The following is a 72,089-nucleotide window of genomic DNA, read 5'->3' on the forward strand; positions in this document are numbered from 1 at the left end:
CATAAGAAAAAGGTTTGCAATGGACAAGAAGTACATGCAAACACTCTAGTAGAAACGAGATGTACAAGGAACGATAAGGATCAATTACGACAACACTCCGATTGGAAATGGAAGGTAAAGAATATGAGCTTGGCAAAATGAAAGCACTTGGATGAGAGTACGGTTAGAAGAGGAATGATAGCCGCAACACTCCGGTTAAAACAAGATAGAGAAGGAATAAGAATGATATAATTTGGGCAGCACTCCGACTGTAAATGAAAAGAATTGAATATGAACTCGGGAAGATTGGATGCTACTTTATGAAATAAACAACACACTGCTTCCGGAACTATTGAAAGAATGTCACAAAGGGTAAGGACGATTTCAGACGGCACTCCGGTTGAGAAGGGAGCCAAAACTTGACAGAATGGGAAGAACTTGAAAAGAGGGCATGACACTCCGGTTAAATGGATAAGCACAAAAAGAACATGATCTTTGACAAAACGAGATGATGGGTGAATATAGCAACAATACAATGCCTCCAGAACGAAAGAATAGAAGTTGGATCGTTGGAAAGGAATGAATTGAGAAGAAAAAGACAACTTCTGCCACGAGCTTGGAAAACACCCTTCCAAGAAGGTTAAAACGGAATTGTTGGGAAACCAACAACGAAACGAATAAGCTTATAGTGGGCTTATGAAAAGCATCTCAAAATTGAGGCGAAATTCTGCCACTAACAAAAACAATAGATTGGATTGATATCAACAAGGAGATGAGAAACTTATTCACCGGAAGGATAAATGAAGAACTTGGGTCGTTTATAAGCACCATAATTAGCAACAATCCTTAGGGAAAGCTTTAAGTGAAATACAAACCAAGATAACTCCAAAGAAGAGATTGATGGATAGCAAAGGATCTCATGAACGAATTGAAAATGATGGGTTTAAAATATGTCATTCCGGACAACTTGTGAATCATGAAACATGAAGGAAAACTGTCAAAATGACATAACACCACCTGAAAAGATAAGGTAGAAGGAATTGCACTTCAGAATGCAATATGAAGAATACTTGAGCTCCTCAAAATAAGACATGTGTCGAACACCATGTTTATCTGAGAGTATAACTTGGCGGATCATAACTTCGAGAGAAATCTTGAAGAACAATTGAAGAATGAAAAGAATCCTTGACGAACCACCATGTAGAGCTTCCATGAAGAATTCCGGATAGGAAATGATAACATAAAAGAATTGAAGGTTTGAAGCGAACAAGATTGAAGCCTTGCAATGGTTAGATGGAGCTTCGTGATGATATAACCAAGAAAAACATGGAACTCCGGAAAGAAAGATGAACAATTGAAATCAAGAATTTTGATGAACCTCCGGAATAAGGAATTGAAGTTACTCGATACAACAAGAATAAGAATTACATTATACTTATCCTTCATCAATTTAGATTGATGACAAGCACGGATTTGGCATACTACTTATTCTCGTGGAAAGTATTAAGATAGATATAGCGTAAACTCAATGAACCATCGGTAGGATTGAAACAACGAATAAATTGAAATGATAACGAAGGAAGAGAAATCTTGAATTGAACCAGCGTAAGAATTGAAAATGAAAGTAGCAAAGGCACCATTCACCGGGAAGAATTGGAAAATGAATGAAGATACTTGAGAGAATTTAGATACATGAGAACAAAGAGATCACGAGCTGATAAGAGAAAAGTTGAATGATGCACTAGTAAGATTTGGAGAACGAGAGCTGAAAGATGGAATGAATAATGCAGAGTTGATGGCTTTTGGAGGATCAAACTTAAAAGAATCTTGAATTTGCTCCGGATAGGTGAAAAGAATTCTCACAATCAAAAACAATTATGAGAGGATGGCATCAAGCTTGAAATACGCATCTTCGAGAGAACGGACCAAGATTTGAGAGAAACTCTTCTTCGGTCTTCAAGTGTTGAGAATGACAATGACAAACACCACCATGAACTGTTGAGATACTTCGAGATGACGAATAGAAAGGTTGAGCCAACGATGAAAAGAATTTGACTGATCTTGGAGAAATACATATGACTGATGATAATTCATTCTTACCTCACACTTCATAAGATTTGAGAATAGCTTCGAGAAAATTAAAAGAGTTAGGTAAGATCCTGGGAAAAGACCTATGGGTTAGGGCCCACTCAAAAGATACACTGTTGAACGATTTAAAAGGAAGATTGCGTCGGTTGAATTAACTGGCTTGAATGATATAACAACCTCAAAATATCTTAAACGGGTCGAGAATGGAAACGTGAATCTTCTGAGATACCTTCAGCACTCCGGAACAAGTGAATAGCGAGAGGTGAATGATTAAGAGGTGCACTGGCATGAGAAAACATTTTAAACGAGGAAAGGATATGATCAACAAAGCTTGAATTGAACCCACCGGAGAAGAAAAGAGAATGAAGAATGATAAACTTGAAGCTCCGTTAGCATCTTCTTGAGAATCAGCGGATAAGAACATTGACGAAAAAGAATGGAGAGACTTCACATGAGTAAAATGGATACTTGATTAAGAAGTCTGAGTCCTTGAAGAAGAAAAGGGGTGGGAGGGCGGAAAAACAAAGGCAACTTGGAACGGATTAAACAAACACCGTTGAGAAGACTTAGAATTGATCTTGCAGATGGGAAAAATGATAGGATCATCTTGAAGAGAACCACACCGGTTGAAAAGGATTGACATGACAATCTCAATGATCAAGAAGGATTAGTATCCACATAGGAATATGAGAACACCACTTAGAAAAGGTATGGATTCAACACTTGACTTCGAAGCAACTCGAAAACCACAACTGAAAACAAAACAAAGGATTGGCTTGCAGCATAAGCCGGAAACAAACATATGATAGACCCCATATCATATCATGTGTCTGTTGGAAAGAATTCCAACGTGATACTTCAATTCCCACTTATAAACTCCCTAAACTTTTTGGTTATGCAATCAGGTGTTGGGGATACAGGGGAAGCATAATATCTCACCCAAAACTAACAAATCCTACATCCAGCTCTATCCATCCTTCAACACATAACCAAGAAACCTTCGGAAATCGTTTACCTCAACCTTCGAAAAGCATCCGTTATACGATTTATGGGAATACTCCCGAACTCCCACCCCAGTACTGGGTGGCGTCGAGGTTATCTCACCAACAACTACATAAAAGAGATTTTCGATGTCGGTGAACTCAGGTATTCCAGAACTGCAACGATAAAATTGTGACGACAACACCTCGGAGCTCAACTCCCCGGGACACTGCCACAACCCCTAAATGTCAGGAGGCACCAAGAACAATGTTCTCATCACAAAACCATCAGAACGATTCCAAGATACCCGTGTGGTCCTAATTTTTTTATTGAAATTTGAGGAGAGAAGAGTCAAAACTCTACGTCAGGAGGCCTCACCAGAGCGACGAAGGGACTGAGGAGTGAAAAGAATCCTACTCTCTGATATATATATATATATATATATAATCCTAAGACTCAAAACATTTTTCTAGACTCAACAACGCCAGTGATTCGATCAAGCAGGGGGCTCCTAAGTCGGGGAAGGCTCTGATTACCAACTTGTAACACCCACGATGCGGTTATATCTCCCACGTGTCAGAGCACGACTTAGAGGCATAACCGCATAGTAGGCATGTCGCAAGAGGGGTAATCTTTACACATCCCATGTACTGAATAAGAGAGGGATAAAGAGTTGGCTTACAATTGCCACTTCACACAATACATAAATATAGCATTACAGCATCCAGAATACAATCAAGGTCCGACTACGGAACCAAAATAAAAGAAGACAACCCCTAATGCTAGATCCCCGATCGCCCCAACTGGGCTCCACTACTGATCAACATGAAATGAAACAAAACAACATCAAGATCTTTATCGAGCTCCCACTTGAGCTGGGCTGCGTCACCTGCACTGGTATCATCGGCACCTGCAAACTGTTTGGAAGTAACTGTAAGCCACGAGGACTCAACAATCTCACACCTGCGAGATCAAGACTATTTAAGCTTATGGTAGGAAATGGTAGTGAGGTGGAGCTGCGGAAAGCACTAGCATATATGGTGGCTAACTTACACCAATGAGAGCAAGAAGAGAAGCAAAGCACGGTCGTGAACTAGAATGATCAAGAAGTGATCCTGAAACTACTTATGTTCAAACATAACTCCAAAACCGTGTTCACTTCTCGGACCCCGCCGACAAGAGACCATCACGACTACACACGTGGTTGATGCATTTTACTTAAGTTAAGTGTCAAGTTCTCTACAGCCGGATATTAACAAATTCCCATCTGCCCATAAACACGGGCACGACTTTCGAAAGTTCGAAACCCTGCAGGGGTGTCCCAACTTAGCCCATCACAAGATCTCATGGTCAACGAAGGATATTCCTTCTCCCAGGAAGACCCGATCAGACTCGGAATCCTGGTTACAAGACATTTCGACAATGGTAAAACAAGACCAGCAAGACCGCCCGATGCGCCGACATCCCGATAGGAGCTGCACATATCTCGTTCTCAGGGCAACACTGGATGAGCGCTCCGTACAACTAAAACCAACCCTCAAGTTTCCCCGAGGTGGTGCTGCAAAGGACTCTAGTTCGGACCAACACTTAGACAAGCACTGGCCCGGGGGGCTTAAAATAAAGATGACCCTCGAGAGAGCAACTCCCAAGGGAAAAGTAGGTGGTGGTGAGGCAAATGGTAAAACCAAGGTTGGGCCTTGCTGGAGGAGTTTTATTCAAGGCGAACTGTCAAGGGGTCCCCATAACACCCAACCGTGTAAGGAATGCAAAATCAAGGAACATAACACCTGTATGACAGAAACTAGGGCGGCAAGAGTGGAACAAAACACCAGGCGTAAGGCCGAGCCTTCCACCCTTTACGAAGTATATAGATGCATTAAATAATATAAGAGATATTGTGATATCCCAACAATAACCATGTTCCAACATGGAACAAACTTCAACTTCACCTGCAACTAGCAACGCTACAAGAAGGGCCGAGCAAAGCGGTAACATAGCCAAACAACGGTTTGCTAGGAAAGGTGGGTTAGAGGCTTGACATGGTAATATGAGAGGCACGATATAGCAAGTGGTAGGTATCGCGGCATAGAAATAGAGCGAGCAACTAGCAAGCAAAGATAGAAGTGATTTCGAGGGTATGGTCATCTTGCCTGAGATCCCGCAAGGAAGAAGAACGAGTCCATGAAGAAGACAAGCGGACGAAGTCGAACAAATCCTCACAAACGCGACGTTATCGGAACCAACACGAAGGAGCAACACCGGAAAGAAGCACACAACATAGTAAACAACCATCACATAAGCATGGCATGATGCACAACCAAGTATGATGCATGTCCGGTTTAAAGAGGCATGGCATGGCAAAGTGCACAAACAATACTACAAATTAAGTGGAGCTCAATATGCAATGAGTTGCATATTGCCGGACACCACATTTTATTATTTAGTTCGATCTCGTTTATGTACCCAACAATATTAAATGTTCTTAAACATGGCAAGGGTTGGAGCAAATGAAAACTACCTATCTAGGCAAGTTTAAATGAGGCCGGAACAACAAACAACAAGTACGGAAACTCCTCATGAGCATATTTTTGGATTGGTACTATTCTGCCCTAAACCATATTTTAGAGTTGTTAAACATGCAAAGTAAAGCCACCATGTTAAAATAGGCATTTTCTACCCCATTTACATATAAAGTTTGTTAAGTTTGGAGCTACGGTTATTTAGTTATGAAATAAAGCATTTTAGCATGGCAATAGGCAAAATATAAGCAAACATGATTTTAAACATGTTAAACATGGATGAAAGTTGCAAATTATTAAACTAGATGAAATTCTACGCATCTTCCATATATAATGTTTTTATATATGATGCACGGTTGTTGAGTTTCAATATGCATGGAGTTTAGGGACTTTTCTGCAAAATGGTAAACCTCTGGATAAATAGACAGATCATCTGTTAAAAAAACAGAAGTTGGGCCGAAAGTGGCTGGCCCAACTGTGCACAGTCAACAGGGCTGGGCGGAGCTCACATTGGGCCTGGCCCGGTCAGTGGGGAGGAGGCGTGCCAGTAAAAGGAGCGGCTGGGCCGGCGTGGGAGCTGGGCCTAGCGAGCCTGGCAGGCCATGCAACTGCCCAGCGTGGTGGAGGACATGGTCAACACGGCAGCTGGTCTCCTTGTTTGATGCAGGGGAAACAGGGCGATGGCGCTGCTGGTCAGCGGCGAGGCGGGGAACTCCGGTGGGACGAAGGGGATGGAGCGGATGGGCGGATCCGGCCTTGGCGAGCCCAATCTAGCCGGAGGAAGGGTCGAGCTCGGCCAACAGGAGTGAGACATGGCGCTGGGACTTGGCGGGACGACGGCTTCCTGGGACTTGGGCGGCTCGATGAAGAGGAGCAGCAGCGGACAGGCGTGGCTCCTGCCGAGGGACTTGGCGCGGCGGTTCCTCAACGCAGGAAGCAGCGAGCGAGCAGGGAAGGTCGACGCAGACCTGCGCAGATGGATGAACGGCAGCGGGGCACTGGGAAAAGCTCATGTGGCTGGGAAAGGAGCACGAGCGCATCCATGGCGTGGCTTGGCGGACTGGGACGGGAGCAGACCGGGGGGAGGTCCGACGGGCGGACAAACGTGTGGATCAGGTCAGCCATCGCTGGATCCGGGCAACGGCGGCCGCGGACTAAGCTCGACGGCAGCGCTGCTCCAAATCCACGGCAGCGGCGACGACCTCCTGCGAGAGGAACGGGAGGGGGAGAGAGGTTAGAGAAGAAAGGATCCTCGGGAAGGAGGAGGAAGGACAGGGAGGAGGCCGGTCCTGGTGGCTGGGTTCGCCTGCTGCGAGGGCGCCTTGGAGGGAGGAGAGGGGATCAGGTGCGACTGCGCTGAAAACCAGGAGGTGGTCGGAGGCTGCTGGGGTTGGGGGATGGATATCGAGAGATTTGAGTGGGTGGCGGCGCATGATGGGATGGATGGGACATCTTCTAAATATTAGGGTTTGGTCTGGTTATAAATAGGTAGGGGAACTAGATGCTGGCGATTTGGTCCCTCCGATCAAAATCAGACGTTCCGGAAAAATAGACTAAGGTTCGTTAAACATGTCAACTTTCATCGCAATGATGCTCTGCACCATTCCGATCCCTTTTGCATAACAACATCATCCCGTGTGGCTGTCTTAGTGTGCTTCCTGATGATAAAGTGTGCTTCCTGATGATAAAATCGGAATGATGCTCCAGTTTTTCACTAAGTCTGTCTTAGTGAAGTTAACACAAGAACATTCTCCGGCCACCTATAAAATAATATTTCGGACGTGCCGCGGGCGCGTGCAAGTGTGTCTGGGCTCAGAATGGACAACGGAAGGAATGGGGAGACCCGGACGGATGCAAGTTTCGAAAACATGATGATGCACTGTGGATGATGACATGGCAAGATGCAACACGCAAGCGAAAGACATGGCTACCAAAACGAATAACTGGAAGACACCTGGCGCATCGGACTCGGGGCGTCACACAAGATTTATACTGGTTCCGGTCACCATTGTGGTGTAATACCCTACTCCAGTGTGGTGGTGGTGGATTGCCTCTTGGGCTAAGGATGAACAGTACAGGGGGAATAACATCCTCCTGAGGAGAGGTGTTCTTTTGCTTGGCGAAATTGTGCGTGTTCTGGTCTCTCTTAATCTCTCTCCTAGCTATGGTGGTGGCTAGTCCTATTTATAGTGGCCCTGGTCCTCTCCCCAAATATTGAGCGGGAAGGGAGCCAACAACGACCAACTTGAAAGGGGACATCTAGTACAACTTATCCTGACAAAAGTGGTCTTCGCCTGCAAAAGGGTCTGGTGGTGACGCCGCCTTGGGCTCCATGGTGACCTCCATCTTGCCGTCCTGCTGGTCTTGGTCTCGTTGCACCGATATGGAAACCTTTGCTTGATGCCTCGGTACTCCGCACCTGCGCTTGGCCCCTTAGCACCAAAGAGGAAACAAGGACGCTGCGCACGGGCGCCCGTCTGGCCTTGGTCATCATGGCTCACGTCACAAGAACCTCGCGAGGTTTGCCTGGCCTTGAACTCTCCGCCCCTCGCGAGCCAGCCTGGTGAGTCCGCTCCTGAGGAGGTCTTGTGTCGTCCGCCTTGCGAGGCTTGGCCCCTCGCGAGGGTCTTGAATGTCTTATTAATGAAGATGGGCCGTACATGCCTGCTAGCAAAGCCACGCCGTGGGCCGCAGGCAGGCAAGTCTGGGGACCCCCTTTCCCAGAACGCCGACAAAATTTACCACAACATGTTGGTGCCATGTCATGACACCAAGCCAAGTTTCATGATTTTCATGCGTGTTTCGGATTTACAAGAATTAAAAAAAATCAAGTTTCTCAATGTTTCCAGCCGGGCCATGACGCCCAGATGTTTGAATTTCATTCCCATTTCTGGCATGGGACCTAGAAATTTACCCGAGGTCAGACATGTGATTTTTCAACCAGCTTTGGTGCACTGGAGCATGTGCTTGTATTTAAAATTTGAATTATGCCCACAAAGGTGACACGTTCCCTCTTAGAACCACGAGCCTTCTTGAGAGAAGCTCCGGTTTGGAAGAAACTTATACCAAAACTTGTTCCTATTCTGCAAATTTTTTTTACGACAGCATGGTAGTACCATGACATGACACCATGCCAAGTTTCATGATTTTCAGGCATGTTTTGGATTTACAAGAATTTTAAAACCAAGCGTCTCAATGTTCTCGGCGGAACCACGATGCCCAGATGTTTGAATTTCATTCCCATTTCTTGCATGGGACCTAGAAATTCACCCGAGGACATACATGTGATTTTTCAATCAACTTTGGTGCACGGGAGCATGTGCTTGCAGTTCAAATTTGAATTATGCACATTAAATGACCAGAAACTCAATTAATGTATAAAAAAGGCCAAACGAACCCAGAATAATTCCAAAATTTAACAGGGCACTCATATAGTTCTGTGTTGCCTCTGTAAAGAAAATCTGGGGGAGGCAGCGTATATTGTTTCGCACACAAAGGTATAAAGAAATAAATAAATAAAGAAATTAGCATACCTATTTAATTCTTGGGTTCTTATTATTTATGCCACTAGTTGTGTATCACTACTCAGTTTTGCCATTAGAAGTTACAACTACTCAAAAAATGCCATCGATCCGTGAGATGCCTGCTCAAAAATGCAATTAGATATCTAAAAGATGCCATCGTTAAGTTAGATGTTTGCTCAGAAATGCCATTAGACATTGTTATTTTCACGTCAAACCCGTTGACCATGTTACATGACAAAAATAAGCCGATTCTCACAATGATAAGTTAATGCTGTCCAGCACAACACACCCCTCAAATAAAACTAAGCACCCTGGAATTCTTTGACAAAACTAAGTACACTGAAATTCTTTGACAAATAAACTGCTGGCTATATGATGTTGGCCATATATATTGTAGGTATATAATGTCAAGAAACGAGTGGTAGTACTATACCAACTAAAAGATGAAATGTACGAAATATAACGAGAAGAAACATAACATAGTTCTGCTGGGGGCTCAGCACAACACACCCCTCAAATAAAACTAAGCACACCAGAAATTAAACTAAGCAACTAATCCGGTAGACACTGCATTAGAACCACCATGAGCAACGACACTGCCACCTTACTCGGAGTCCTCGTCCACGTCCTCGACTTCGTCCTTGTCCCTCTTCCTCTTGGGCGATACTTCTTTGCTTGAACCACACACTTGGCTCTTGCTCTTCATCCAACCCTTGTAGATATTGAAACAAAGGTAGCCATCCATTGCAGCGTAGTAGATGTGGTCTATATCTAGTACAGTCCACTGCCATGCACGATGAAACGTGTGAGGAGGTTTCTTTAGTTCACCGTATGAAGGATGAACCATGGCTCCTGCCAGGGTCAGCATTGAAGGCTGATCAAGGGAGGGCACCAGCCCTTCCTTCTGGAGGTCGAAGGGGTCGCCTACAACGAGGCCTATCCGACCCAGGATTTCCTTGTCATTCCTAAAGTCTACAATAACAAATTTGACTTGGCCGCCCTTGAGGAACTTCTTAAATTCCTCGCACTTAACGTCGGCATGGCATATGTGGTAGACCAAGCATAAGTCATGCACACAAACCTAGATCACGGCGGGCTTCTTCTTCTCTGCCTCCTTTAGTTTCTTCTCGCTTCCCAGGACCGTGGTGTACTCAACATCTAGCGTAGAGACCCACTCATCATTTGAGTGTTCGAACATGCGTTTGAAGTGAGCAAGTCATTCTTTCACCGTTGCGGAAGAACGGGTGTAGATGACGTCGAACTCATCACCGGTGATGGTTCTAAGCTTGTACTCACCGCCGATCATGGTGATTTGGGCGCCATGGATTTTGGAGGAGGGTTAGGCTTAGTGGAACTGCTGTAATGTGAAAGGACAGGACGACTAGGAGCGGTTTATCGATTGTAAAATGTCGAGTGGGGGGCGCGTGCGAATGCCAGGGTAGTGGCTTGCCTGGTGGATAAATGGATTCATGCACAGTACTATGGGGGCCAATTAGATGTCATGTCTACTCGACGCCCAATTAAATGGCTTTTGATGTCATGTCAAGCGTCGGGAAAATTACAGGGGATACGAAGCTTTCCATTCTCCCATGATACGGGCTTCCGAGAGCCCTTGGATCTGAGATCAAACGGTTGCATGGCGTGATTCTAGACCTGTGGGTGAATATCCTGTCCTGGAGGGTTATTCTGCAAATTTTCAGCAACTTAGCAAGCGACCGTTCGATCTCAGGTCCAAGGGCCGCCAGCAGCCCATATCATGGTCACGCCTACCACGACCGTTGCCTTGCTCGCGCGGTCGCGTCCTTGGAGATTTAACACGGTGCGTTAGGCTAGCTGATGTTGGCATGTCATACATAGTCATCACTTAGTCAATCATACAACAAGGTTAGCTATAAGGTTGGTTATAAGAGTATTTTTTGTTTACTTCTCTGTATCTCTTTCTTCGTAGTATGTATTGCATTTGCCAAGGAGTGACCTTTTCCAATGAAATGGTGCTTAGATGAGGCGCTACAGGCATTAAATGGCTTAGCAACTCAAGTCCCCAATGCATAGGTGCTTAGTTTTTTGTTGCTAAGTTTGCTTCATCTAGGTACACGCGCTTATCACCGTTTCTTCCCGGGGTCACCAAACTAGTCCCTCTCTTCTTAATTAACTTGCCACATCAGACTTTATGCCTATGTGGCAGGCTTAGCACCTGTAGGATCAAGTACAATAGTGGGCTATAAGCCCGCTTTACATGGCATTTTTGCATATGTGGGGGAAAGAGGCAAGGAAAAAGTGGAGGAGTGGGCTCTCAAGCAAGAGCCAGCCTGTACATGGTCGAGCATCGAGAGAGGCACTTGTATGGAGGTGGTCAGGAATCGGGAGACTCAAGCCAGTTGCAGCGCCGCAGTTAAAATGATAATGGCAAGTCAAATCACCGGGCCCCACCTGTCCAACAGTAACTCACTGTCAAATCACACAGCCCTATGTTTGCAGCAGCCTACTCCCTCATCTTCTCGCGTCTCTGTCGCATCGACTAGGCGGAACTGCCCCGCCTACCACGCGAGAAAAGCCCTGGCCTCGATTTTTAAATAGTATAGTATACTAATTTTGTATCCATGGATTGCGCCATGGAGCAAAGCCTCAAGAAAACGGTGGTACACATGTACGGAGTATACATCACACCCGTCGCGTTCGCGTCGCACCCCAGACGGTCGGTCGGTCTGGCACGCCGCTCTCCGAATGGAACACACGTCATATTGCTTTTGCACACACATGTGGGACCGCAATTGAGAACCGACCATAGGCACACTCCTCGGCCCCGCAAGTCGGGTGAGTTAATAGAAGTACATACGTTGACACCTGGACGATCCCTGTTGATACCTCGACGATCCCTGGAAGACACAGAAGATCAGTTTGTCCATGCATGTGACCAGACTCCCGCAGACACGCCTGGATTGGCTATCGTCTACATATCGTGCAGGCTGTGTTGTACAGGGCTGTAGTTCTGGTGAGAAATCTAAAAAAAGGTTTCTTGTCATCTCGTAAAATTAGGCGTCATGTGCTTCGGATCACTGCGAGGGTTAAACAACGACAACTGAGTTGGACTAGTCATTGGGGGCACATGCACGAAGACTACTCAGCTGCCATCTAGGTGAAGCCGGCTATGTTAATTAGGACATCTATCGACAGACCCCTTTTCTACAAGTTTATCTTTAATTTGAGCTTTGATCCTCGTCTAGTTTGTCCGTCGGGATTCATCTTGTCTCCTTTGGACAGTGAGGTTAAGATTTCTTGTCATGTGGCATTTTTTCGTGTTATATGTTATAATCCGGTGCTTCAGATCAAAATGATGACAACTGCGCCTCCGGGGCACGTGCATGAGGACTTCTCGACAGTCATTGCCGAGGTCAAGCCAGCTCCGGCTGGTAGACAAAAGAAAACTAGTACTCCGCTATATAGGCAGGAGCCTCCGCGCTTGCTTGCTAGTGTTGCTTTCCTCACACTATCTCGTCCTCTCCAGATCTAAACACGACAGCGGTGGCCACACTCTCTCTCTACTCACTGCTGGTCACAAATCCAGCCGGATCCTCTTCGCCGGGGAAGGTGAGAAGGTGCAACGTTCACGCGGTCGTCCTCGGCGATGGCTCTTACCCACTGCCGGCGCATCCCAATCAGCGTGCCTTGCTGTTCTCTCCCAAGCATCGCTGGCGAGGGAGGGCCTCCCACCCCTTTTTCCTCACTGCCGTAGTGTGGGCAGATCCGGCCTCCCGTCGCCCACCTAGCGACATCCCGGCGACCCTCAGGTATAACTTCCTTAGAAACCAGCCTTGCTCTACTTCCCGAGCTCCTGGCGTCGCTGCATTTGTATCTTTTACTATTTCTCAGCCCCCCTCATGTAGATAGGATCGATCGGCTGTTCGAAAACCACCTAATTTTTTACTGTTAAGAGGTAAAACTAGTTCATGCACTCGAATCTAGTATTACTTGGTTCAAACAAGGAAGAAAGGGGGTGGGGGGTGGGGGAAGATTTGTTACCTGAATCTAGGACTTGGTCGAAAGAGGAAATAATGGGGGCGAAAAGTAGTAGAGACTGGCTATCCAACTAGTCTCTAGGTCTAATAGGGAAATAAAGGGAACGTATTACAAACTCAATATAAACCTGATCTATTTTTTGAAAAAGGGAAGAAAGTGGGGACTGGGGGACAAGTCAATAGAGTAATTCCAGCACTAGATTTGCTAGCCTCACACAGTATAAGGTGGCTATATACCGAACAAAAATGGGACCAACCCAGATATCCTCTTCTGATGTTTGTTGCCCTGAGACGCTCTTATGTAATGCCACTGGTAAAATGTAGCAGTCGCACTGTTAAAAGTAAGGACACGTTAAACCAATGTTGTTTTCAATGTAATGCCTCCAGTAATATGAATCAATGGCACTTTTTTTCATGTCATGCTAAATTTCCCATTAAGATAAGTTGCTTCTTTTCATTAGAGATGCAACTGTCCTAGTCCGCCTACTCTCTAGGAGCTTTATGACCAACCCTGATGTAGCTCAATTTTATTGCAACTAATGAAGAAGAAGCTCTGTGGGTTTCATTTTCTGATGGAAATGGAACCGGGGCTGGAGCCCTTTTCTTAAAACAAGAAGAAGAAGCTGCTAGCTCATGGGACATCGCTTCATTTTAGGTGAACTGCACCAAAAGGTCCCATGAATTGAATCATCCATGTTGGTGACTGGTGTCATCCCTTCTACGATGGCGTTGACTGCAGATATGGTTCCCATCACGAGGTATGTTCCTTTTTGGTCTGACCGTTTGCCAAAGATCCTGCATGTTGATCCTACTTTTGTGCTACTGTTTTGGCACTGCAATGATAAAGCGGTAATGTTATTATTTTGCACCTTAATCTAGTGGCACTATTAATTTGAGGCAATGTTTTGGCACCGCTAGTGCCACTGTTTTTTTATATATCGAAAGAGGGGGTTCCCTCCGATTTCATTAAAGAAACCCAACCGTAGAGAACCATTATCCGACAACATGTCAGTGTAAATGGGCAGTTATGCAACTACTACTAGAAAGGATTGAGTACTAGTAGGAGACAAGTTCGCCACATAAGCTAGGCAGGTAGGGGGACGCAACACCAGCTCGACCAAGTTTGGATTACAACCCAAATGCTACCACAGAAACATCAGGGGGGAGATAGGGACTGAAAGAGCCAGCTTCAGCATCCCAGTCTAAGCACCCCCGGCCTTCATCCTTATGATGCACGGTACACCTCGTTTGCCACCTGCTCGACCCTAGTGTCACTGATAAAATGAAGTAATAATACAGTTAAAATAGAGCGAATGTCCTCTCTATCATTTCATTTCCAATGTAGATAAAGAAAGTGCTTCTCTTTGTTAATGTATGTTTCATCAACTAGTCCTATTTTTAATGTTTAAGCGTTTCTGCAAATTGGGTGCTTAATTTTAATTGATCTGCACAAAAATAGAGATTTGAATGTCTCAAGGCCCCTCCTTGTACTACCGCTGTACACTGATGTTAATCACTGGCAGAAGGTGTATCGGGGAGACTTGGGTCGATTTCCAATATGATGTAATATTTTCTTCTGTTTATTAGTATATGTTTCATCAACTAGTGCCACTATAATGTAATCATGCCTTTTCATTATCTCTGTAAACAGGGTTATCCAGCTGCATTCTGGTGGAACTGCACAAATGTACGGATGGAACCGGCATATATGCAGAGTGTGAGGTGCCAAGTAAAAATTACCGACACCAACCCTGCTCCATCTAAGCATTGGCATCCACCACCATCAGTGGGATGTGTGGCGCTCACTGTGGACGGATCTTTCTCAGCAGCAAATCCTCTAACCAAATACTAGTAGCTTAGACTTAAAAAAATACTAGTAGCTTATATTGGCAGTTTTCTAGGGGTGTACTCTTTTCTAAAAGAAGCACAAGTCTATTTTTCTTTATTTGTACACAGTGTCACAACTTTGACCCAAAGGTCCAGAGCTATCTTAGGGTGATTGGCGTAGTACTCGGAGACTGATTGTAAGCATGATTTTTATTAGTTGTCACGCTGATTGTAAGCATGAGCAGATGGAAGATTAGGTTAGTGCGAAGCTTACCTTAAACCCTACCGATGCCGTTGAAACAAGGCGAGCGTCGAGGGAACCGTGGAGAACGGCGGGGAAGCGACGTCGCTCCATCTGGCCTCCTCTTGCGGTGGGAGAACGAATACTCCTATGGCTCCAGCTGGCTCTGCACCCTCACAAACGGCACACCGTACTCGATCGATTCGTTATCCTCTGGGTGCTCGACCTTCGACCTGTACGCCCACCACCTCCGCCTGACTTTCGCCCCGGGCGAATCTGTCTGCTCCATCACCCAGAGGAGATACTCGATGAACTCGAAGGACTGTGGTGTGACTGCTGCCGAGGAGTACATCACCGCCCTCATCGCCGGCGCCTCGCTCTTTCGCATACATTGCCACATGGCCCTCACCGTCCTCGAAATCTCCCACTCATTATCAAACCAAGTAAGGATCTCCTTCAACCTGGCTAACTTTGCCTGGTCGCCGCCGGCGATCTTCCTGATTCACTACTACATCCCCTCCATAGATGTCCTTCTGACTGGTCCGGTGCTAGCTTTGGAAGATGGGAGGAGAGACGGTGGTCCTGCAATAGAGAAGAGGGAGAGGCGAGACGATGGTTTTGGAATGGAGATGATGGAGAGGAGAGGGGGTGGTTTTGAAATGGAGAAGAGGGAGAGGCGAGACAGTGGTTTTGGAATGGAGATGATGGAGAGGAGAGGTTCCCCTGCCTTTTGGTCACTGACAGGTGAGCCCCGCACTTGGTGGGACCCATGTGTCAGTGTCTCAATGGCAGGATGGGCTACGTCAGGGGATCCTTGTCCGAGGAGAGAGGAGGTGGTTTTGCAATGGAGAAGAGGGAGAGGCGAGACGGTAGTTTTGGAATGGAGATGATGGAGAGGAGAGGAGGTGGTTTTGCAATGGAGAAGAGGGAGAGGAGCGTGCGGCAGCGATTTAGGATTGGACGAGAGGGCCGGCGCACTATGACTGGATCAAAATGAAAATCAAAATCAATTTAGCTTTCAATTAAGAAAGCGACCCCACATTAACTAGTCTCCCTTTTATTCTGGGTCATAATTGACCATGATTTTCGCAAATAAAATATATGTTATACGTTGCGAAAATAATATAATTTGAAAGTACATTCAGATACGAACCAAACAATACAATTTTTGGTGACATGCATTCACATTTTGCTTGTCAAATACAGTACGTGGTCAAACTTTGACCCAAAATACGTAAAACAAAAAAAATACTTCCAAGTCCAGCGCCGCTCTTTCGCTCTTCTCCTCTTAAACCACCGCCGCTCCTCTCTTGTTCCAATCTAAATCCAGCGTCGCTCCTCTCCTCTTCCATTTCAAAACCATCGCCCCTCCTCTCCTGTTCCAATCCAAAACCAGTGTCGCTCCTGTCTCGTTCTAAACCAAAACTAGCGCTGCTCCTCTCCTCTTCCATTCAAAAACCACTGCCGGCGAGTGAAGGTGCCGTGGAGAAGTAGATCGATGGAGGAGTACAACCGATACATGAGGATCACAGACGGCGACCCTATGAAGCTAGCTAGGATGTTGGAGATACAGTCTTGGTTTGGCAACAAGGACTAACTAGTGGCGACGGAGACATCCATGGCCAAATATCTGCAACAGAGTGAAAAGGCGGCGATACTCCCGGAGGGAGTAGCGCGGGAGTACATAGAGCTGCTCCTCTGGGCCATGGAGCAAACAGATTCACCGAATCCAATCATGAGGGAGCGGTGGTGGGAGTATCGATCCCAGATGGAGCATCCACCAGAGATTGAAGGATCAAGCATCTACAGGGTGCCGTTTGTGAGGGTGTCATGCCAGAGCGAGCCGGTGGAGTCTTTGTGGACCGAACCCAACTGCAAGAGGAGAAAAACAGTTGGACCGACGACGCTTCCCCACCATCCTCCCCCTCGTTGTTCACATCATCTCACGGGGCAGCTGTCTGCCGCCGAGGAATAGGAGGGATTGCCCCCCAGACCAATAGTCGCGTAGGTTGTGAATTGTCAGGAGGAGCTTAGGGTTGTTAGTATTTGCAGGTTGTGAATTTTGTTTTGTGTTGTGTATTTTGAGAGTACTTTCATATATGAATGTCTTTTTAATTTCAGATTTGCAGTATTGAGCATATGAAGTATTTTATGAATTCTAGAGATCTATTTTTAGCACTTAAAAATGTAGTTTCATAGGAGTATAAAAGTGCAGACACTGTGATTCTTAGAGAAGAAACTGCAAGTTTCAGTTTTAGATAAGAAAATCCAAGTTCAGTTTCAGATAAGAAACTGCAACTTTCAGAGGCAGAGCATTTGTATTAACACGACCTTTTCAAACAGTGTTAACATCATGATGGAAGTTTTATTCATGATCGAAACTGGAACTACCAGCCAGTTAAAATCATGTTGATCAACATTCATGCATAGTACATCTTCATATGACGTACAGTCAAAAAGATATGCCATTTTCAAGATGCCCACACAATGTCGAGTGTGCGAAAAACTGAGAAAACGAGGGACGAAGTTTTGGCAAGTGTTGGACATGGTGTGTGTCACATCCCTAGTCTGGTATGACCTAGACTAGCTAGTCATTTGTGCATCATGTTTATATTCCATTTAAATTTGAAATGAGGATTGGTGGAACCCTCAGAATCATTTTTGAAAATGACCCAAATAAAAATTTCTCCAAAAGGGTCCAAGAAAATGCTCATGTTGCTCTCTGAAAATATTGGACAGAGATAAAAATCAAACCAATATTTTTAAGAGCTCATAGGTATTTATTTTGGGCATTTGGAATTAATGCATAAATATTTGCATTGGATATATATTAGTTATATATATTAATATATGTCCAAAAATTATGCCACTTGTTTGGGAGCTCTGGAATAATGCCACTAGTTCCTACAAAAATGGGCATAAGGAAATAAAATGATTTAGTATTTTAATTAAATCAAAACATATGTCAGAAAAATAGAAAAGAAAACAGTAATAAAAAAGGGTATACTTACCTGGCGCTAAGCTCCTGTGCTGGCCCAGCACTGTGCGGCCTGGCCGGCCCAGCTGGCCAGCCCAGCCCACCTGGCCCCCTCCTCTGTCGTCTTCCTCCCCGACAGGAGGACGGGCGCGTGCCCGACGCGCGCGCGCTCCGCCGCGCCACGCCACCTCCCTCTCTGCCTGCCTGCCCTCTCCCCTCCTCGTCTGGATGCCCCGGAGATGCCACACAGCTACCCCGACCTCTCTCGCACTCTCCCTCGCCCTCGTCCTCTCCTCTGTCACCCTCTCTCGCACGCACCGAACGCTGTCATCGCCGCCGTTCGCCGTTGCCGCGGCCACCGCCTCCCCCTCGTCCCTCCGTCGTGTCCACGCGCTCCGCCACTGTGGGCTACGCCTCCTCGACGAGACGCACGGCGCCGGACGCCCTGGAACGCCGCCATTGCCATCATCTTCACCTCCGGCCGCCACAGATCGCCATCGCTGCCTCGTCATCTCCAGCGCGTCCCCAGCCACAACGAGCAGCCTGCAAGTCCTCTGTGAGCCCTGCTTCTTCTCCCCTCTCTTCCCTGGTCGCGCTCGCCCTCTGGCTGTCGTTCCCACCATGGCCGAACCTTCGCCGCCGCCGAGCTCGCCGTCGACGCAGCTCCGGTGACCATTTGGTCACCCCGGCGAGTCCAACAAGCTCGTAGGGCCACGTAGAGCATCCCTAGTGCTTTGCTTCTCCCATTTTCGCGCTCCAAACGCGCTCTCGTGCACGACCGAACTCTGGCAGCTGCAGCCGAGCTCGCCGCCGTCGACTCCAGCCACCCCAGGCCCAGCCACGGCCACCGCCCGACGCTCCATCGAGCTGGCTCTCCAATGCGCCTAGCCGCACGCCATTTGGAGCACCATAGAGGAAACCCGGGGCACAAGTACGCCGCGGATCTCGCCGGCGACTAACCGCCGGCGGGTTTGACTTGTTTGACCTGGGGTTTGACCCCCCAGGGTCGCTGACTAGTGGGGCTAGGCCCTGCTAATTTTAGTTAAATATTAACTAAACCTAATTAGCCACTAACACTGACCAGTGGGCCCCGCCCCCCCTTATCCTTTAATTAAGCAAATAACCCCCTGTTAACTAACTATGACACTGACGTGTGGACCCCACACGTCAGGTTTGACCCAGTCAGCCGCAGTTGAATTGCTGACGTCATGCTTACTCAATGCTGACGCAATTATTTATTTTCTGGAATTATTTTAATTCAGGAAATTCCAGAAAATAATTTAAACTTCAAAAATTCATAGAAATTCAACCGTAGCTCAGATTGAAATAATTTATATATGAAAAATTATCAGAAAAATGAAACCTTTCCATCTGTACTAGTTTCATGCATGACAAACCAACTTATACATGCTGAATATGAGTAAACACATTATGGCATATTAAGAGACTTAATTTAGAATTGCATTTGAGCTTATGGTTCAAATGGACTTCAAACCAAATGAGTACTAGTTGCATTAGCTCAAACAACATCACATCTTCATGCCATGTTCATGCATCATATTGTTGCATATGTTTGTGTATTGATTGCCGACACCGTTCCTTCTCGATAGGTCCTGCTCCGGAGTCCGTTCCAGAGTGCCTGTCTATGAAGCAGTGCCTCCCTTGTTGATCTACCAGGCAAGCAAACCCCCTTGTTCATTCCGATAAAATCCTACTCTCTCGCCCCTGCTCTCAGTTATTGCATTAGGACAACAACGATTCATCTGCTACTTTGTGCTGCGGTAGTTGAACCCATTCCTCTGCATGACCTGTCATTGCCACAGTAAATAGTTAAAACCCACTAGCATGTGTAGGAGTTGATTGAGCCATGTTGTGTTCCTACCATGCTATGCCTGCTATTGCTTAGAGTGTGTCAGGTCTGATTCATTGGGAATGAATTGGAGTGTTATGATATGTTCTGATGCTGAGAGTGAAGTGTGTGAACACGATTTAGTAAAGGTAGTGGTGAAAGGCCATGTAGGAGTACATGGTGGGTTGTCTCATTGGAACTGTCCTTAAGCACTGAGTTCTATGTATGTTGTCCAATGACTCGATACTACCACACATTGGGTTCCGGTAACTCGACCCCTCTCGGCTTATTAACCAACTTAATCTCTGTCCAGGAGTCGCAACTAGTTTCTGGTGTTTGTAGGTAGTGCTATTATTCTACCAAGTGGCACCCGGCAGGGTGGGCTTGGGACAGACTAGGCACAGGTGGCACGGTGTACCAAGTGGCACCCGGATGGTGGGCTTGGGAACCCTGCTCACATCGTTTGGGGCCGTGAGCGACACCCCGGCCGGATCTCCTTACGGATGGAACCCGAATAGGCGATAAACCTGGGCTAGAGTTTTGTGTGGTTAGTCAGGTCGTGGCCGACACCCTCGCCAGGATTCCGCTTGAAGGTTGCCGAGATACATGAGTGTGCATGGCGGTAAGTGGCGAGAGCGTGTGTGAAGAAGTACACCCCTGCAGGGTTAACATGATCTATTTGAATAGCCGGGTCCGCGGTTATGGACTTCTTGGATGCTTACATGGTACATAGACAACTTGAAGTGGATACTATAAAATGCTCAAGACAAGTGTGAGTGCTATGGATGGCCTTCTCGTAGGGAGACGGGGATGAATCCATAGTAGTGTATTGTGTGGTGATTAGTGGACTCGTGTGCGCCATATCACCTCAAAGAAGTTCTGGTAGTCGTAGAACAGGTTAGCCATAGAGTCAAAGCTGGCTTGCTGCAACTAAACTCCACATTACTCTCTTGATACAAATGCATGTATGATAGGATCCGATGTAAGTCTTGCTGAGTACCTTTGTACTCATGTTGCTTTATTTATGTTTTTGCAGCGGAGACTTCGGTCTTAATAGTGTTCTCGTGGACTTCAACGAGTAGTTTGTACCTCAGCTACGATCTTGATCGGATGTTGTAGATAGTCAGGCTCTTCAGCCTTTTTCATTTATAGATGTCTGTACTCAGACATGTAATGCTTCCGCTTGTTGCTTGATTGCTCTGAATGTTGGGTCATGTGACCCCTCTTTTAATAAATGCTATGATGGCTCTTCTGAGCCTTTATCTATATGAGTTGTTGAGTTATGCTGTGATGCCATGTTGTACAGCACATACTTGCATGTTATGCGTACGTGTAATGTGTATTGTTATGTGTGGGATCTGACTATCTAGTTATTTATCCTTAGTAGTCTCTCTTACCGGGAAATGTCTCCTAGTGCTTCCACTGAGCCCTGGTAGCTTGCTACTGCTCCGGAACACTTAGGCTGGCCGGCATGTGTCCTTCTTCGTTCCTGTGTCTGTCCCTTCGGGGAAATGTCACGCGATGAATACCGGAGTCCTGTTAGCCTGCTACAGCCCGGTTCACCGGAGTCCTGTTAGCCCAGTGCTACAGCCTGGATTCACTCGCTGATGACCGACACGTTCGATGCTGGGTCATGGATGCCTGTCCCTCTAAGTTAGTGCCACTTTGGGTTTACGACTAGCCATGTCAGCCCGGGATCCTTATCATATGGATGCTAGCGACACTGTCATATACATGTGCCAAAAGGCGCAAACGGTCCCGAGCAAAGGTAAGGCGACACCCGTGGGGATACCGTGCGTGAGGCCGCAAAGTGATATGAGGTGTTACATGCTAGATCGATGTGGCATTGAGTCGGGGTCCTGACAGCCTTGGTATCAGAGCCAGGCTGCCTGTAGGATTACCAAGCCAAACTGGTCGAAGTTGAGTCTAGAAATTCTTTAGTTATATAAGGGAATTTATTGTGGGAAGGAACGTAAGGCTCTTTTTACTCCTTATACCTCATGGCCTTCTGATCTGAGTCGTCCTATCTTTCCTACGGGGTTAAGGAACTAGGCTTTCTCTTCCGTCTATCAGGATCACGTGTTACTACTCCGTAGTCCCATAGGATTGGTTGATCAGAGTCATACCCCAGTTTTGAGTATTTCCGGTGTAGTCTGTTTAGTATGATCTCAGAACCTTGAGTAATGCTGATGAGTATGATACCACCCCATTTTTAGTAGGATGTCTCATTCTGAGCATTTTTACTGCCGTTATGCTGTCGGAATTTCCCTAGGAGTTCGAGAGATACTAATTCCTTGTCCTACATTCTATAGCCTATAGATGATGCTGATTTCGTCCTTGGTTTCGTTTCTCAGGATGCCATCAGCTAAGCGAAGTTCTGTTGCTCATAGCCAGAACCACGGAGATGGTAGGGATGAGGATCCTCCCAACCAGCCTTCGTTGACAGAGTTCATGTTAGAGATGGAGAGGAACAAGCGTGAGTCTAACCGCTTGTTGGCACGTATCGAGGAGAATACCGCACATCGGTTCAAAGGGTCTGCAACCATTCATGACTTCATTCGCTTGCACCCACCCACCTTTCATCATTCCATCGAGCCACTCGATGCAGATGACTGGCTCTGTAGCATCACTCATAAGCTGCGTTCCGCGAACGTAGCTGAAGATGACAAGGTCACCTATGCCACATACCACCTGGAAGGTCCTTCTAGTCTCTGGTGGCAGAACTATGAGGCTATGCTTCCAGCTGGCTAGATTCCTACTTGGAAGGTTTTCACGGAGGCTTTTCGCGAGCATCACATTCCCCATGCCCTCATTGATCGCAAGAGAGAAGAGTTCTGTAGTCTCACCCAGAGTAAGATGGCTGTTGATGCTTACAGCAGAGAGTTTGCGAACCTTGCCCGCTATGCCACAGAAGAGGTGTCCACGGACGCCAAGAAGCAGGCTAGGTTCCGGAAGGGTCTCAACCCCAAGTTGCGTCGTGATCTCCACCTGCATCATTGTGATACATTCCAAGCCCTTGTGAACAAAGCCATCAATGCAGAGACAGCTCAACTCACTTACGAGGAGTCTCGTAAGCACACCCGTGATTTGGGATCTTCCTCTGGCTCTAGTTCCCAGAAGCGCCGGATTTGGGTTCCAAACTCCGCTCTTCCTTCCGGTTATACACCGAGGCCACCCTATGTGGTGCCACCCCCATCTCAGTCATATGTTCCACCCAGGCCTACCGGTAGTCCGCTTGTCAGTGCGGGTCCACGTCCAACCTCAGGGACTTGCTTCACATGCGGGAAGCCAGGACACTATGCACGTGACTGCTCTCAGACTAGTTATGCTCCACCCCAGCCCGAGAAAACTGTTGGCTGTGTTAAGCCATCACGCAAGATGATCAGTGTCAAGTCAGCCCCCACTGAACCTGGACGTGTGCATCACGTCTTAGCTAAAGACGCTCATGATGATCCGGATGTCGTTCTTGGTACACTCCTTGTCAATTGTCACCCAGCATCAGTTCTATTTGATACTGGAGCATCTCATTCCTTCATTTCTGAAGGCTATGCTCGTTTGCACAACCTGTCATTTTGTGATATGCCAACTCCGCTTGAAATCCAAACCCCAGGGTCTAGATGGCAGACCACCAGAATTAGCCATGGTAACGAAATCCTTGTTGACAGACTTGTATTCCTTGCATCACTTGTAGCCCTCAAGTCCTCAGATATTAATATCATCTTGGGTATGGACTGGATGACAGCTCATCATGCCAAGATTGATTGTTACACCAGATCTGTTCAGCTTACACACCCATCTGGCAAGATAGTCACCGTCTCCACTAGAGTTGCAAAGCGTCAGCTCTATTCTTTTAATGCCAGCCCTCTTCCAGACCTTGAAGATATCCCGGTAGTTCGTGACTTTCTGGATGTTTTTCCAGAGGAACTGCCAGGTGTTCCACCTGACAGAGATGTAGAGTTCGTCATAGATATTATCCCAGGAACTGCTCCAATCTCCAGAAGACCTTACAAGATGGCACCCTTAGAACTAACCGAGCTTAAGAAACAACTTGATGAGTCCTTGCAAAAAGGTTTCACCCGTCCTAGTTCTTCTCCTTGGGCTTGCCCCGTCCTCTTCATCAAGAAGAAGGATGGTACGGACCGGATGGTTGTAGATTATCGTCCCGTTAATTTGGTCACGATAAAGAACAAATATCCGCTCCCCAGGATCAATGATCTGTATGATCAGCTCGCTGGATCCTCAGTCTTCTCCAAGATGGATTTAAGGTTAGGCTACCACCAAATCAAGATCAGAAACGGGGACATTCCCAAGACAGCCTTTGTCACTCGTTATGGCCAGTACGAGTACACCATCATGTCCTTTGGTCTAACCAACGCCCAAGCCACATTCTCCCGCTTGATGAACTCGATCTTCATGGAGTACTTAGATAAGTTCGTCGTGGTTTACCTCGATGATATTCTTATTTACTCGAAGAACGAAGAAGAGCATGCTGAACATCTTAGACTTGTGTTAGAAAAACTCAGAGAGCACCGCCTTTATGCCAAGTTCTCCAAGTGTGAATTTTGGTTGCCAGAAGTGACCTACCTAGGCCACGTAATTTCTGGTAAGGGCATTGCTGTCAATCCCGAGAGAGTCAAGGCCGTTCTCGATTGGACTCCACCTGAGACCGTTAAACAAGTTAAGAGTTTCCTTGGTCTAGCCAGCTACTGTCGCCGCTTTGTTGAAAATTTCTCCAAAGTAGCCAAACCCCTCACGGAACTTCTCAAGAAAGATAAAAAGTTTGAGTGGTCCCCATAGTGTGAGTACAGTTTTCAGGAACTGAAAAGACGCCTGACTTCTGCTCCCATACTTGTGCCACCGGATTTCATGAAGGACTTTGTTATCTACTGCGACGCCTCACGACAGGGACTAGGTTGCATTCTTATGCAGGATCGTCATGTGATTGCCTATGCATCTCGACAGTTGCATCCACATGAGGATAATTATCCTACACATGATCTAGAGCTTGCAGCCGTAGTCTATGCACTCAAGACCTAGCGACATTACCTCCTTGGTAAACGTTGCGAGATCTACACCGATCACCAGAGTCTCAAGTATATCTTCACCCAACCAGACCTGAACCTTAGGCAAAGACGTTGGTTGGAGTTAATCACAGATTATGATCTAGGGATTACCTACACCCCAGGCAAAGCCAATGTCATGGCTGATGCGCTAAGCCGTTCCTATTGCAACAATCTCATGTTGCAGCAAGGCCAACCACTTCTCCATGAGGAATTCTGTAAGCTTAATCTTCACATTTCTCCTCACGGATTCCTTTCTACCTTGGTGGCGAAACCTACCCTTGTGGATCTTATCATAGAAGCCCAGAAGCATGATACGGGGATTACCCGGATCAAGAGAAACATTGCCAAGGGTATTGCTGGTAGTTTCTCTATAGATGATCGAGGTGTTGTTTTCTTTGGGAACCGCCTGGTGGTCCCCAAGAAGCAACATCTGCGACAATTGATTCTTAAGGAGGCGCATGAATCTCCTCTCATGATTCATCCCGGTAGTACTAAGATGTATCAGGACCTACGCTAGAGGTTCTGGTGGACTAGGATGAAGAGAGAAATCGCTGAGTTCATTGCTAAATGTGATGTTTGTCGTCGTGTTAAGGCAGAGCATCAAAGGCCTGCTGGCACCCTTCAGCCTTTAGCTATTCCTGAATGGAAATGGGATAAAGTTGGTATGGACTTCATCACCGGCTTTCCCAGGACCAAGAGAGGGAATAACGCTATCTTCGTAGTCGTTGATCGTCTTTCCAAAGTGGCGCACTTCCTACCTGTTCGAGAGAGTATCACTGCTAGTCAGCTCGCTGACTTATATATTTCTCGAATAGTGTCACTTCATGGTGTTCCACTAGAGATCAATTCAGACCGTAGCAGTCTTTTCACTTCTCATTTCTGGGAGAGTTTCCAAACTTCCATGGGAACCCATCTTTCCTTCAGTACCGCTTTCCACCCTCAGTCGAGTGGTCAGGTGGAACGGGTCAACCAAATTCTCGAAGACATGCTTAGAGCTTGCGTTATCTCATTCGGTATGGATTGGGAGAAATGTCTTCCTTTTGCCGAGTTTGCTTATAACAATAGCTATCAATCCAGACTCAAGAAAGCTCCTTTTGAGGTTCTCTATGGACGAAGATGTCGAACACCTTTGAACTGGTCAGAAACCGGTGAAAGACAATTCTTTGGACCGGACATGATCCAGGAGGCAGAAGAGCAAGTTCGCGTCATTCGTGAGAACTTGAAAACAGCCCAGTCTCGTCAAAAGAGTCAGTATGATCGTCATCATAAGGATATGACTTATGAAGTTGGCGAAAAAGCTTACCTTCGGGTTACTCCCTTGAAGGGTACCCATCGTTTCGGTATCAAGGGCAAGTTGGCTCCTCGTTACATTGGTCCCTTTTGCATTCTCGCTAAACGAGGAGAGGTTGCCTACCAGTTGGAACTACCCCCACATCTTTCTCGAGTTCATGATGTCTTCCACGTCTCTCAACTCAGGCGTTGCTTCTCGGATCCCATCCGCGGAGTGGACCACGAAACGCTTGATCTCCAAGATAACCTCACATACCGAGAGTACCCGGTTCGCATTCTTGATCAAGCAGAGCGTGTCACTCGACGTTAGAACATCAAGTTTCTCAAAGTTCAGTGGTCTCACCATTCCGAGAGAGAAGCTACTTGGGAGCGAGAAGATCATCTTCGATTGGAGTACCCCACCTTCTTTCCGTCGACCCCTGAATCTCGGGACGAGATTCTTTCAAGTGGGGATGAGTTGTCACATCCCTAGTCTGGTATGACCTAGACTAGCTAGTCATTTGTGCATCATGTTTATATTCCATTTAAATTTGAAATGAGGATTGGTGGAACCCTCAGAATCATTTTTGAAAATGACCCAAATAAAAATTTCTCCAAAAGGGTCCAAGAAAATGCTGATGTTGCTCTCTGAAAATATTGGACAGAGATAAAAATCAAACCAATATTTTTAAGAGCTCATAGGTATTTATTTTGGGCATTTGGAATTAATGCATAAATATTTGCATTGGATATATATTAGTTATATATATTAATATATGTCCAAAAATTATGCCACTTGTTTGGGAGCTCTGGAATAATGCCACTAGTTCCTACAAAAATGGGCATAAGGAAATAAAATGATTTAGTATTTTAATTAAATCAAAACATATGTCAGAAAAATAGAAAAGAAAACAGTAATAAAAAAGGGGATACTTACCTGGCGCTAAGCTCCTGTGCTGGCCTGGCCGGCCCAGCTGGCCAGCCCAGCCCACCTGGCCCCCTCCTCTGTCGTCTTCCTCCCCGACAGGAGGACGGGCGCGTGCCCGCCGCGCGCGCGCTCCGCCGCGCCACGCCACCTCCCTCTCTGCCTGCCTGCCCTCTCCCCTCCTCGTCTGGATGCCCCGGAGATGCCACACAGCTACCCCGACCTCTCTCGCACTCTCCCTCGCCCTCGTCCTCTCCTCTGTCACCCTCTCTCGCACGCACCGAACGCTGTCATCGCCGCCGTTCGCCGTTGCCGCGGCCACCGCCTCCCCCTCGTCCCTCCGTCGTGTCCACGCGCTCCGCCACTGTGGGCTACGCCTCCTCGACGAGACGCACGGCACCGGAAGCCCTGGAACGCCGCCATCGCCATCGTCTTCACCTCCGGCCGCCGCAGATCGCCATCGCCACCTCGTCGTCTCCAGCGCGTCCCCGGCCACAACGAGCAGCCTGCAAGTCCTCTGTGAGCCCTGCTTCTTCTCCCCTCTCTTCCCTGGTCGCGCTCGCCCTCTGGCTGTCGTTCCCACCATGGCCGAACCTTCGCCGCCGCCGAGCTCGCCGTCGACGCAGCTCCGGTGACCATTTGGTCACCCCGGCGAGTCCAACAAGCTCTTAGGGCCACGTAGAGCATCCCTAGTGCTTTGCTTCTCCCGTTTTCGCGCTCCAAACGCGCTCTCGTGCACGACCGAACTCCGGCAGCCGCAGCCGAGCTCGCCGCCGTTGACTCCGGCCACCCCAGGCCCAGCCACGGCCACCGCCCGACGCACCATCGAGCTGGCTCTCCAACGCGCCTAGCCGCGGGCCATTTGGAGCACCACAGAGGAAACCCGGGGCACAAGTACGCCGCGGATCTCGCCGGCGACTAACCGCCGGCGGGTTTGACTTGTTTGACCTGGGGTTTGACCCCCCAGGGTCGCTGACTAGTGGGGCTAGGCCCTGCTAATTTTAGTTAAATATTAACTAAATCTAATTAGCCACTAACACTGACCAGTGGGCCCCGACCCCCCCTAATCCTTTAATTAAGCAAATAACCCCCTGTTAACTAACTATGACACTGACATGTGGACCCCACACGTCAGGTTTGACCCAGTCAGCCGCAGTTGACTTGCTGACGTCATGCTTACTCAATGCTGACGCAATTATTTATTTTCTGGAATTATTTTAATTCAGGAAATTCCAGAAAATAATTTAAACTTCAAAAATTCATAGAAATTCAACCGTAGCTCAGATTGAAATAATTTATATATGAAAAATTATTAGAAAAATGCAACCTTTCCATCTGTACTGGTTTCATGCATGAGAAACCAACTTATACATGCTGAATATGAGTAAACACATTATGGCATATTAAGAGACTTAATTTAGAATTGCATTTGAGCTTATGGTTCAAATGGACTTCAAACCAAATGAGTACTAGTTGCATTAGCTCAAACAGCATCACATCTTCATGCCATGTTCATGCATCATATTGTTGCATATGTTTGTGTATTGATTGCCGACACTGTTCCTTCTCGATAGGTCCTGCTCCGGAGTCCGTTCCAGAGTGCCTGTCTATGAAGCAGTGCCTCCCTTGTTGATCTACCAGGCAAGCAAACCCCCTTGTTCATTCCGATAAAATCCTACTCTGTCGGCCCTGCTCTTAGTTATTGCATTAGGACAACAACGATTCATCTGCTACTTTGTGCTGCGGTAGTTGAACCCATTCCTCTGCATGACCTGTCATTGCCACAGTAAATAGGTAAAACCCACTAGCATGTGTAGGAGTTGATTGAGCCATGTTGTGTTCCTACCATGCTATGCCTGCTATTGCTTAGAGTGTGTCAGGTCTGATTCATTGGGAATGAATTGGAGTGTTATGATATGTTCTGATGCTGAGAGTGAAGTGTGTGAACATGATTTAGTAAAGGTAGCGGTGAGAGGCCATGTAGGAGTACATGGTGGGTTGTCTCATTGGAACCGTCCTTAAGCACTGAGTTCTATGTATGTTGTCCAATGACTCGATACTACCACACATTGGGTTCCGGTAACTCGACCCCTCTCGGCTTATTAACCAACTTGATCTCTGTCCAGGAGTCGCAACTAGTTTCTGGTGTTTGTAGGTAGTGCTATTATTCTACCAAGTGGCACCCGACAGGGTGGGCTTGGGACAGACTAGGCACAGGTGGCACGGTGTACCAAGTGCCACCCGGATGGTGGGCTTGGGAACCCTGCTCACATCGTTTGGGGCCGTGAGCAACACCCCGGATGGATCTCCTTACGGATGGAACCCGAATAGGCGATAAACCTGGGCTAGAGTCTTGTGTGGTTAGTCAGGTCGTGGCCGACACCCTCGCCAGGCTTCCGCTTGAAGGTTGCCGAGATACATGAGTGTGCATGGCGGTAAGTGGCGAGAGCGTGTGTGAAGAAGTACACCCCTGCAGGGTTAACATGATCTATTCGAATAGCCGGGTCCGCGGTTATGGACTTCTTGGATGCTTACATGGTACATAGACAACTTGAAGTGGATACTATAAAATGCTCAAGAAAAGTGTGAGTGCTATGGATGGCCTTCTCGTAGGGAGACGGGGATGAATCCATAGTAGTGTATTGTGTGGTGATTAGTGGACTCGTGTGCGCCATATCAGCTCAAAGAAGTTCTGGTAGTCGTAGAACAGGTTAGCCACAGAGTCAAAGCTGGCTTGCTGCAACTAAACTCCACATTAATCTCTTGATACAAATGCATGTATGATAGGATCCGATGTAAGTCTTGCTGAGTACCTTTGTACTCATGTTGCTTTATTTATGTTTTTGCAGCGGAGACTTCGGTCTTAATAGTGTTCTCGTGGACTTCGACGAGTAGTTTGTACCTCAGCTACGATCTTGATCGGATGTTGTAGATAGTCAGGCTCTTCAGCCTTTTTCATTTATAGATGTCTGTACTCAGACATGTAATGCTTCTGCTTGTTGCTTGATTGCTCTGAATGTTGGGTCATGTGACCCCTGTTTGTAATAAATGCTATGATGGCTCTTCTGAGCCTTTATCTATATGAGTTGTTGAGTTATGCTGTGATGCCATGTTGTACAGCACATACTTGCATGTTATGCGTACGTGTAATGTGTATTGTTATGTGTGGGATCTGACTATCTAGTTATTTATCCTTAGTAGTCTCTCTTACCGGGAAATGTCTCCTAGTGCTTCCACTGAGCCCTGGTAGCTTGCTACTGCTCCGGAACACTTAGGCTGGCCGGCATGTGTCCTCTTCGTTCCTGTGTCTGTCCCTTCGGGGAAATGTCACGCGATGAATACCGGAGTCCTGTTAGCCCGCTACAGCCCGGTTCACCGGAGTCCTGTTAGCCCAGTGCTACAGCCTGGATTCACTCGCTGATGACCGACACGTTCGATGCTGGGTCATGGATGCCTGTCCCTGTAAGTTAGTGCCACTTTGGGTTTACGACTAGCCATGTCAGCCCGGGATCCTTATCATATGGATGCTAGCGACACTGTCATATACGTGTGCCAAAAGGCGCAAACGGTCCCGAGCAAAGGTAAGGCGACACCCATGGGGATACCATGCGTGAGGCCGCAAAGTGATATGAGGTGTTACATGCTAGATCGATGTGGCATTGAGTCGGGGTCCTAACAGTGTGCGTAGATGACAATTGGGACCCACATGTCAATAAAGGCAGAGGCAAAAAATTTGGAGATATTTTCTCTGCACAGGTGGAATCGAACCCGGGCAGAACAGCTGTCGGGTGGTGTCACTCGGCCACTAGGCTAGTTCAGCTGTTTCGTTACTAATAAGACACTTCCTCAGGTGGTCAGATCTTCTCCTGCGCCTTTGTGCGCTTGCCGCGACGCCACTGTCTGCCGTTGTGAACATGCTGAACAAACGAGAGGAATCTGGAGAGGACTGTACGTGGAGAGACGGACAGTCGGGACCCACCAGGTCTATGGCCGTACGCAATCAAGTGCCTCATCGAAAAAAATACTTCATCCTAATGCTATACTGACATTGGGCCCCACGGGTTTGTCAATGTAGTTACATATTTTAGGTGCTTCAACGTAGTTACTATAGGAGATAAATTCACAATGAAGCCAGGGAGCTGGCAGTTATCATTTATTATCACTAGGCAGCAAGTATCAGCTGGGTTTTGGGCTGCCCCATCTAGGCTTTCTTTTTTAACATGCGCATCCCACGACCTTAGATGGGAGGTCCATAGGCTATCGGCCTATGGACCTCCCATCCGAGGTTTTATTTTTCCTGAAACATCGGCAACCCAATTTATGTATTTTTTTTGAAGACAACACAGAGGTCTGTTCTATTTTTCTATATAAGAATAGGAACGCCTGGTCCAACTTATGTTTCCCTTCTAACTATATTATATATATTTAAATTATTTTATATGTTATTGTCATCATATATTTAACAGATACTTACATATGTAAGAAAACAATATCCCACATCTTATTAACTTTTTTGGCAACGAAAATCTTGGTGATTGTGTACAAAAGCTTGGTAAGATGTAAGGACCAATGTAATAATAATCACTTATTATATATATATATATATATATATTTATATATATATAACAAAATGCTCAGCCCCTGTTTATTTTTTTATAACATTGCTGCGCCCACCCCAACATTATAATTAGAATAAGCCCAGCAAAATCGTGTATTTCGAGAAAGTGCAAATGGCCTGTAATTTTATAGGAAAAACATAAGTGGGCCGCATGGACGCTACATTTATTTGTTCACCGAGCCGAGCTAATGGACTATACTTCAAAAAAAAAAGAGATCAGATGGACTGTAAATTCTACCCCACAACAAAAGACTGTAAATTCTGAAAAATTGGGTTGAAAACGTGCCACATTTTTGGAGGCTGAAATGTGGGCCAATAGGTCGAAGCCAATGCAAGTCGTTGTCAACTTAGTCAACAAATGATTCTAACATCGTTAGCCGTTGGATTTACATCCAACGATTGACATCCATCTTCAATCTCTCCTCTTCTTCCTCCAGCGCCGCCGGGACCACCTGCTCCCGCCTCCTACTGCTAGCAGCTCTGCTTAGCATGCTTCGCTGTGAAGCGCTACTCCACCGTTGGCCAGGCCATCCCCCCACCCCTCCACACCTCCTGTTCTTCTCCACCGACTGCCGTACCACACCGCACCAGAACCAGTTAACCCTGGTACACCTCTCCATCTGCGAATCTACTCCCGCGTCTTCCCATCTCCGGCTCGTTGCTGCCTGGGGCCTCGCCGTCGTCCACCACCTTGGATGCGCTCGGCGCGGAGTGGTCAACATGGTCAACGAACGACACCATCGGAAGTAGACTGTGCGTGGAGAGGCTGACAGCTGGGTGCATGGCTGCACGCAAGGAAATGCCTCCTTATTACGTGCAAAATAATGATTCCTCCACCTGAAAGCTGGGACCCCCCGGAAGGGCCTCTGTATTTTGCAAAAAACGTTCCCACCGCTGGCAGGTCAGACCCACCAGCTATATCTTCGCATGCAAGGAAGTGCCTCCTTATTACGCACAAAAAAATGAATACCCCTGCTAGCTGGGACCCACAATAGTGGGAGGCTGACTTGTGGGCCAACTAAGTTGACGGGGATGGAGGGCTTTGCCAACTTAGTCAATATGAACGATTCTAGCTCCAGTGACCGTACGATGTCCATCCAACGGCCGTAGTGCTTCTTCAACCTCTAGTCTTCTTGCTCCAGTCGCCCAAAGCAGCGCCGATCGCGCCTCGTGCTCCTACCTCCCGTGGCCGACTGCGATGCCGTGGAGGCCTCACCACCCCCTACTACTCCCACCGCTGGCCAGACCATCCCTCTACTCACCCACACCCCCTGTTTTTCTGCGGCGATGATAGCCTCACACTGTCTACGCGTGGGTATCCACTTCCGCGTCTTCCCCGGCTTCGCATCGTCCCCTTCCTAGGCCTCACCGTCGTCCACTGCCCTAGTGCTCTCGGCACGGCGTGGTCAGCGTGGTCAAGGAACGGCTTCCATCGGAGGTGGACTGTACGTGGAGAGGCTGACAGCTGGGTCTACGACCGCAGCAAGGAAGTGCCTCCTTATTACATGGAAAATAATGCTTCCTCCACCTGACAGCAGGGACCCACCAGACGGGCAACCGTATTTCATGAAAAAAACATTCCCCCCTAACTGCTGGGACCTACCAGCGACATCTTCGCATGCAAGGAAGTGCGTCCGGGCAAAAAAAAATGGTTCGCCCCCCTGACTGCTGGGACCCACCAGCTACATCTTCGCACGCAAGGAAGTTCCTGACAGTTGGGACCCACCTAGTTCAAGCGTACGTAGCGTTGTCATTCTGGTCGTGAACGTGTATGTACATACTGGTCGATGTAGAGGCGCGCACGTAGCATGTACACATACGTACAACGACTAGGGTGCAAGAAAGTAAATACGACCACGTACGTACATATGGGCGATGTCTCAAACGCCTACTCACGTGTACGTATGGCCAGGGCTCGTGTACATGGCTGGGTCGAAACGGAGAAACTACATCGTTGTCGTGTTCATGGGGAGGCAACAGAATGCGTCGTGTTCATCAGGAGGCAACAGAACGCGTGGGAGCCAACTGGCTTGGACGGAATAGCCGATGGAAACGAGGCTTGGCGTACCGCAGAATGGTGGAAACGGCCTTGTGTTCGACCGGCGATGTTAGAAACGGGATCATGTTCATCGGGAGGGGTCTGGCGTACCGCAAAACGGAGGAAACGGACCTCCTACGGTCGAAACAGGGGTCCAGTTGATCGGGAGGGGTGTGGCGTACCGCAAAAATGGAGGGAACGGACTTGTGTTGGAGCGCTACGGTCGAAACGGGGGCCCTCTTCATCAGGAGGGGTGTGGCGTACCACAAAATGGGACTCCACGGGATACTGTTCATCTCCACCGCCGCCCCCTCCAACGTCCACGGGCTACTGTTCATCCACCGTCGACCTCCTCCAGCCTCCACCTGCGACTGTTCATCCACGGGCTCCTGTTCATCCAGCCTCCACCACGTGCTACTCCACCGGCTACTGTTCAACCAGCGCTCTCCACAGGCTCCTGTTCAACCACCCCTCCACGGGCTACTATTCATCCAACCCTCCACAGTCTACTGTTCATCCAGCCCTCCACGGGGTGGTCCTATTCATCCTGCCCTCCACGGGGTCCTGTTCATCCAGCCCCAACCAGCTTGATCGATCGGGGTCCTGTTCATCCAGAGGCAACACCACGGGGTCCTGTTCATCCACCCCCACCAGGAACTGTTCATCCAAACCCCCCAGCAACACTCACTGTTCATCCAAAGGCAGCATCGATCGGCTTCAGTTAGCAGCAGTAGCGAAGGAATCGCTCGATCGGGTTCAGTTAACAGCCATCGATCGATCGCTCGGGTTCAGTAACGCGTAGCCTGCAGTGCAATCGCTCGGGTTCAGTTAGAGCCCAACGCCTCGCTCGGGTTCAGTTAGAGCCCAACGCCTTGCACCCACGCGTGTGCGTGTACGAGAGAAACGCGCATCGCTCAGCCCCGACCACCCACCGTAACCAGGGACACCCCGATATTTTCCTTGCCCTCGCTTCTTCCACGGTTTTTCCATCATGGACGGCCCAAAGAATGTCATGCAGCTGCATCTCCGGCCCGCCCAGGACGAAAAGCCCATTTTATGTCATGATTTTTTGTCATAGAAGTAGGACCCCACCACATCTATGATGATACCGGGTTTTGTCACAATTATTGTCATAAGTATGACAGAAAAAGATTTCGTTCGGCCCAAAATGTCACGGATGTGTCTTTTTTGTAGTGATGCTCTCTGTGGGAAGGCCCAGAGAGCATGGTGTCCGGCATGATGGTTGCGCTAGGGCCTTCGGGCGGTAGTGGTGCAGACGGCAGCGACAACCCATGATGCGTCAAGAACGGGGACGACCGTTCCGATGAGTCATGTTTGTCGGTGACTCCGTGCCCCCCATCTGGTCCTCCGGCAGTGTCACCATCCGCGCCTGCCCTTCGGTTTCTTCCTCCTCGCTGGGGTGCGATGCCGTCCTGATCCTAGGGAGGCGCTGAATCCCAGTTGTGCCCGCCTCCGGCTCCTTCGACCTCTTCATGTAGGAGATTGACAGGGGAAAAGGCGTAACGAGGCACTTATCTTTTTTCAATCTTAAATCTGTATGTAATCGCCAAATTTTAATTCAAATAGTGTAATCCCTCGAGCCCATCTTTGTGTTCTGTAATGCTTGTACTTGTATCTGCATGTTAATAAAAAGATAAACCTTGCCGGGAACCCGCACATGTATATGTCCATGCAGAGGTGGAATGCCTCTCTACTGCAAATAAACGAGTCTTCCCCGGCAAGCTATCCTGTCGGTACCCTCTTTGTCTGCCGGAGAGCTACGTCTGTCGGGGACAGACAGAGGGGCCAGCCCCCCGCCAACTCCTTTTTACCAAAGGCCACTGCGACCATCCTGACCGAAGCAACGTTCGAGTCATGGATGGGAGCACCTAAGTCTCAAAGGAGAAGTGGGATTTTCTCATGCAAAGTTATAGCTTTACAGAACACTAATGGACATGAGCTAGAACTTATCTGCTTGGCTTGCTGGGGATCATTGCACTGGGCAATCTTCTCACTCCTTGTTGAAGCCATGTTCACGGCAGGAACCTGCAACTTCATGCAGATGAGAATGAATGCAGGATGCGATCCTATCTATAATCATATGCAAATGCTCATGTAATGCCTATGCAGTGATCTTGGTGTGCTCATGCATGCATGCAATCTTAGTTGGGGCCCCCCTACAACGCTTCTTTATTTTCTCTTGCACGGGGTCATCGCCCCGGCTTCGTACAAGGGGTTACATGCAGCTGAGGCAAGGCATGTATGAAAGGGTGGCTGCCGGGCAAGGCCCGACAGCCGCACCTTACGGGTAGTACTTGCAGAGATGCTCAATATTCCATGAGTTTTGCAACTGAGTGCCATCTCCGGTCTCCAGATGGACTGCGCTAGGTCTGGTGACTCATAGTACCCGGTAAGGGCCTTCCCACTTAGGTGATAACTTGTGTGTACCCTTGGCGGACTGAACGCGCCTAAGGACAAGGTCACCTTCCTCAAAATACCGGGCATGAACCCAGCGGCTGTGATAGCGACACATGGCTTGCTGGTAGCGTGCAGCACGTGTAGCAGCCCGGAGACAGTTCTCCTCAAGTAGCATAGCATCGTCACGCCGGTGCTGATCTTGCGCTACTTCATCGTAGGCAAGCACTCGAGGGACCCGTAAATGAGTTCCGTGGGGATAACTGCTTCTGCCTCATAGACCAGGGAGAAGGGAGTCTGCCCGGTAGCTCGGTTAGGTGTCGTTCTGAGGGATCTAAGAACTACCAGCAGCTCCTCGATCACCGCCTGTCGTGCTTCTGCAGCGTATCAAAAGTTCTTGTCTTGAGTCTGAAAGTTCTAGTTATCGACTAGAGGGGGGGTGAATAGGCGATTTTTATGAAAGTCTTCAAAACACGGGGGCTTTGAAGACAAACAGCACAAATGAACCTATTGATATGCAGCGGATGGTAGACTACAGTAGACAAGTGATATGTCTCCATCGTATCTATAATTTTTGATTGTTCCATGCCAATATTATACAACTTTCATATACTTTTGGCAACTTCTTATATTATTTTTGTGACTAACATATTGATCCAGTGCCTAGTGCCAGTTCCTGTTTGTTGCATGTTTTTTGTTTCACAGTAAATCCATATCAAACGGAGTCCAAACGGGATAAAAACTGGCGGAGATTTTTTTGGAATATATGTGATTTTTGGGAAGAAAAATCAACACGAGACGATGCCCGAGGGGGCCACAAGGCAGGGGGGCAGGCGCACCCTGGGCCCTTGTGGCCACCCCGTAAGACAGTTGATGCCCTTCTTTCGCCGCAAGAAAGCAAATATCCGGATAGAGATCGTGTTAAAATTTCAGCCCAATCGGAGTTACGGATCTCCGAGAATATAAGAAACGGTGAAAGGGCAGAATCTGAGAACGCAGAAACAGAGAGACAGATCCAATCTCGGAGGGGCTCTCGCCCCTCTGCTACCATGGAGGCGATGGACCAGAGGGGAAACCCTTCTCCCATCTAGGGAGAAGGTAAAGGAAGAAGAAGAAGGAGGGGGGCTCTCTCCCCCTCGCTTCCGGTGGCGCCGGAACACCGCCGGGGGCCATCATCATCACGACAATCTACACCAACACCTCCGCCATCTTCACCAACATCTCTGTCGGTGTCAAAACTGGTGGGTCTTGGGTAGGGGGTCCCGAACTGTGCGTCTAGGCCGGATGGTAACAGGAGGCAGGGGACACAATGTTTTACCCAGGTTCGGGCCCTCTCGATGGAGGTAAAACCCTACGTCTTGCTTGATTAATATTGATGATATGGGTAGTACAAGAGTAGATGTACCATAAGATCAGAGAGGCTAAACCCTAGAAGCTAGCCTATGGTTTGATTGTATGTTGTAGTTGTTGTTGTCCTACGGACCAAACCCTCCGGTTTATATAGACATCGGAGAGGGTTAGGGTTACACAAGGTCGGTTACAAGGGAGGAGATATCCATATTCGTGTTGCCTAGCTTGCCTTCCACGCCAAGTAGAGTCCCATTCGGACATGGGACGAAGTCTTCAATCTTGTATCTTCATAGTCTAACAGTCCGACCAAAGGATATAGCCCGGCTGTCCGGAGACCCCCTAATCCAGGACTCCCACAGTAGCCCCTGAACCAGGCTTTCAATGACGATGAGTCCGGCTCGCAGTATTGTCTTCGGCATTGCAAGGAGGGTTCCTTCTCCGAATACACCACGGAAGAATTTTGAATATAAGGATAGTGTTCGACCCTGCAAAAACAAATTCCACATACCACCATAGAGAGAATAATATTTCCACAAATCTTTAATCTGCTGACACGTTTTGGCAACATGACATCATGCCATGGCCCGGTGCTTATTTGAACCGTTCCCTTCAATTAGCCCCGCACATAACGCGAGGCAGTTTTTTGACACGTCTTGTCAAGGCAGAGATCGTGTCCCCTGATTAAGGGATTCTCATCAATACGGGTGTGGGCAACCCAACCGCGCCATCAATTACGGTGCTTGGGGGACAAGCGAGTTTTACCAGGCTAGTGGGGACGCTTAGTTTCGGCCGCCCATATAAAGGGATAAGGATTCACCTTTTCATCCACGCCTTCTTCCTCCTTTGCTTATCCGTTTTCGCGCACTCGAGCTCCAGCGCCCAAGTTCGCATTCCCCACCTCAACCTTCTCCAGCCATGTCCGGAGCAGGAGGCAAGTGGATGGTCTCCTCTGTCATGGAGGGAGATATCAAGAAGCTGAGGAGAGCCGGATACCTGCCCGACGACATCGCGCACCGGCTCCCAGATGAGGGGCAGCTCATCCCCACCCCTAGGCCCCATGAGAGGGTGGTGTTTCTCACCCATTTCCTCCGCGGACTAGGATTTCCTCTCAACCCATTTGTCCGGGGGCTCATGTTCTACTATGGCCTGGATTTCCATGATCTGGCCCCGAACTTCATCCTCAACATCTTGGTGTTTATCGTCGTGTGCGAGGCCTTCCTCCGCATCAAGCCCCACTTCGGCTCATGGATGAAGACTTTTAATGTCAAGCCGAAGGTAGTGAGCGGCTGCCAGGCGGAGTGCGGAGGCGCCATGGTGGGCAGGATGCCCAATGTCACATGGCTCAAGGGCTCCTTTGTGGAGACAATAAAGGGGTGGCAGTCGGGGTGGTTCTACATCACCGAGCCACGCGACCCTACATGGGTCGCGGCCCCCGAGTTCCGATCTGGCTTCCCCACACGGCTCACCTCCTGGCAAGAGAAGGGCCTGTCCTGGGGTAGTTCGAAAGAGCTGACCGGACTCCACACATGTCTTCAAAGGATGGTGAATAAGAAGCTCAAGCTTGTCAATGTAGTCCAGGTCATGCTCATCCGCCGGATCCTCCCGTGCCAACAACGGGCCTTCAACTTGTGGGAGTTCGACCCGGCACAGCACCGAACTCTGAACAGGCTCTTCGACACAACTCACGAAGATGCCTGGAGGGTGCTGTTCAAGAGCGCCGAGGTCCCCCCTCCTACTAATGAGGATCGAGGATTCAGCGCGAAGCGCCAAGCCAGCGTGGTAAGCTGCTTTTACCTCTTACAGGATAGATGTTTTTCATAGATTGGCTCCATGCAGGATCTAAACTCCCGTGCCTTTGACAGGATTGGCAGGAGACAGCCGGACAGATCGACTGTCCGGCTCCTTTGCCCGAAGGCCCAGCAAGCGCTCTTCTGACGAAGATGCTGACTCCGGCTCCTTATACGGTGCCGGAGAAGACGAAGAAGGCCAAGGGAACCCAAAAGAGTTCCCGACGCCAGGCGTCACCGGACTTACCATCCGAGGACTCCACGGTGCAATCCTCCCCCGAAGACGAGGAGGCAGAAGAGGATGCTCCCCTCCAGTCGGGGGAGACAAGAAAAGGAAGGCCGCCCCAACCGGGGAGGCCGGAAGGTCCAAGAAAGGGAGGACCCTCCCTACGGACTACTCCACCACCGCCGCCGACAGCGAAGACGAGTGGCTGCCCAGGGCCAAGTCCCTGGGGAAGTCGTAAGTATTCGGATACCAGAGTAAGTCATAGTATTCCTTTGCCGCACTGCTTTTCCTAACGCCGAACATGATTATGCAGGCCGCCACGAGCCAATATCGATGTATCATCGGACGGCTCACTGGGCTCGTCGGACATGGATAGCGATCCAGTCCCGACCGCCACCTCCCCTCATCCTGCTGACGACGCCGAGGTGTTGTCTCAAGAGGAATCGGGTAGAGGGGAGACAGTCCCGGAGGCGCCTCAAGGCGACCTCCCGGACTCTGGGAGCAGAGGGACCGGGCCCCTGAGAGCTCCGAGTTCGGCCCTTAGCCGGACACCGCGCCGGAACCTCCAGTGGTTCCGGGCTCGGGTAGGCGGCCTCCTTCTAAGAGGGACGAGACGCCTACACCAGCGACCTCTGTCCATCCAGAGGCGCCGGACAATCTGCTGGAAGCGCTTCGCACTGCTTCCATCGACGAGGAGCACCGCACTATTATGAGTGTGGTGATCCAGAAGGTTCAGTCCGCTAAGAGCGGATTGACTGAAGCCTGTGCCAGCCTTCTAACAGGCTTCGAGATAAGTGTTTAAAGCATAGGAAAAATATTACCGCATAGACAGTAGCCCCTGATGCCCTGGTCGGTGTTCACAAAGAAAAGCCGAATAGAGGATCAAACAATATCGTAGGAGTCTAATAGAAGTATGTCAATATGCATATGCAGGCTTCGCTGCTGGCGTCCGCCGCACTGACTGCGGAGGTCGCCGTACTAAAGCAGGACCTTAAAGGGTCAAAGGACGAGCTCGGCCTTACCAAGAGGCAGCTCAAGGAGAATAAAGGTAAGTAGTACCTAGTCTATGTATATGTAAAAAAATAATGCGATTGCAAAATGACAGGATTATCATGAATTTGCCATGGGCCATGACTGAAGTGGTGACCCTAAGGCAAGTGTTGTCCAAGGCCGAAGATAAAGCAGTCAATGAGCGCACCGAGCGAGAGAAGCACGAGGCTCGGCTGGGCGAGGTGCAGCAAGAGCTCCAGGCTCTCGTGGCGAAGCACGAGGCGTTGGAGCTCGAATCAAAGACGCGAGAGTCTGAGCTTGCCGCGGCCCTCGAGAGCGCAAAAAGTGCCAAGGCCGAAGCCCAAAAGGCCCTTCAGGAGATCGACAAAATGAAGAAGATAGCGGCGGGTAAGGCTTTCTATATGCAAAGCAAGCATGTAAAAGTAAATTACCGATTACTTACCCGAATCCAGAGCTCTTCAGGAGCGTTCGCAGATTTGCCCCGCAGCGTGTCCGATGCCGCACAATTTTACCAGGCCGAGGATGGAAGCTCAATGGAGAAGCTGTTCTGGTCTCAGTATACTGAGGCCGAACACCCGGTGCCAATGAGCGACCAACTGAAGCAGATGGTCGAGCTACATAAGGCGGCCGAACAGGCCATGAAGGGCTTTATAGTCCGGCTGTGGCCTGGCGACGCCCTTCCGAACAGCTTCTTCAGCCTGGTGAGGCAGCTTGTGGATGCCTGCCCGCGGCTGGAGGTCGTCAAGCGATCCGTCTGCATTGAAGGTGCACGCCGGGCTTTCGCCCGTGTGAAATTGCTGTGGGTCAAGCTTGATGCCGTGAAGCTGATCAAGGAAGGGCCGCCGGAGGGCAAGGAGCACCGCCACCCCGAGATGTACTACGAGGGTGTTCTGCCGGGTGCCCGTCTTATAGCGGATGAGTGTTCAAAAGATGTAATATTTGAGTGATACCTGCTCGTTTTATCTTGCATTTATGAAAACTTGTTTCATATGCGCTATGCAACGCTTTGTTTGAATTTAAAATATTACCTTCTGTTTGGCCGTTTATCCAACCTGAGAGATGGCTAGTCCTCGGCTTCTACCCCCATGCCACGAGTGCTGGGGTGTTCGGGATAAACCTGAGCACTCTTGTTCCCATGTTTGGGTCCTTCGAGGGAGGTGCTCAGCACAGCAAACAAGGCAACCGGACTAATAATGCTTTATCACTCTCACTTAGCCATAGAATTCTATAATTTTAAATTTCGGCGAAGCCCCTGATATTCGGAAGGCCAAATTTGGGGCGCGATACACGCCTTTAAGCCGGACAGAGCCGACCCCTCGCCCTAAGCGGCATAAGTCTTTAGGGTCTCGAAAACCTCGCCGAACAGCGACTAGTCTTTCGCCTTATCATGACAGTCAGTTTTAGCTTTCTCTACTGAGGTGCTCAGCCTGGCAGAACCGGGGCACAATCGCAATAGTTCTCCTAGTGCCACCTTAGCCGATAGAACGGAACGTAAGGTACCAAAACATAGGAGCCGGGCAAACCCAACATTTGACCAAAGACATGATTCGGAGCTGATGCATATAATGCTATAATTCCGCTGTGCCGCACTTTGTGAAAGTGTTCGGACTTCTTACACCATATTGTGGGTACTTAAGCCCCTGGTGTATCAGCCGTACCAAAGTGTACGGTTGCAAGGTGTCGTTTAATGAACACATATATATATAAAACAAGAATGCAATAATAGGCATAGTGCTATGCATTGTTTATTCAAAAAGGTGCGTTAAAGCAGAATGATACAAATAGTGCTATAAGCAGATTGTAGGACTGTGTCACTTCCAAGGGCAGGATGAGGAATAGTACTAAATTAAATATTTTGCTCGTTGCTATAATCCACCTGGGAATTTCGTGGTGTGACGTAGCTTTCTGCCTCCTTGGTTGCTGCATCATGTGTTCGGCAATAGTGCTTCCGGACAGAGTTTCCAGAGATTAAAGTCCCGAAGAGAAAAAAGAAAAAAAAATGATAAAGCGGGAAGCCCCTAGTGTGGTTTAGGCCGCGTCTTGGGGCGTGCCGCGGTTGCGCCCCCTCCCTACCTGCGCCCATGGTATTTTTAATGCGTAATTATGTATGTGTGGTACAGATTTCGCCGTTTGGCTGGGACTGGGGTGGGGGCCGTATTGCTATGCGAGCTCAGATCGCGCTAGGCGGTATAATTGCCGATTAATCCGCGCGCGCTTGGAGGTGTCCGGGTTTTGAAACGCCGAACTGGTAGATTGCCTTGGGAGGCAGCTTTGCGCTTCCGCCGCGAGGGCTGCGGTGTGCTTGTCTGTTCGGAGAGAGCGTTCTGTGTTTCCATTGACAGTAATGACTCCGCGAGGTCCTGGCATCTTGAGCTTGAGGTATGCATAATGCGGGACCGCATTGAATCTGGCAAATGCGGTTCACCCGAGCATTGCATGATAACCACTGCGGAACGAGACTATATCAAAGATTAACTCTTCGCTTCGGAAGTTATCCGGGGATCCGAAGACCACTTCCAGTGTAATTGAGCCTGTGCAATGGGCCTCTACACCTGGAATGACGCCTTTAAAGGTCGTTTTTATGGGTTTGATCCTTGAGGGGTCTATACCCATTTTGCGCACTGTGTCCTGATAAAGCAGGTTCAGGCTGCTGCCGCCATCCATGAGGACTCGAGTGAGGTGAAATCCATCAATGATTGGGTCTAGGACTAGTGCGGCGAATCCGCCATGACGGGTACTAGTGGGGTGGTCCCTGTGATCGAAGGTGATCGGACAGGAGGACTATGGGTTGAAATTTGGGGCGACTGGCTCCAACGCATATACATCCCTGAGCGCACGCTTCCGTTCCCGTTTGGGGATGTGCGTTGCATATACCATGTTCACCGTCCACACTTGTGGGGGTCTCTTCCTCGTCATCGCTATGTGGCCCCTTATCTTTGTTTTCGGCAATTAACTTGCTGGCCTGCTTGAATATCCAACAATCCCTATTGGTGTGGTTGGCTGGCTTGTCGGGGGTGCCGTGTATTTGACACGAGCAATCGAGTATGCGGTCCAAATTGGACAGGCCCGACGTACTTTGTTTAAATGGCTTTTTCCGTTGACCGGGTTTAGAGCCTTTGAATCCAGCATTGACTATCGTATCTTCAGTGTTATCACCGTTAATGCGGCATTTATGTTTGTTGCGACGTGACCTGCTATTGCGTCCTTGGTATCCGAAGTACCATGGTTCTTTGACATGTTATTACTGCAAGCCAGCCAGCTGTCTTCTCCCGCACAAAAGCGGGTCATGAGTGTCGTGAGGGCTGCCATAGATTTCGGCTTTTCCTGACCAAGGTGCCGGGCTAGCCACTCGTCACGGATGTTGTGTTTGAAAGCCGCTAAGGCCTCTGCATCCGGACAGTCGACGATTTGATTTTTATTTGTAAGGAACCAAGTCTAGAACTGTCTGGCCGATTCTTCTGGCTGCTAAATTATGTGGATCAAGTCATCGGCATCTGGTGGTCGCACATAAGTGCCCTGAAAGTTGTCGAGGAATGCGGCTTCCAGATCTTCCCAACAACTAATGGAATCATCTGGCAAGCTATTAAGCCAATGTCGCGCTGGTCCTTTGAGCTTTAGTGGGAGGTATTTGATGGCATGTAAGTCATCACCGCGGGCCATGTGGATGTGGAGGACGAAATCCTTGATCCATACCGCAGGATCTGTAGTGCTGTCGTATGATTCAATATTGACAGGTTTGAAACCTTCTGGGATTTGATGATCCATTACTTCATCTGTGAAGCATAAAGGGTGTGCGGCGCCTCTATATTGGGCTATATCGCGATGCAGCTCGAATGGGTCTTGCCCGCTGTGTTCGGCCCGGCTGGATTTACTTTTACTGTATCCGGCGTGACGTTTATCGTCTCGCATAGTGGCGCGCCCTCGTGATCCATAGATTGATCTTGCATGCTTTGCTTTGTCCTCCAATACGTCACGCAGGTCTGGCATGTTTCCCCATGCCTTTTTATTTGAATGGCGTCGGGGTGCGGGCTGAGTTTTTGGCTGGAATGCCTCTCTATCACGACCACGAGGTGGCCGATCAGCCGCATCATACGCTTCTTCCTCCAGTCGGGGTAGCAACCTGCACTTTGGGTAACTCTTGGAGGTGCGCTCGAGTTTATATTCCTTGGCAGCAAGGACTTCAGTCCATCTGTCAGCTAGCAGATCTTGATCAGCTTGAAGCTGTTGCTGCTTTTTCTTCAGGCTATTTGTCGTGGCCATAAGCCGACGCTTGAAGCACTCTTGTTCGACGGGATCCTCTGGCACAGCGAATTCGTTGTCGCCGAGGCTTGCCTGGTCTTCGGAGGGAGGCATGTAATTATCATCCTCCTCCTCTCCGTCTGCCGCTCTCTCAGGGGGGCTGGCTCCTCCATCCTCCTGCTCTAAATTTTGCTGGAGGGGATTGTTATTGTTTTCAGCACTATCCGGAGTGTTAGTATCTCCTGTGCCGGTATCACCGCTTTTGCCTTGGCGGGACTTAGAGCGGCGCCGCTGACGTCAGCGCTTAGGTTGCTTCTTGGAGGGGTCATCCTCCGCTATCTCATCGCCATTGCCTTCTTCGGGTGTATCCACCATGTATATATCATATGATGAGGTGGCTTTCCAGTGCCCTATAGGTGCTGGTTCATGTTCGTCTCCTACATCGTCGTCCATACCGTCGATGTCTTCGAAGTCGAAGTCGAGCATGTCGGTTAAGTCATCGACAATGGCTACGAAGTGGGTGGTGGGTGGGCGTCGAATTTCTTCGTCGTCCAATCTTGTTGGCCATAGTCGGGCCAGGGCTCTCCTGACAAGGAGAGAGAGCTTAGTGAATTCAGAATGTCGCCGAAGGGCGAGTGCTGAAAGATATCCATGGCGGTGAATTCCATGATCGGTGCCCAATTGGATTCGATTGGCAGGGGCGCAGAAGTTTCAGAATATGGAAAAGAGTCCGACACCTTGGTGTCATGGGCTTCGCAGAGGATGAGGCTGGTGTTCGGCCCGATTGCCGTTGAGATTGCAGCCTCCGAGGCGGTGTCTAGCCACCCGTCCTCGGTCGGTGCAGTTGGCTCCAAGCTGAGGGTTGGAGCTGATGCGGGCGCGGCCTCTAGGGCACTGTTCGGCGGCAGAGCTAGGTCATACCCATCGTGACAGTGTGGCGCGCTCGGCTGTGGCTCGAATCCGTCGAAGATCAAGTCTCCGCGGATGTCGGCCATGTAGTTCAAACTTCCAAATCTGACCTGATGGCCAGGGGTGTAGCTTTCAATCTGCTCCAGATGGCCAAGCGAATTAGCCCGCAGTGCAAAGCCGCCGAATATGAAGATCTGTCCGGGGAGAAAGGTATCACCCTAGACTGCATCGTTGTTGATGATCGGAGGAGCCATCGGGCCTAAAAGTGACGACACAGAGGAACTCTTAATGAAAGCACCAATGTCGGTGTCAAAACCGGCGGATCTCGGGTAGGGGGTCCCGAACTGTGCGTCTAGGCCGGATGGTAACAGGAGGCAGGGGACACAATGTTTTACCTAGGTTCGGGCCCTCTTGATGGAGGTAAAACCCTACGTCCTGCTTGATTAATATTGATGATATGGGTAGTACAAGAGTAGATCCACCATGAGATCAGAGAGGCTAAACCCTAGAAGCTAGCCTATGGTTTGATTGTATGTTGTAGTTGTTGTTGTCCTACGGACCAAAACCCTCCGGTTTATATAGACACCGAAGAGGGTTAGGGTTACACAAGGTCGGTTACAAGGGAGGAGATATCCATATTCGTGTTGCCTAGCCTGCCTTCCACGCCAAGTAGAGTCTCATACGGACACGGGACAAAGTCTTCAATCTTGTATCTTCATAGTCTAATAGTACGACCAAAGGATATAGTCCGGCTGTCCGGAGACCCCCTAATCCAGGACTCCCACAATCTCCATCACCTTCCCCCTCTATCTACAGCGGTCCACTCTCCCGCAACCCACTGTACCCTCTACTTGAACATGGTGCTTTATGCTTCATATTATTATCCAATGATGTGTTGCCATCCTATGATGTCTGAGTTGATTTTCGTTGTCCTATCGGTGATTGGTGAATTGCTATGATTGGTTTAATTTGCTTGTGGTTATGTGGTTGTCCTTTGGTTCCCATCATATGAGCGCGCACGTGGATCACACCATAGGGTTAGTTTTATGTTGATAGGACTATGTATTGGAGGGCAAGAGTAACAGAAGCTTCGACCTAGCATAGAAATTGATGCATACGGGATTGAAGGGGGACCAATATATCTTAATGCTATGGTTGGGTTTTACCTTAATGAATGTCAGTAGTTGCAGGTGCTTGCTAATAGTTCCAATCATAAGTGCATAGAATTCCAAGTCAGGGATGACATGCTAGCAGTGGTCTCTCCCACATAAAACTTGCTATCGGTCTAGTAAAGTAGTTAGTTGCTTAGGGACAATTTCGCAACTCCTACCACCACTTTTCCACACTCTCTATACTTACTTTGTTGCTTCTTTACCTAAACATCCTCTACTTTTTATTTACGTGCACTTTATATTCTTGCAAACCTATCCAAAAACACCTACAAAGTACTTCTAGGTTCATACGTGTTCTAGGTAAAGCGAATGTTAAGCATGCGTAGAATTGTATCAATGGTCGATAGAACTTGAGGAAATATTTGTTCTACCTTTAGCTCCTCGTTGGGTTCGATACTCTTACTTATTGAAAGAGGCTACAATTGATCCCCTAAACTTGTGGGTTATCAAGACCTTTTTTTGGCGCCGTTGCCGGGGAGTCATAGCGTGGGGTGAATATTCTCGTGTGTGCTTGTTTGCTTTATCACTAAGTAATTTTTATTTGGTGTTCTAAGTAGTTCTCTATCTTTAGTTATGGATATGGAACACAAAATACCAAAAAAATAGGTGTACCTGCTACTCATGGAGATGGAGAACCTCCTAAAACTCTCGATGCCGGTTATCCTGAGAAAACCCCATTCAATTATGTAATGGGAGACATGTTGGATCAACGTGAATACTTTAGGGATTATCGCTAGACTCAAAAAGGGAAACTATTATGGGATCAAATTCATATTTTGCATTAGTATGCTCGGGAACTATGCTTGAGATATGATTATACTTGTTGCGTTAGGATGAAGGCTCCACACCTTCCCTTTTCATGCAAATTTAATGATGATAAAACCTTGGCTTATTATGCTAATGGTATATATGATTACTATGATGTGGAACAAATAGAAGAATTTGTTGCTTTTATGGGTGCTTATGAAATTGAATCTTTGTTTAAAGAGTGTGAAATTTTTGATGATTCAGTTTATAGACCTGAAAATTTAGCTATCCTTAAATATTGCTATGAGAATTGTGAATTCAATTCCGATATTGATGATTTTATTGAGAGAGTCTCCGTTGTCCAAGATGAGACTAATATTTTGTAGGAGTCAATGGAAGAAGAAATTGATGAAACTGTGAGCTCATTGGATGAAAAAGATGAGGAGGAGAGCGAAGAACAAAAGGATGAAGAGAGGATTGATCACCCGTGCCCACCTTCTACTAAGAGTAACTATTTATCCCATACATTGTTTAATTTCCCTTCGTGCTTACTGAAGGATGATTGCTATGATGACTGTTATTATCCCGTTGATTCTCTTGAAATATCCCTTTTTGATGATGCTTGCTATGCTTGTGGCCAAGATGCCAATATGAATTATGCTTATGGAGATGAACTTTCTATATTTCCTTATGTTAAACATGAAATTGTTGCTATTGCACCCACGCATGATAGTCCTATTATCCTTTTGAATTCTCCCCACTACACTATATCGGAGAAGTTTGCTCTTGTTAAGGATTATATTGATGGGTTGCGTTTTACTACTACACATGACGATTTTGATAGATATAATATGCATGTGCTTGCTGCTCCTACTTGCAATTATTATGAGAGAGGAACTATATCTCCACCTCTTTATGTTTCCAACACGAAAAAATTGCAAGAAACTGTTTATACTATGCATTGGCCTTTACTCTGGGTGCATGAATTGTTCTTTTATGACATGCCTATGCATAGGAAGAGAGTTAGACTTCATGATTACATGGTAAATGTTACTTTGTGCTCACTACTAAATTAGAAATCATTGTTAATTAAAATTGGCTTTGATATACCTTGGGATCCGGGTGGATTCATTACTTGAGCACTTTATGCCTAGCTGAATGGCTTTAAAGAAAGCACTGCCAAGGAGATAACCCGGAAGTTTTAGAGAGTCATTTATTTCTGTTGAGTGCTTTCATATAGTTTAAAAAAAATAAAGACGGGAACCCAAAACTTTTCAAAAAGGAAAGTGAAAGTGAGAGAGACAAGCATTGTTGAAGTGGGGGAGCTCCTTGAACTTTGTTCATGCTCACGGAAACTTTGTGAATCTTGATTACAGAAACTTTTCAATAAAAATAATTATCCCCTTGTACAATTCCATTGTATTATAAACCTAATGTGCCAAGGTTTGCCTTTAGGATGTTTTAGATTACCTGTTGGTTTGTACGGTGGAGGACAGAAACTTTGGCTGTAGTGCGCGATTTTACATTTTTTACTGGAATTTCAAACGGTTCTGAAATTTTTGCACTGTCTTTCTATACAAATTGTTTATTTTTACTAATTTTGGTAGAATTTTTGGAGTACCAGAGGTATGGTGAATGTTCAGATTATTACAGAGTGTTCTGTTTTAGACAGATTCTGTTTTTGATGCATAGTTTGCTTGTTTTGATGAAACTATTGATTTATATCAGTGGATTAAGCCATGAAAAATTTATATTACACTAGCTAAAATGCAAAAACAAAATATGATTATGTTTACAACAGTACTTAGAGTAGTGATTTACTTTATTATACTAACGGATCTTACCGAGTTTTCTGTTGAAGTTTTGTGTGGATGAAGTGTTCGAAGATCGAGGAGGTCTCGATATGAGGATAAGGAGGAGAGACAAGAGCTAAAGCTTGGGGATTCCCAAGGCACACCAAGTAAACATTCAAGGAGACTCAAGCGTCTAAGCTTGGGGTCGCCTCGGAAGGTATCCCATCTTTCTTCAACAAGTATTGGTATGTTTTTGGATTCGTTTCGTTCATGCGATATGTGCAATCTTGGAGCGTCTTTTGCATTTAGTTTTCACTTCTATTTTATGCACCATGCTGGTATGAGATAGTCCTTGGTTGATTTATAGAATGCTCATTGCACTTCACTTATATCTTTTGAGTATGGCTTTATAGAATGCTTCATGTGCTTCGCTTATATCATTTGAAGTTTGGATTGCCTGTTTCTCTTCACATAAAAAACCGCCATTTGTAGAATGCTCTTTGGCTTCACTTATATTTGTTAGAGTGTGTGCATATCTTTTGTAGAAATAATTAAACTCTCTTTCTTCACTTATATCTATTTAGAGAGTTGACAGGAATTGGTCATTCACATGGTTAGTCATAAAATCCTACATAAAATTTGTAGATCATTGAATATGATATGTTTGATTCCTTGCAATAGTTTTGCGATATAAAGGTGGTGATATTAGAGTCGTGCTAGTTGAGTAATTTTGAAATTGAGAAATACTTATGTTGAGGTTTGCAAGTCCCGTAACATGCACGTATGGTGAACCGTTATGTAACGAAGTTGGAGCATGAGGTATTTATTGATTGTCTTCCTTATGAGTGGCGGTCAGGGACGAGCGATGGTCTTTTCCTACCAATCTATACCCCTAGGGGCATGCGTAGTAGTACTTTGCTTCGAGGGATAATAAACTTTTGCAATAAGTATATGAGTTCTTTATGACTAATGTGTGTCCATGGATTATACGCACTCTCACCCTTCCATCATTGCTAGCCTCTTCGGTACCGTGCATTGCCCTTTCTCACCTCGAGAGTTGGTGCAAACTTCGCCGGTGCATCCAAACCCCATGATACGATACGCTCTATCACACATAAACCTCCTTATATCTTCCTCAAAACAGCCACCATACCTACCTATCATGGCATTTCCATAGCCATTTCAAGATATATTGCCATGCAAATTCCATCATCGTCGTATACATGACTTGAGCATTTATTGTCATATTGCTTTGCATGATCGTAAGATAGCTAGCATGATGTTTTCATGGCTTGTCCGTTTTTTGATGTCATTGCTACGCTAGATCATTGCACATCCCGGTACACTGCCGGAGGCATTCATATAGACATATCTTTGTTCTAGTATCGAGTTGTAATATCGAGTTGTATGTAAATAAAAGTGTGATGATCATCATTATTAGAGCATTGACCCAATGAGGAAAGGATGATGGAGACTATGATTCCCCCACAAGTCGAGATGAGACTCCGGACTTGAAAAATAAATAAAAGAGGCCAAAGAATCCCAAATAAAAGAAGAGGCCAAAGAAGCCCACCAAAAAAAGAAAAAGAAGAAGAAAAAACACAAAAAAAGAGAAAAAAGAGAGAAGGGGCAATATTACTATCCTTTTACCACACTTGTTCTTCAGAGTAGCACCATGTTCTTCATATAGAGAGTCTCTTGAGTTATAAATTTTATATACTAGTGGGAATTTTCATTATAGAACTTGGCTTGTATATTCCGATGATGGGCTTCCTCAAATGCCCGAGGTCTTCATGGGCAAGCAAGTTGGATGCACACCCACTTAGTTTCCAGTTTGAGATTTCATACACTTATAGCTCTTAGTGCATTTGTTGCATGGCAATCCCTACTCCTCAAATTGACATAAATTGATGGGCATCTCCATAGCCCATTGATTAGCCGCGTCGATGTGAGACTTTCTTCCTTTTTTTCTTCTTCACACAAACCTCCATCATCATATTCTATTCCACCCATAGTGGTATGTCCATGGCTTGCGCTCATGTATTGCATGAGGGTTGAAAAGGCTGAAGCGCGTTAAAAAGTATGAACTAATTGCTCGGCTTGTCATCGGGGTTGTGCATGATTTGAATGCTTTGTGTGGTGAAGATGGAGCATAGCCAGAATATATGATTTTGTAGGGATGAACTTTCTTTGGATATGTTATTTTGATAAGACATAATTGCTTGGTTAGTATGCTTGAAGTATTATTGTCTTAATGTCAAATGATAGACTATTGCTTTGAATCACTCGTGTCTTAATATTCATGCCATGATTAGATTATGTGATCAAGATTATGCTAGGTAGCATTCCACATCAAAAATTATCTTTTTTATCAATTACCTACTCGAGGACGAGCATGAATTAAGCTTGGGGATGCTGATACGTCTCCGTCGTATCTATAATTTTTGATTGTTCCATGCCAATATTATACAACTTTCATATACTTTTGGCAACTTTTTATATTATTTTTGGGACTAACATATTGATCCAGTGCCCAGTGCCAGTTCTTGGTTGTTGCATGTTCTTTTGTTTCGCAGTAAATCCATGTCAAACGGAGTCCAAACAGGATAAAAACTGACGGAGTTTTTTTGGAATGTATGTGATTTTTGGGAAGAAAAATCAACGCGAGACGATGCCCGAGGGGGCCACGAGGCAGGGGGCGCGCCCCAGGTGGTAGGCGCGCCTTGGGCTCTCGTGGCCACCCCATAAGGCGGTTGATTCCCTTCTTTCACCACAATAAAGCTAATATCCGGATATAGATCGTGTTAAAATTTCAGCCCAATCGGAGTTACAGATCTCTGGGAATATAAGAAACGGTGAAAGGGCAGAATCTGAGAACGCAGAAACAGAGAGAGGCAGAGAGACAGATCCAATCTCGGAGGTGCTCTCGCCCCTCCACCACCATGGAGGCCATGGACCAGAGGGGAAACCCTTGTCCCATCTAGGGAGAAGGTCAAGGAAGAAGAAGAAGGAGGGGGCTCTCTCCCCCTTACTTCCGGTGGCGCCGGAACGCCGCCGGGGGCCATCATCATCACCGCAATCTACACCAACACCTCCGCCATCTTCACCAACATCTCCATCACATTCCCCCTCTATCTATAGCGGTCCACTCTCCCGCAACCCACTATACCTCCTACTTGAACATGGTGCTTTATGCTTCATATTATTATCCAATGATGTGTTGCCATCCTATGATGTCTGAGTAGATTTTCGTTGTCCTATCGGTGATTGGTGAATTGCTATGATTGGTTTAATTTGCTTGTGGTTATGTTGCTGTCCTTTGGTTCCCATCATATGAGCGCGCCCGTGGATCACACCATAGGGTTAGTTGTATGTTGATACGACTATGTATTGGAGGGCAAGAGTGACAGAAGCTTCAACCTAGCATAGAAATTGATGGATACGGGATTTAAGGGGGACCAATATATCTTAATGCTATTGTTGGGTTTTACCTTGATGAACGTTAGTAGTTGCGAATGCTTGCTAATAGTTCCAATTATAAGTGCATAGAATTCCAAGTCAGGGATGACATGCTAGTAGTGGCCTCTCCCACATAAAACTTGCTATCGGTCTAGTAAAGTAGTCAATTGCTTAGGGACAATTTCGCAACTCCTACCACCACTTTTCCACACTTGCTATACTTACTTTATTGCTTCGTTACCTAAACAGCCCCTACTTTTTATTTACGTGCACTTTATATTCTTGCGAACCTATCCAAAAACACCTACAAAGTACTTCTAGTTTCATACTTGTCCTAGGTAAAGCGAACGTTAAGCGTGCATAGAGTTGTATCGGTGGTCGATAGAACTTGAGGGAATATTTGTTCTACCTTTAGCTCCTCGTTGGGTTCGACACTCTTACTTATCAAAAGAGGCTACCATTGATCCCCTATACTTGTGGGTTATCAACAAGCCATAGTCAAGTAAGCAATGAAATGAAAGCACGAAGACTAGCAGTAGCTAGGTAGTATGGATCAGGATGGAAGATAGTATGAAGCCAAACAACAATAGTCTTCACACAATGAAGTCAATCAGATCATGCAAGAAGGCAATGACTTCACAAAGACAAACTATAAGTAAAGAGAGGTAGAGGATAGAACCAGTTACTTGGTGAGGCCAAGGATTTGTTGGACCAGTTCCAGTTGCTGTGACAACTGTATGTCTGGTTAGGGAGGCTGAGATTCAATTCAGAAGACCGCGTCTTCACCCTATTCCCCTTGAGCTAAGGACACACAGTCCTCGCCCAATCACTCTGGTAAGTCGCAAGGGAGACTTCCAAACCTTCACAGACTTCGTTCATCGGCAATCCACAATGACTCTTGGATGCTCAAAAGGCGACACCTAACCAGCTGGAGGATTCACAGTCCTCAAGTGTAACAAGTATTTAGGTCACGCAAACAGACATACTTCAGTGATGCCTAACACTCTTTGGCTCTGGGTGTTTAGGGCTTTGTCCTCGCAAGGATTTCTCTCTCAAATGCTTCGGAGGTGGGTTGCTCTTAAACGACAAAAGTCATGCACTAACTCTGAGCAGCCACCAATTTATGGTGTAGGGGGTGGGCTATTTATAGCCAAGAGGCAACCCGACCAGATTTTTCTGAAATGACCCTGGGTCACTAAGGAACTGACACGTGTCCAATGGCCAGATTTCAAACACACGCGGCAGCTTGACTTGGGCTACAAGTAATGGTGACTCATCCAGCTCTGGATAAGATTTGTTCTCATTGTCTTCACTCGAAGACATAGGATTTGGTTGAGCATCACTTTAGTCACTCTGACTTTGTTCACTTGGACCCCACTTAATAGTGCGGTGGTTCCTATGACTCAACAAAGAAGAAAAGGAAACTACAAAACAACTATGTCTTCGTACTCCATAGTCTTCATACGATGTCTTCTCATGTCATAGTCTTTGTTGTGAATATCTTCACAGACCACCATTATCTTCAATTCCTTCACACTTTTTTGGGGGTCATCTCTGGTAGGTAAGCCGAATCAATGAGGGACTATTACCTGTGTTATCCTGCAATTCTCACAAACACATTAGTCCCTCAACCAGGTTTGTCGTCAATACTCCAAAACTAACCAGGTTTGTCTTCGGAGGATAGCAGTGTGAGACTCTTCCAAGACCGCCGACAGGCTTCACGGGCAACAAATGAGTTCTTGGTGGCAAGATTGCGAATGTGATTGACATCCACCAAGATGCTCTGCATATGACGCTGTAGCCAATCATGGTGTTTATCCTATTTCTGATGTAAGGCCACAAGAAGCTCAAGGTCATTGAGTACACGCTATCGCTTTCGAGGCCTTTGAGAAATGATGCTTTCAGTGGCTTCAGTTTGAGCATGATGAGGTGCACGCATATTTCTAGCCAGAGGATAGACTCGAGTAGCAGCAAGGACTCCCCGAATTGGTTGCGTGAAGCTTTGGCGGTCAACGTTATGAAGATAAAGTGGCTCCATGGCAGACTCAGGGTAGATGGCTTCGACAGACATATCAACCTCAGGCAAGAAGACAAGATGGTTGCATGCTGAGGGCTGATAGTCGACATATGAATGAAGTTTGATCAGGCGCATCACCCATGGAGCATAAAACATCAAGCCAAATAGATCAATTCCAGATGCATCAAGTTGCCTGGTGAAGAAGTCTTGAGCATTGAAGCAAATGCAATTGAGAATATAGAACACAAAAGTCTTCATGGTTACTTCAAGTTTGGCTATAGGTGAATGTCCCTTTACTGGCCATAGAGTTTGCCTCACAATGTGATAAATGGTACGGGGCAGATAATATTCTGCATCTTGTGGCAATGGCTTCATCATGTTGAGCATCTGAATCCTGTTTGGCTCAGGCTTTTGAAATACACTCTCCAGAGCATTCCTGTGTAGCTGACAACCAGGTTCATAGAACTCGCCTGGAGTGGGCAGGGAAGTAAGCTAGATAATATCTTGAGCTTTGGCTTCATGATGCACATCGCCTGTCATCCACTCAAGGACCCAAGTCTTCAGATCCTTGTTGTAGCCACGATTGTGAAGAGTGGCATAGAACTGCAGTAGAAGCTCTTCATTCCAATGCTCTTTGTCAGTGACGAACTATAGAAGGCCAACATCTCTGAAACAGTCTAGAGCTTCTTCCAAGTAGGGCACTCCAACAATGGCTTCACAATCTAGACGCATGTGAGGAAAGATTCGCCCTTGATTGTACAATACACATGAGTAATAACTGCACTGCTTATAGCTCCAGAAGCGATCATATGAGATCTTTGGCTTCGAGTAAGGGTTCTTGGCACTGTTAAAGAATGTGTTGTGTGCCCTGAAGTTGTTTACACAGAATGAGCCTGGCAATGTTGTCGCACCGGGAAACCTTGGCAGTCTGGGCTTTGGCTTCTGGACCTGAGGCCTATGCTGCACATGGTATTCATACTGTGGTCCAGGAGCAGTGGGAGGAACTAGAACAGGCCATCGGATAGTGACAAGTTGGCCGCAATCAAATGCCTGTTCAATAGTGTGAGGCCTTGGGGTGGAACAGTAGCTTCGGCATTGATTGTGACTTCAGGTTGCACACAAGCTTCAGGAGCAACATTAGCTTCAGGCGCAGAGTATCTTCAGCCATGACAACGTCATTGGCTTCAGCAGTGTTGTTTGTGGCCACCTCAATGTTTTCAACCTCCGCTTCAGTAGCAGGAGGGTCGGGCATAGACACGTTCTCCTCGAGAACAACTTCTTGAGTGATAGGGTGTGTGGCAACTCTCTCTTTTTCTTCCCATGGTTCTTGATTGTCATCGGCTGATGCAGCCAGAATGTCTTTAGCAGCTTTTGCTTCGGACTTAGAGACATTTGCAGTAGGAGTGGCTTCAGGAAACACTTCACATGTGACTGAGCTTTGTTGCACTTCTCCTTCTGGAATGCTCGACATGGTGACCTGAGGCCTAGGGCCTTTGCGAAGCCTGCAGAATGCGGGCAACGCCTGTGGGGATAGAGTGGTCTGCACCATGTAGTCATCGTCAAGCACTGGAGTGGTGACTTCAGGGGTTGGAGTTTTGGGAGTTTCATCTTGAATGGGGGTGTCTTGTTGGGGGTGATCAGCCCATGAATCATCCTGAGAAATTGGCATCAAAGGACGACCAATGCTGATGAGTTTGCTGTTCGTGAGAACCGGTGATGATTACCGGTTGGTGCTCGATTTGAGGAAGGACTTCATCATCTGCTACATTGTCTTCACGGCCAATGTCTTCAGCTGTGGTGGGGTCAACAGCTAGTACTTCTTCATCTTCAGGAGCCTCTGTGGTAGCATGCTCGTGAATCACTAGACGAGGCTCTTGGCTCATGGAGGCAAGACAGGTAACAGAAATTGGCTCGACCACAAGAGGCTTAGAGGCCGTAGCGCGCTCTTTCTTTGAAGCCTTTTTCAGTTTCTTCTTTGACGGAGCATCATTAGAATCATGCTTGTGCTTGCGCTTCCTGGCATCAGCTTCAGCTGCCCTAGTTTTCTTTAGCTCTGAAGCTGCTGAGAGGACCTTAGGCTTCGAGCCTGTCATGCTGGCAGGGAAGACAATGCGAGGTTCTTCCTGCCATGGTGCTTCAGTTCGGGCCGCAGCAGACTTGTTCTTCTGTTTGGCAGCCATTCTGGGGTCGATACCAAGGTGCCCCAGTGCCTTGCGCTTTTCTGCCTCACTGTGTGCTTGAACACGTTTATCTGCAAAGTATTTCATTCGCTCTCTCGAACCTTTTGCTTCTTCATGTTTCTTGTGAAACTATTCCTTGAGCTCATGCAACATCTTCTTGAAGCTTTGAACATCAGCCACACTGAGCTTTGCCATGTGCTTCTTGAACTGTGCCTTCTCAAAATCAATTTTGTTCTTCAGCTCGACAATCTTCTGAGCCAAGGCCAACTCATTAGCAATGGCTCCGTGGAATGTGACGCTGATGTCAACTGGCAGTTGAAGATCATCAATGCTGAGGCTCAGGTCATCAAACCAATCATCGATGAAGTGGTTCAGAATATCCACATCAAAGAGGGACAGATCATTGAAGATCTCTGCCTCTTGCTTGCTCTTGATAAACAACTCAAGGGCATCATCACCAAGATCTTCGTCGCTTGACAGATCAATGGTTTCATCTTTGTTCTGCAGAACGGCAGCTGGAGTAAGTTCATGCCTAGAAATCTTCTTGGGTTTCTTGTTTTTCTTTGTCTTCTTGGCCTTCTTGGAGACACGAGACAAATCCTTAGAATGCACACTAGGTTCAGGAGGTGCAGTGGCCAATGGCTTCATGCGTGAAGCTTTTGGTGCAGCAGAGGGCTTCGAAGCTTTTGACTTCTTTGGCTTCTGCGACTTAGGTGGAGCTGGCACTTCATCAGAATCTACGTCGTCAGCTATGTGATCCACCGTAGCCCCCTATACAGCAATATGAGTGATGAGGCCTTCGAGGTTGTAGAAGGGGCCAATTTCATTGGGATTGGCATCGTGGGTGCCATCAGCCCTTGCAGCAGGTGGACCAGGGTTGAAATTGAGTCCAAGGTCCTTCTTGTTCTTCTTTGCTGACTCTTTTGCAAACTGATAGTTGCGCTTGAAGAGATTGTCGTCACGACACCACAAGAAAGATGATGGGTCGGCGTTTTCAGGTTGTGGCCCTCGGAGCATGCACGGATAGAAACCTTGAGCAATGGCTTCGGGCTTGCACTTGGGCTGCAGATTTCTGTATAGAATATCTCCCCAGGGGCCCTTGATGGCATTCTTTTCAGCATATTCAGCAGTCACAAATCTGTACATGAACCATTGCTCTGCCCAATATCTTCGAATCCATTGGATTCGGGTCTTGCGCTCGCCATAGGTTTCTTCAGGATCTGACTTGTATTGCTCAAACAGATCTTAGGCAGATCCTTGGCTATATCTCCATGGTGCTGCCTGCCGCCCTTCCTTATAGACTTGTTAGTGTCCATTGGATTCAGACTGAACGGCTTCAAGACTATAACTGGCTTCCCCTTGCTAGTAAGACAGGAACTGACTTCAGGAGAGTTGATGTGACACTGCAAAATCTCTGCAAATGAATGCAGACTATGAGAACCAAGGGATTCTCCAGGACATGTACCTGTGACAGCATTAAGGTGCGAGGGCAGGGGAAGAGGTCATATGCATTCTCAGAAGATTTTGAAGATAAATCAGTTTGAAGACATTAACCTCATAGTGCGAAGACATTCACATATTTGAAGACAGTCGGTTCCAGATTTGTACGAATCCAGGAATAAGTACAAGTGAGGAATCTAACTAGTTGCGAAGCATAAGTGAATATACTTGGCATGATATGAGATGAAGACATGGACAAATCCAGATATGAAAGTGAAGAAACTACTTTTGGATGAAGTGAATGGATTTGACGGATCAAAAAGGCAGTAAAAAGTAAGTTTTAATTACCACTTGACGAACTGCTAGACGAGATGGAGAGAGAGGCCGAGCAGTTCAATCTCCCGCGCCCTAACTTGGCAACGAAAGACACCTACGGTGGCGGCGGAGAGGACGAGGTCCGCGGCCGGCGCGAGGACGGCGTCGAAGATGTCTCGGAAGCTAAGCGCTTCATCTCCGGTGTCAACGCGAGCTAGTGGAGGCGCTAGGGTATTGGTGCGAGGAGAAGAGGTGGAAGAAGATATAATGACCGCGGTGAGGACAGGATAGGGACGCCGTGAGAAGAGGTGTATTTATAAGGACAGGGACGGCACAACGTTATTACAGAGGTGCCCCTGGCGGTTCACATCTGAGGACACATGGCACGCATGCAACTCATTGAAAGTTGTTCCATGTTCCCACGCACGCCTGGATTGTCGGGTGGTCGTTCCGGCTTCTCCGGTATTCAAGCAAAAAGGATATTGCATTAAAAACAGGTTTAAACGTTTGCCTCTTTGTCTTCAACTGACAAGGACTCAGAGAAGACAAATGACAGGTTTCAATAGAATGCATATGATTTGGATAGTTAGAATCTGAGGTAGAAGCATAGAGGGGGTTAGGGTCCGATCGCATTCATTTAGATCAAAAGATTCAAGCAAGAAGGCATAGCTATAAGTGAATGTTGTAGAGGACATAACACAAATATATGTATATATCAGTATGAGACCAAATCAACACTGTGAAGATAAACATGACACCAAATCAGTGTTGAAGACAAACCAAATGCGAAGACTATGCAAATGTGACGCTAATAAAAACACTTCAAACAAGAATTTGGTGGTGGCGTTACCCACCGTATAGGAAGTATTAGACCCAGACACGGCGCACAATTATCATGGCACTCCGAAGTCAAATTCTGCATTAATGTATTCACACTTAGAGTGTACGTCTTCATTGACTGAAGATATATGTTACTTCGTGTGTTGCACATCTAAGTCATCAACATGCATAAGCGTTAGGATGTGTGTCCAATCACAGGACATTTGAGGATTCTAAGATATTTAGCTCACACTGCAACTTGCAAAATCTTTTCTCATCCAAGGGCTTTGTGAAGATATCTGCCAATTGCTCTTCCATGTTGACGTGAATGATATCAATATCTTCCTTCATGACATGATCTCTGAGAAAGTGATGAAGGATCTGAATGTGCTTTGTCTTCGAATGCTGGACTAGGTTGTTGGCAATCTTGATGGCGCTTTCATTGTCGCAGTAGAGTGGCACATGCTTCAGATGGATGCCATAGTCCTTGAGAGTTTGCTTCATCCATAGAAGCTGAGCACATCAATATCCAGCAGCAATGTATTCAGGTTCAGCAGTTGAGAGAGACACACAATTTTGCTTCTTTGAAGACCAACAGACAAGAGATCGTCCGAGAAAGTGACATGTGCCTGATGTATACTTGCGATCAACCTTGTTACCAGCATAATCAACATCTAAGAATCCAACTAGATCAAACTCTAAGCCCTTTGGATACCATAATCCTAGTGTTTGGGTGTAAGCCAAATATCGAAGAATTCGCTTCACAGCTAAGTGATGCGACTCCTATGGTGCCGCTTGGAATCGGGCACACGTGCAAACGCTAAGCATTATATCTGGCCTAGATGCACACAAGTAGAGTAAAGAAGCAATCATGGAGCGGTATACCTTTTGACCGAACTCTTTACCATTGTCGTCGGGACCCAGATGACTTTTGGTTGGCATTGGCGTCATGTATCCTTTGCAGTCTTGCATTCCAAACTTCTTTAGGAAATCTTTGAGGTATTTCTCTTGAGATATGAAGATGTCGTTGCTCTGCTGGCGGATTTGAAGACCAAGGAAGAACTTCAGCTCACCTATCATGGACATCTGATATTGTTCTTGCATCATGTGGCCAAACTCATCACTGTATCTTTTGTTAGTGCAGCCAAAGATAATGTCATCCACATAGATCTGGCACACAAACAGTTCACCATCATATGTATTCATGAAGAGTGGGATCCAGGGAACCAGGTTTGAAGCCTTTGCTCTTCATGAAGTCTTTGAGTGTGTCATACCAAGCACGACGGGCTTGTTTGAGGCCATACAGTGCCTTGTTGAGCTTGTATACCATATCATGATGTTTTGGATCTTCAAAGCCAGGTGGTTGTGCAACATACACTTCTTCTTCAATCTTGCCATTGAGAAAGGCACTCTTCACATCCATTTGGTACAGGAGGATATTGTGATGGTTGGCATAGGCTAGCAGTATGCGAATGGCTTCAAGCCTAGCCACCGGAGCAAATGTTTCATCGAAGTAAATCCCTTCAACTTGAGTGTATCCTTGAGCAACAAGATGAGCCTTGTTTCTGACAACTTGACCATGCTGATCTTGTTTGTTGTGATAGATCCATTTTGTGCCTATGATATTGTGCTTGCGAGGATCAGGACGCTTGACCAGTTCCCATACATTGTTCAGCTCGAACTGTTGAAGCTCTTCTTGCATAGCTTGAATCCATTCAGGTTCCATGAAGGCTTCAACAACTTTCTTGGGTTCAGATATAGAGACAAACGCAAAGTGCCCACAAAAATTTGCTAGCTGTGTTGCTCTTGAACGAGTGAGTGGACCAGGTGCATTGATGTTATCAATTATCTTCTCAATATGTACTTCATTTGCAACACGAGGATGAACTGGATGAAGATTTTGCCCTTGCTAATCATTGTCTTCATTTTCAGCATTGGCTTCAGGCTGAGCAGAGTCTTCAGGTTGATTTGGCGCAGAAATGATGAGTTGCTCTTCAGCCTGTGCCTCTGAAGGTATGATTTCTCCAGCACCCATAAGCTTAATCGATTCACTAGGAGGGACTTCATCTAGCACATTTGGCAGGTGCTCTCTTTGCGAGCCGTTAGTTTCATCGAACCGCACATCCACAGTTTTAACCACTTTATAGTGAAAGAGGTTGAAGACTCTATAGGAGTGTGAATCCTTTCCGTAACCAAGTATAAAACCTTCATGTGCTTTCGGTGCGAATTTTGAAGTGTGATGCAGATCCTTGATCCAGCACCTAGCACCAAATACTCTGAAGTAGCTTACGTTTGGCTTCTTACCAGTTAGTAGCTCATATGATGTCTTCTTTAGAAGCTTGTGAAGATAAACACTGTTGATGACGTGGCATGCAGTATCAATAGCTTCAGGCCAGAACTTCCTTGGAGTCTTGTATTCATCAAGCATCGTCCGAGCCATCTCAATGAGTGTTCTGTTCTTGCGCTCCACAATGCCATTCTGCTGAGGTGTGTATGGAGCTAAGAACTCATGAGTGATGCCCAATGTATCCAAATAAGTGTCTAGGCCAGTGTTTTTGAACTCTGTGCCGTTGTCACTTCTGATGTGCTTGATCTTGATGCCATAGTTCATCATGGCACGATTGGCAAATTGTCTGAAGACATCCTGCACTTCAGTCTTGTAGAGAATTATATGCACCCATGTATATCTTGAGTAATCATCAACAATGACGAAGCCATATAGGCAAGCAGTGGTAGTGAGAGTAGAGTAGTGAGTAGGGCCAAATAAGTCCATGTGAAGAAGCTCGAAGGGTTGGGATGTCGTCATGATTGTCTTCGAGGGATGTTTGGCCCTTGTCATCTTTCCAGCTTCGCAGGCACCACATAGATGATCCTTCTTGAACTTGACGCCCTCGATGCCTACGACGTGTTTCTTCTTCGCGAGAGTGTACAAGTTCCTCATGCCAGCATGCCCTAGCCTCCGATGCCAGAGCCAGCACTCCGAAGCTTTTGCTAGAAGACATACGACCAACTATGGTCCTGCTAAGAAATCTACCATATACAAATCATCTTTTCGATACCCTTCAAAGACTAGAGACTTGTCAGATTCCATTAGAACAAGGCAATGATATTTTCCAAATATTACTACCATATTCAGATCACGAAGCATTGAGATAGACATTAAGTTGAAACCAAGGGATTCAACAAGCATCACTTTATCCATGTGCTGATACTTTGAGATTGCAACTCTACCTAGACCCAATACCTTGCTTTTACTAGTGTCAGCAAATGTGATGTGACTCTTGTCAGATGGACATAAGGTTGAGTCCATGAGAAGACTTCAATCACCAGTCATGTGGTTAGTGCATCCACTGTCCATAATCCATTCAGAAGCCTTTGGTATCGTACCCTACAGTGCAGTTAGGGGGATATGCGTCACCAAGAGAAATGTGAAGCATAAACATTTGATGAACAAGTGGATTACGAAAGTTCAGATCCTGGTTAGGTTAGATAGGATGACTGTCAAGAAAACCAGGAACAAAATACATAGTAAGACCATTTGGGCATTTTATCTTGCGCCCCACAAGATGTTTTAGGTCCCCAGAAATAACATCTGACGCCTTTGATTTCTGGCTGGAGACCCTTCCGTGCAAAAGAGAGTTAAGTTTTGTTAACCACCCAAATTTTCAGGGGTGGCTTTGAAGCAATGAGTCTAAGTGAAGCATCTGAGAACTTTGGCTTTGGAGCCCTAGCAAATAGTCTTGCAGGAGGTGAATAATACTCATAAGAATAAGCAGAGTAGTTCTTGGTCTTATGAACATGGCGGTTTGATGAAACACGCTCATATTCATAGGCCTGAGTATGGTTTCCCTGCAAAACATTCGTGTTAGGGTGACTCTGGTGAGTCCTCTGTCTGTATGAAGCCTTTGGACCATATGAAGCCTTTGGTCTGGGGTTTGTCTTCTTCCCAGGTGGTGTCATGATGACATTCACCTGAAGATTTTTCAAGACAACTCTTGGGCACCCATTTCTTCTTCAAAGGTGGTCCATTCCTGCAGTTAGTACCAATATTCCTGGCAAACACTTCACCATTCTGATTCTTAAACAGTTTATAGTTTGCATCAAGGGTTCATCAATAATAATCGGTTAGCACAAGTGAAGCCAGATAAGGTAGATGGATCCACTGAAGGTCGCTTTGCAGCAACCCATGTGGTTTTGGGGTACTACTCAGGCTTCCAGTAAGAACCATCAACATTCATTTTCCTCTCGAACCCAACACCCTCTTTTCTAGGGTTTCGGTTCAGAGTCTGTTTCTTGAGGACATCGCACAGTGTTTGATGCCCTTTGAGACTTTTGTACATTCTTGTCTCAAGCAATGTCTTCAACCTGGCATTCTCATCAGCAATGGTAGTGGTATCCTCAGCAGAAGGGTTAGTTACCACATCAACGGTTGAAGATATTGCAACAGTAGTAGTAGTAGAACATCCAGCAACAGAAGCAGCATGATCACGCTCAAGACATTTTAGACATGGTGGTTCAAATCCTTCCCGAGCGGAACTGATCTGTTGAGCACGGAGTGACTCGTTCTCCTTTTGAAGATCTTCATGAGCCGATCTCAAGTTCTCAAGCTCTTGCTTCCTTTGAAGATAATCATAGGAGAGCTTTTCATGAGTAGTTGAGAGCGTTTCATGACGACTTTCAAGTTCCTCGTACTTAACATGAAGACTTTTAATGTCTTCAATTAAGGACTGAGTTCAAGTCATTTCCGCGTCCAACAGGCCATCGCTTTTGTCTAACAGTTTTTGAATATGTTCCATGGCATGCTGTTGTTCAGTTGCAATTTTAGCAAGTGTTCTGTAGCTAGGTTTAGATTCACATTCAGAGTCATCTTCACTTGATGTTTGATAGTAAGCATCGCGTGAGTTTACCTTGGCACCATGTGCCATGAAGCAGTAGGTGGGTGCAGAGCATCCTCATCATTAGCATCATCGGTGGTGACGAGGCCATTGTCTTCAGTGTTGAAGATGGACTTGGCGACGTATGCTGAAGCTAGAGCCAGGCTTGCCACACCTGAATCAGATTCCTCTTCAGACTCCACCTCCACCTCCACAGATGCAGACTCCTCCTCTGAATCCATCTCCCTGCCAACAAACACACGCGCCTTGCTGGATGAGCTCTTCTTGTGTGATGAATACTTCGACGCAGACTTGGAAGAAGACTTTGAGGATTTCTTCTTGTTGTTGTCATCAGAATCATATTCCTCGCTCTTATTCTTCTTTTTGTTCTCATTGTCCCATTGAGGACACTCAGAGATGTAGTGACCAGGTTTCTTGCACTTGTGGCACGTTCTCTTCTTGTAGTCATGGGAGGAAGCTTCATCATTTCTTGAGATGGATCTCGAAGACTGTCTGGAGCCTTTCTTCTTGGTGAACCTCTGGAACTTCTTCACTAGCATGGCAAGTTCCTTTCCAATGTCTTCAAGATCCTTAGAACTGTAGTCAGATTCTTCTTCAGATGAGGAAACAACCTTTGCCTTCAAAGCACGAGTTCGTCCATAGTTGGGACCATAGATATCTCTTTTATCAGATAACTAGAACTCATGTGTGTTGAGCCTCTCAAGTATGTCAGACGGATCGAGAGTCTTGAATTCAGGGCATTCTTGAATCATCAGGGTAAGGGTATCAAATGAGCTGTCGAGTGATCTCATGAGTGTCTTGATGATTTCATGCTTGGTGATCTCAGTGGCGCCGAGTGCATGAAGCTCATTTGTGATGTCAGTTAGGCGATCAACATCAGTTGAACATTATCATTGTCATTTCACTTGAAGCGGTTGAAGAGGTTGCGAAGAACACTGATCCTTGAGTCTCTCTTGGTTGAGATGCCTTCGTTGACCTTGGAGAGCCAGTCCCAGACTAGCTTCGCAGTTTCCAGAGCACTCACATGACTATACTGTCCTTTTGTCAGATGACCACAGATGATGTTCTTGGCAGTAGAATCCAGTTGAATGAACTTCTTGACATCAGCAAGGGTGACACCTTCACCGGCCTTGGGAATGCCATTCTTGATGACATACCAGAGGTCGACATCAATGGCTTGAAGATGCATGCGCATCTAATTCTTCCAGTAGGGGTAATTAGTGTCATCGAAGACAGGGCACGCAGCAGAGACTTTGATTATCCCTGCAGTCGACATAGCTAAAACTCTAGGTGGTTAAACCGAATCACACATAACAAGGGAGCACCTTGCTCTGATACCAATTGGAAGTGCTAGTTATCGACTAGAGGGGGGTGAATAGGCGATTTTTATGAAAGTCTTCAAAACACGGGGACTTTGAAGACAAATAGTAGAAATGAACCTATTGATATGCAGCGGAAGGTAGACTACACTAAACAAGCCATAGTCAAATAAGAAATGAAATGAAAGCACGAAGACTATCAGCAGCTAGGTAATATGGATCAGGATGGAAGATAGTATGAAGCCAAACAACAATAGTCTTCACACAATGAATTCAATCAGATCATGCAAGCATGTAATGACTTCACGAAGACAAACTATAAGTAAAGAGAGGTAGTGGATAGAACCAGTTGCTTGGTGAGGACAAGGATTTGTTGGACCAGTTCCAATTGCTGTGACAACTGTATGTCTGGTTAGGGAGGCTGAGATTCAACTCAGAAGACTGCGTCTTCACCTTATTCCCCTTGAGCTAAGGACACACAGTACTCGCCCAATCACTCTGGTATGTCTTCAAGGGACACTTACAAACCTTCACAGACTTCGTTCACCGGCAATCCACAATGACTCTTGGATGCTCAGAACGCGACACCTAACCAGCTGGATGATTCATAGTCCTCAAGTGTAACAAGTCTTCAGGTCACGCAGATGGAAAGACTTTAGTGATGCCTAACACTCTTTGGCTCTGGGTGTTTAGGGCTTTGTCATCGCAAGGATTTCTCTTTCAAATGCTTCGGAGGTGGGTTGCTCTTAAACGACAAAAGCCATGCACTAACTCTGAGAAACCACCAATTTATGGTGTAGGGGGTGGGCTATTTATAGACAGGAGGCAACCCGACCTGATTTGTTCGAAATGACCCTGGGAAACTAAGGAACTAACACGTGTCCAATGGTCAGATTTCAAACACACGCGGCAGCTTGACTTGGGCTACAAGTAAAGCTGACTCATCCAGCTCTGGATAAGATTTTCTCTCATTGTCTTCACTCGAAGACATAGGATTTGGTTGAGCATCACTTCAGTCACTCTGATTTTGTTCACTTGGACCCCACTTAACAGTGCAGTGGTTCCTATGACTCAACAAAGAAGAAAAGGAAACTACGAAACAACTATGTCTTCGTACTCCATAGTCTTCATACGATGTCTTCTCATGTCATAGTATTTGTTGTGAATATCTTCACAGACCACCATTATCTTCAATGTCTTCACACATATTTGGGGGCATCTCTGGTAGGTAAGAGGAATCAATGAGGGACTATTACCTGTGTTATCCTGCAATTCTCACAAACACATTAGTCCCTCAACCAAGTTTGTCTTCAATACTCCAAAACCAACTAGGGGTGGCACTAGATGCACCTATAATCTCCCCCTTTTTGGTGATTGGTGACAAACTGGTTGAAGTTTTCAACGGGGATAAAAGTATGTGAAAGTTTAAGGATTTAAGACATTGTCTTCATAAGTAGCAAAAAGGCCCCCCTGAAGATTTGCATATAAGTAGTTTGATTTTGAATGCAAATGCACATGGCAGGTTTTAGTTTGTGGAGATCCTCTTCAACTTATGAAGACAATGCATCATGGATATAAAGATATAATGAAGATAATAACATGCATGATGAAAATGGACGTCTGCAGAATGACTTCATGCGGAATTTATCATCGCATCACAAAGTAGCAGAAAAAGTAGCACACCACCATGAAGTTGAAGTGTTACAACCAAAAGAACCAAATGTATCAAAAGACGAGGGTTGTAATCACTTGGAAAAATATAGCAACCATAAAGGACCCACTTGAAGACTATCAACTCATATGCTTCTCCCCCTTTTGTCAGTAAGGACCAAAAAGGTTTGAAGACATGGAGCATCTACTCGTTCCCATCAGGAGTCGACTTTGGAGTTTGGTGGTGCAGAGGGGCCTGGTGCAGTGTCGATACAAGGGGAAGCCATGGTTGGTGAAGTGGCATCGTCTTCTTCATAGATGACTCTCGCAACAATAGTTGCAGCCACAGATGAATACTCAGAATCTTCAATGGGAGGAGTCCGACCCCATCTTGCATTCTGGGGAGGCTTGGAATCAAATTTGAAGCCCTTTGTGAAGCTGTCTTCGTGAAGACCATCTTCGGAGCATTGCAGCGCGAGACTCTTCCAAGACCGCCGACAGGCTTCATGGGCAACAAATGAGTACTTGGTGGCAAGATTGTGAATGTGATTGACATCCACCAAGATGCTCTACATCTGAAGCTGTAGCCAGTCATGGTGTTTATCTTGTTTCTGATGTAAGGCCACAAAAAACTCTCGGTCATTGGGTACACGAGATCGCTTCCGAGGCCTTTGAGCAATGGTGCTTTCAGTGGCTTCAGTTTGAGCATGATGAGGTGCACGCATATTTCCAGCCAGAGGATAGACTCGAGTAGCAGCAAGGACTCCCCGAATTGGTTGCGTGAAGCTTTAGCGGTCAACGTTATGAAGATAAAGTGGCTCCATGGCAGACTCAGGGTAGATGCCTTCGACAGACATATCAACCTCAGGCAAGAAGACAAGATGGTTGCACGCTGAGGGCTGATAGTCGACATATGAATGAAGTTTGATCAGGCGCATCATCCACGGAGCATAAAACTTCAAGCCAAATAGATCAATTCCAGATGCAACAAGTTGCGTGATGAAGAAGTCTTGAGCATTGAGGCAAATGCGATTGAGAATATAGAACACCAAAGTCTTCATGGTGCCTTCAAGTTTGGCTGTAGGCGAATGTCCCTTTACTGGCCATAGAGTTTGCCTCACAATGTGATAAATGGTACGGGGCAGATACTTGAGGTCCTCGACAAAGAATTCCTTGGGATATTCTGCATCTTTTGGCAATGGCTTCATCATGCTGAGCATCTGACTCATGTTTGGCTCAGGCTTCTGAAATATACTCTCCAGAGCATTCCTGTGTAGCTGACAACTAGGTTCATAGAACTCGCCTGGAGTGGGCAGGGAAGTAAGCTCGATAATATCTTGAGCTTTGGCTTCATGATGCACATCGCCTATAATCCACTCAAGGACCCAAGTCTTTGGATCCCTGTTGTAGCCACAAATGTGAAGAGTGGCATAGAACTGCGGCAGTTCCAATGCTCTTTGTTAGTGACGAACTGCAGAAGGCCAAAATCTCTGAAACAGTCTAGAGCTTCTTCCAAGCAGGGCAGTCCAGCAATGGCTTCACAATCCAGACGCATGTGAGGGAAGATTCACCCTTGATTGTACAATACACATGAGTAATAACTGCACTGCTGATAGCTCCAGAAGCGATCATATGAGATCTTTGGCTTCGAGTAAGTGTTCTTGGCACTGCTAAAGAATTTGTTGTGTGCCCTGAAGTTGTTTACATTAAACAAGCCTAACAATGTTGCAGCACTGGGAAACCTTGGCAGTTTGGGCTTTGGCTTCTGGACCTAAGGCCTGTGCTCCACATGGTATTCATATTGTGGTCCGGGAGCAGTGGGAGGAACCAGAACATGCCATCATACAGTGACAAGTTGGCCACAATCAAATGCCTATTCAATAGTGTGAGGCCTTGGGGGTGGAACAGCAGCTTCGACATTGCTCAGGGGAAGGGGCCGAGAATTTCGAGCCCCCAGACCGAAAATGGCCATGATAGAGGGATTGTCTGAAGGGCTTGGGCAGGTAGGTGTATTTTCTTGGAATGGAACTAGCAGGCTTCACATTTCATGACTAACTCAACCGCATCTTGGAGGGCTGTGGGCCAATAGAATCGTTGCGCGAATGCTTTCCGAACTAATGCCCTCGATCCAATGTGGGAGCCGCACATTCCTCTATGAATCTCATCCAACAGTTCCTTTCCATCCTCCCGGCAGGCACACTTCAATTTCACACAGTTGGGCCTCCTTCTGTATAGAGTGTCATCGACAAACTGATACATACTGGCCATCCGGGCTACATTTCCAGCTTCATCTTGGTCGCCAGGGAGTTCTCCAGTCTGGAGGAAGTGGACGATGTGCCTTGCCCAAGTTGGAGCCTAGGGCTCGACAACGAGGACTAGCGGAACCTCCTCTATTGCGGGAGCACCAGCCTCGTTCGGGGGGTCCATGGGCCCAGATGGAGGGGGTGGTCTGGCAGGCTGTGAGGAGTTGTTTCCAGCAGGGTCTCTGCCGGGAGCAGACGGCTCGACCGGGAGAGGCTTACCATAGTCCAACTTTCTCCTTTTCTAGGCCATTTTTGCTGGTGATACAGAGGGCTGAGAGAGACAGAGAACAAAAGTTCCTAGTTCCACAGGAAGCTTATGCGCAGCACACTTTGACAGGTGGTCAACTATGCTGTTTTCCGCACGGGGTACATGCTCTGTTTGCAACCCATCAAAGTGCTCCTCCAATCTCCTCACTTCCTTGATGTATCCTCCATCAATGGACTTTGATAATCTTGTTGACTTGTTTCACCACAAGCTATGAATCTCCTCGAATGATCAGCTTCTTAATTCCCAATTCTACTTCAATCCTGAGCCTGGCAAGGAGCCCTTCATACTCAGTTGTATTGTTGGTGGCTTCTTCCCGGGCAAAATGCATTTGGACGACATACTTCAAGTGCTCCTCGGAGGGGGCAACAAGAAGCACACTATCCCCTGCACCTTTTAGGGAAAAAGCACCATCAAAATACATAATCCATTCTTGGGGTGATTCCTTGCTGGGGATAGCTGTCTCTGTCATTTCCTCATCAGGGGTTGGCGTCCATTCTCCAATAAACTCGGCAAGTGCCTTTCTCTGAATAGTTAACGTGCTCTCAAACTTCAAACCAAAGCTAGATAACTCCAAAGCTCACTCCACTATTCTTCCAGTAGCCTCAGGGTTTCGGAGTATCCTTTGCAGCGGAAAACGAGTGACAACCATGATCTTGTGGGCTTGGAAGTAGTGGCGCAGTTTCCTTGAGGCCATAACAAGACCAAAGATCAACTTCTGCACACCAGAGTACCTTGATCTAGCCCCCTGTAACAAGGAGCTAATGAAGTACACTGGGCATTGCACCACTTTCTTCCTCGCCGTGTCCTTGGGGTTGTTCTCGTTGTCGTGCTCATTGTTGTCCTGATCCTTCTCCGACTTTGCTGTTTTCTGTTGGCGAACGTAGCATGCAATTTCAAAAAAAATCCTATGATCACGCAAGATCTATCCATGAGAGGCATAGCAACAAGAGGGGGAGAGTGTGTCCACGTACCCTCATAGACCGAAAGCGGAAGCGTTAGGTTAACGCGGTTGATGTAGTCGAACGTCTTCATGATCCAACCGATCTAGTACCGAACGTACAACACCTCTGAGTTCAGCACACATTCAGCTTGTTGATGTCCCTCAAACTCTTGATCTAGCAGAGGGTCGAGGGAGAATTTTGCCAGCATGACGGCGTGGTGATGGTGATGGTGATGTGATCCGCGCAGGGCTTCGCCTAAGCACTACGACGCTATGACTGGAGGAGTAAACTGTGGAGGGGGCACCACACATGGCTAAGAGAACAACTGATGTGCTATGGGGTGCCCCTCTGCCCCGTATATAAAGGAGGAGAGGAGGAGGCGGCTGGCCAAGAGGGGCGCGCCATGGGGGGGAGTCCTACTAGGACTCCATTCCTAGTAGGATTCGCCCCCCTTTTTCCTTTCTTACCGAATGCGAAAATGAAGGAAAGGGAGAGGGAGGGGAAAGGGGGGCCGCGCCCCCTCGTCCTTGTCCTATTCGGACTCCCTTGGAGGGGGGGCATGCGCCACCCCTCGTGGGATTCCATCTCTCTCCCCTAAGGCCCATGTAGGCCCAATACTTCCCCGAGGGGTTCCGGTAACCCCTCGGTTCTTCGGTAAAATACCCGAACCACCCGAAACCATTCTGATGTCCGAAGACTACCTTCCAATATACGAATCTTTACCTCTCAACCATTTCGAGACTCCTCATCATGTTCGTGATCTCATCCGAGACTCTGAACAAAGTTCGGTCACCAAAAAACATAACTCATAATACAAATCGTCATCAAACGTTAAGCGTGCGGACTCTACGGGTTCGAGAACTATGTAGACATGACAAAGACACATCTCTAGTCAATAACCAATCGCGGAACCTGGATGC

This window comes from Triticum dicoccoides, chromosome 5A, assembly GCF_002162155.2.
Source record: "Triticum dicoccoides isolate Atlit2015 ecotype Zavitan chromosome 5A, WEW_v2.0, whole genome shotgun sequence".
In the NCBI taxonomy this organism is placed as follows: Eukaryota; Viridiplantae; Streptophyta; class Magnoliopsida; order Poales; family Poaceae; genus Triticum; species Triticum dicoccoides.